The sequence below is a fragment of the Ranitomeya variabilis genome, chromosome 4 (genome assembly GCF_051348905.1).
Source record: "Ranitomeya variabilis isolate aRanVar5 chromosome 4, aRanVar5.hap1, whole genome shotgun sequence".
Taxonomy (NCBI): Eukaryota; Metazoa; Chordata; class Amphibia; order Anura; family Dendrobatidae; genus Ranitomeya; species Ranitomeya variabilis.
This window is the reverse complement of record NC_135235.1, coordinates 3,628,141-3,700,229: the sequence shown is the minus strand read 5'-3', so window position 1 is coordinate 3,700,229 and position 72,089 is coordinate 3,628,141. Positions and strand designations below refer to the sequence as shown.

Here is a 72,089-nt window from a genome sequence, read left to right as displayed (position 1 = left end):
ACGATGCCGAAGTCCCCCTGCAGCACCCGGGTAACCAGGGTAAACATCGGGTTACTAAGCGCAGGGCCGCGCTTAGTAACCCGATGTTTACCCTGGTTACCAAAAAAAACAAACACTACATACTCGCCTTTCGGTGTCCAGGTCCCTTGCCGTCTGCTTCCTGGTCTGACTGAGCCGCCGTACACTGAGAGCAGAGCGCAGCGGTGACGTCACTGCTGCGCTCTCACTTCTCACTGTACGGCCGGGAGTCAGTGAGAGCAGGAAGCAGACGGCAAGGGACACCGAAAGGCGAGTATGTACTGTTTGTTTTTTTTGGTAACCAGGGTAAACATCGGGTTACTAAGCGCGGCCCTGCGCTTAGTAACCCGATGTTTACCCTGGTTACCAGTGAAGACATCGCTGGATCGGTGTCACACACACCGATTCAGCGATGTCAGCGGGGCCTCAACGACCAAAAAAAGGTCCAGGCCATTCTGACACGACCAGCGATCTCGCAGCAGGGGCCTGATCGCTGGTACGTGTCACACATAGCGAGATCGCTATGGAGGTCGCTGTTGCGTCACAAAACTTGTGACTCAGCAGCGATCTCGCTAGCGATCTCGCTATGTGAGACGGGGCCTTTACGTCTCAGAACGGACTCATCGCCGAAGTCCCTGTCTGTGACCAACAGGCCAGCAGGCCAATGAGCGGTTACAAAACTCTCGCTACCATTTCCACAGTGACTTAATATCATTAACAGGGTTTTTTTTTTGCATACATACAATTATTATGGCAGTTTAAAGCATCATTGAGGGTGGGACAAAAGCTTCCAGGAGTCAGCCAGGGGGGAAAGAGAAAGTTACTGACACGGGCATCTGAATTTAACTCCTGTAGGTGTTGTTGGATGCCCCTTCCCCTTTAATCCCATTGGTCAGTTGGGCATCCCACTTAGTGCATCACCTGGGGGGTGGAAAGGGGGGAATTGGGCACTGACAACATTTAACTCTATTTTAGCCATAGTGGGCTCCACAGTCAGCGGCACGTTCTTTATGCAGTACCGTGCCTGTCAGACTGTGGAGACCCACGTGTCTCAAACAGTGCTTTTTCCTCTTCCACCAGTCCCGTAATGGAAACACAGACAGGCCTAGATGGGTTGAAGAGGTTGGTCACAGTTTATTAAATTAGTAAGAAGAGAAAGGCACTTACATCTCATAATGGGCTCATTGCCTATCATCACTCATCTCGAGTTAACAAGATTATCATCTACATCTGCCACTAATCTGGCTCGGCACCCGATGTTGTGTTTCAGGCACAGTAGTGCTAGCCGCTGTAAATGGGCGAGTGCGGGCAGGGATGCAGAAGACATATGGTTTAAGCTCTTTGCGGTAGTTGGATTTTTCATTTGAAATCGAAAGTTCAGAAACGTGGACAATGCCCCCCATAACGCCACCGATGATACTATTGTGAAAATTTCTAACAGTGCAGGATCGCGCCCACAGCCTGATGTAGTCCATAGCTCTGGCCAGCTGCCTTTGCACCACTGCCTTTTGTAGGTTGCTGCAAAACCCTCTTTGTTACTTCCTACCGCGAGCCCCAGGTCCTTGCTTGACATCTCTTTTGCCATGAAACAGGTATGGCCGTTGTAGAACTGTAGGAATGTTTTCCGGACTAGTAAGTCCGCCTTCAATGAGAAAGTGATCCTAATTCTATGGCCAGGCTGGGAAATGCCCTTTGTTGCCAGTGATAATTGGCGAGAGAAGGCTCTACCGACCGGCATGACGTGGCTGGCAGATGTCAGCAGACCCAGTAAGGCCTGCATCTGCTGGAGGGTGACCTTTTTACCTCAAAGAAAACTTCCATCTGCAGTGTTTTCTGTATTTTTTCTGCTGGTAAGTGAAAGACCATTGAATTGTTGTGTATCGCGATGCCAAGGAAAGGCAATACATGGGCCGACTGTTTTCTCGGGTGATAGGGGAACGTCGAAATGCCGTGATATAAATTTACATTTTTGGAGAAGGAAGGAGCAGAGTTTAGTTTTTTTGGGCCAACGAACAAAATTGTCGAGGTAGTGAATTAGAGAATTGCTGCCTCTTTAATACCGGACTACCCAGTCCAGGAAAGTACCGACTACCTCGAAGTAGTGACACGAAATGGAACATCCCATGGGCCAGCACATATCAAAATAATAGTCAACCTTACAACCTAACAAGTGGAAGCAGTCGGGGTGCACAGGTTATAGGCGGAATGCCGACTCTGTCTGATGTTGGTAACAGTGCGCCGGGCCCAGCTGCGTAGACTAATTCTACCGCCTTGTCAAAAGACACGTATGTCGTGGGAGCTTCCTCTGGCGGGATAGCGTCATTAATTGGTTCGCCTTTTGGGTGAGACAGATGATGGATCAGATGATATTTTCCGGGTTCCTTTTTAGGAATAATGCCTAAAGGCAATATTCTGATATTTTGAAAATGCAATGATTTAAAGGGGCGCGCCATTCTTCCTAGCTCAACCTCTTTTTCGAGTTTTTTGGTGAAAGATTTCTGGGAATTGGAGAGCAGATTTTAGGTTATCGGCCAGTGTTGGTGTTCTACCGAATTTGAAAGGGATAAATAGAAACCGTCTTTAAAACCAGAGTATAATTGCCGTGCCACTTCTTTTTTGGGGTAAAGGTTTAGCCAGGGGCCCATCACGGTTACGCTCACCGGGGTTCTACCTTGTTTGTAGGCGCTTAGTTTGTCTAACGAGTACATCTTTCTGCTGGGTGTCCCCCCCCCCCCCGCACGCCGAGCAGTCGTGTCTATATCTGCATGACGGGGGAAACGGCAGTTTCTCTCGTACGATCATTGAGTGTTGACCTGCAGTTGCGCAGTAGTTAGTGGTCGTATATGAAAAAAAAGAGGGGGTTGGATTTGCTTCTGTGATATCGAGCGCTTCACAAATTTGCGTGTCATCCTTGCGCAGATAGCATAAGTTGTAGCCTCACATCTGCCCACAAGCCCATTAATAATTCTCATGTACAGAATCATGGAATTTATGGTGCTATATAAATAATAATAATTTATCTCATTTTCCTGTCCGCTGAGCTCTTACCCAGGTACCCGTATTTCACTGCATATTCCACCGTCCGCTGAGTCCACCTCAGGGACCCATATTCCACCGCTGAGTCCACCTCAGGGACCCCTATTCCACCGTCCACTGAGTCCACCTTAGGGATCCATATTCCATCGTCAGCTGAGTTCACCTCAGGGACCCATATTCCACCATCAGCTGAGTCCACCTCAGGAACCCACATTCTACCGTCTGCTGAGTCCACCTCAGGGACCCATATTACACCGTCCGCTGAGTCCACCCCAGGGACCCAGGACCCTTTTTACTACATTCCATATGCCACTTGAACTGAAGGGTTGACTCCGGGTGATAGAGGAACTCCGGCTCTCACTTGAGCAATGGTCTGGTGGGTGAATTGGCCAGAGGCACTGGGAGATGGGGATGGGTCTCCCTGGAAGCCAATGATGAAGCACATGACTGCTGGCATCTGTCGTATGCTCAAGCCTGACTCCACGTGATGGAGGAACTCCGGCTCCTGCTTGAGCTATGTTCTCGTGGTTGACTTGGCTGGAGGCCCTGGGAGATGGGGATAGGTTTCCCCGGCTGGAAGCCAATGATGGAGCATGTGACAGCTGGCATCTGTCGTGTGCCTGAGCCTGCCTATTGGGACTCTGCGATGCGTCGGACCATTCCGATGTGGATGGGGAACGCCATCTAGAGGACTGAAATCTGTGGTGGTAACGAGAGGAACGTCAGTTAGAGGGACAGCGGGAATTGACAGAGGAGGATGGGGGGAACCTTCGGCATCTATGCCTGGGTATGTTGCAGCTAAGGGGCATTTAAATGTGCAACAAGGGGTGGGTTATGGGCCATAACTGGTAACGTTGTGCTGTTACATGAGAGGTGGTATAAAAGCTTCCAGTGGTCAGCTGGGGGAAAGAGGAAGTTACTGACCCCGGGAATCTGAATTTAACTCCTGTAGGTGTGGTTTGATGCCCCTTCTCCTTTAATCCCATTGGTCAGTTGGGCATCCCACTTAGTGCATCACCTGGGGAGTGGTGGAAAAGGGGGAATTGGGCACTGACAGCATTTAACTCTATTTTAGCCATAGTGGGCTCCACAGTCAGAGGCACGTTCCTTATGCAGTACCGTGCCTGCCAATCTTGCAGTGCCCCTGACCCCATATGTCGCTCTCAGCTATAGCTGCTTCCACAAATAGACTTTTGATTCTGCCCGTTGTGACAGAGGCAACCTCACCAATAGCTATGTGGTTCTGGTGCAGATTGTGGGGTGGGTGGAGAGCCCATGGTTACAGATAAATCTTACATGTAGCTTAAAACATTGGTATGAGCTGGAAATAGTACAAGGTAACTTCATAACACACAAGACTAAGAAGTTTCCAGAAGGTGAGACTCCAGTAAAAGAACTTAAGTGATGCCTACGATGTCCACACTACGAGGACTAGGAAAGGTGTGAGAGCACGTCTATGATGTGAGGATAGATATTTTCAGTAAATAACCATAGAGATTTGGACAATATTGAGTGGTGGTTTACAGATTCTGCCCAGAATTATGGACGACTTGACCCATTTGATTGCATTTTGAGTCTGACATGTAGAAGGAATGAGGTCGGTTTTCAAAACAACCAAACTTGGTCATGCCAAACCTCCGATGTAAGGACTTCAATACGTTGTCTTGGGAGACCCACTGATATCATACCCTGTATGCTGTCTGAGGATTTATATCTAGTATGTGGTCACCAGGACTATAAATGGCTTCTCCTGGGTGTAGAAGGAACTTGCACCTTAGCACGCCTTATGTCTGCTACCTTCATACTTCTGTATGGTGACCTAGATATAAATGCTGTCCCCAAACATTCTCTATATAAATGAGCTGCAGACAATCGCCCCGAATGCTAGACCTCATATAGTTGACATGGAGACAGGGAATAAGAGAATATTCATTTACCCTTTCAGTACATAAATGTTGGTATTACTAGTGTATGTAACTGCTTGAACTGGTAGATTTGTTATGACAAAACTATGTGAAGAGACGTAAGATCAGGCATCATAGATCGTTAGTTATCACATCTACAAAATATCACTGTGCTCCTCCAGTAATCATACAGCGGGTATGGAAAGTATTCAGACCCCTTTAAATGTTTCACTCTGTTTCATTGCAGGCATTTAATAAATTTAAAAAAGTTCATTTTTTTCTCATTAATGTACACTTTGCACCCCATCATGACTGAAATAAAACAGAAATGTAGAAATTTTTGCAAACTTGTTAAAGAAAAACTGAAATATCACATGGTTATAAGCATTCAGACCCTTTGCTCAGTATTGAGGAGAAGCCCCTTTTGAGCTAGTACAGCCATGAGTCTTCTTGGGGATGATGCAACAAGTTTTTCCCACCTGGATTTGGGGATCCTCGGCCATTCTTCCTTGCAGATCCTCTCCAGTTTCCTCAGGTTGGATGGTGATCATTGGTGGACAGCCATTTTCAGGTCTCTCCAGAGATGCTCAGTTGGATTTAGGTCAGGGCTCTGGCTGGGACAGTCAAGAATGGTCACAGAGTTGTTCTGAAGCCACTCCTTTGTTATTTTAGCTGTGTGCTTAGGGTCATTGTCTTGTTGGAAGGTGAACCTTCAGCCAAGTCTGAGGTCCAGAGCACTCTGGAAGAGGTTTTCATCCAGGATATCTCTGTACTTGGCCGCATTCATGTTTCCTTCAATGGCAACCAGTCGTCTTGTCCCTGCACCTCCATGTTTCACGGTTGGGATTGTATTGGGCAGGTGATGAGCAGAGCCTGGTTTTCTACACACATACCGCCTAAAATTATCACCAAAAAAGTCTATCTTCGCCTCATCAGACCAGAGAATCTTATCTCTCATAGTCTGGGAGTCCTTCATGTGTTTTTTTAGCAAACTCTGCGGCTTTCATATGTCTTGCACTGAGAAGCTTCCGTTGGGCCACTCTGCCATAAAAGGTCTGACTGGTGGAGGGCTGCAGTGATAGTTGACTTTGTGGAACATTCTCCCATCTCCCTACTGCATGTCTTGAGCTCAGCCAGTGATCTTGGGGTTCTTCTTTACCTCTCTCACCAAGGCTCTTCTCCCACGATTGCTCAGTTTGGCTGAGCAGCCAGGTCTAGGAAGACTTCTGGTGGTTCCAAACTTCTTCCATGTAAGGATTATGGAGGCCACTGTGCTCTTAGGAACCTTAAGTACTGCAGAAATTCTGTTGTAACCTTGGCCAGATCTGTACCTTGCCACAATTCTGTCTCTGAGCTCCTTGGCCAGTTCCTTTGACCTCATGATTCTCATTTGGTCTGACATGCACTGTGAGCTGTGAGGTCTTATATAGACAGGTGTGCGCCTTTCCAAATCAAGTCCTATCAGTTTAATTACACACAGCTGACCTCCAATGAAGAATTAGAACCATCTCAAGGAGGATCACAAGGAAATGGACAGCATGTGACTTAAATATGAATGTCTGAAAAAAGGGTCTGAATACTTATGACCATGTGATAGTTCAGTTTTTCTTTTTTATTAAATTTGCAAAAAATTCTACATTTGTTTTTTTCAGTCAAGATGGGGTGCAAAGTGTATATTAATAAGAAAGTGAACTTTTTTGAATTTACTAAATGGCTGTAGTGGAAAAATGTATGCCATTGATGGCCTCTATAGTATAATGCAGCCCAATAGACAGACTCTATAGTGTAATGCACTCCCTATAAGCAGACTCTATAGTATAATGCACTCCCCATAGGCAGCCTCTATGGTGTAATGCACCCTTATAGGCAGACTCTATAATGTAATGCACTCCCATTGGTAGGCTCTATAGTGTAATACAGCCTCTAAAGTATAATGCACCTCCATAGGCAGCCTCTATAGTGTAATGCACCCCAATAGGCAGCCTATATAGTGTAATGCAGCCCCATAAGAAGCCTCTGTAGTGTAATGCAGCCCCATAAGCAGCCTCTATAGCATAATGCACCCTTATAGGCAGACTCTATAATGTAATGCACCCCCTTTGGTAGCCTCTATAGTGTAATGCACCCCCACTGGAAGCCTCTATAGTATAATGCACTCCCATAGGCAGCCTATATAGTGTAATGCAGCCCCACAGGCAGCCTCTATAGTGTAACGCAGCCCCATAGGCAGACTCTATAATGTAATGCACCCCCATTGGTAGCCTCTATAGTGTTATGCAGCCTCTATAGTATAATGCACCCCCATAGGCAGTCTCTATAGTGTAATGCAGCCCCATAGGCAGCCTCTATAGCATAATGTACTCTTATTGACAGACTCAATAATGTAATGCACCCCCATTGGTAGCATCTATAGTGTAATGCACTCCCATTGGTAGTCTCTATAGTGTAATGCAGCCTCTATAGTATAATACACCCCCATAGGCAGTCTCTATAGTGTAATGCTCCCCATAGGCAGACTCTATAGTGTAATGCAGCCCCATAAGCAGTCTCTATAGCATAATGCACATTATAGGCAGACTCTATAATGTAATGCACCCCCTTTGGTAGCCTCTAGTGTAATGCACCCCCATTGGAAGCCTCTGTAGTGTAATGCAGCCCCAAAGGCAGCCTGTATAGTGCAATGCAGCCCCTATAGTGTAACACAGCCCCATAGGCAGACTCTATAATGTAATGCACCCCCATTGGTAGCCTCTGTAGTGTTATGCAGCCTCTATAGAATAATGCACCCCCATAGGCAGTCTCTATAGTGTAATGCAGCCCCATAGGCAAACTCTATGGCATAGTGCACCCCCATAAGCAGCCTCTATAGTGTAATACAAGCCCATAGGCATGCATTTATAGCATAATGTACTCTTATTGACAGACTCAATAATGTAATGCACCTCCATTGGTAGCATCTATAGTGTAATGCACTCCCATTGGTAGCCTCTATAGTGTAATGCAGCCTCTATACTATAATACACCCCCATAGGCAGCCTCTATAGTGTAATGCAGCCCCATAGGCAGCCTCTATAGTGTAATTCAGCCCCATAGGCAGCCTCTATAGTGTAATGCAGCCCCATAGGCAGACTCTATAATTTAATGCAGCCCCATAGGCAGCCTCTATAGTGTAATGCAGCCCCATAGACAGCCTATATAGTGTAATTCAGCCCCATAGGCAGCCTCTATAGTGTAATGCAGCCCCATAGGCAGCCTCTATAGTGTAATGCAGCCCCATAGGCAGCCTCTATAGTGTAATGCAGCCCCATAGACAGCCTCTATAGTGTAATTCAGCCCCACAGGCAGCCTCTATAGTGTAATGCATCCCCATTGGTAGCCTCTATAGTGTAATGCAGTCTCTATAGTATACCTGTAATACATCCTTATTGGCAGCCTCTATAGTGTAATTCAGCCCCATAGGCAGCCTCTATAGTGTAATGCAGCCCCATAGGCAGACTCTATAATTTAATGCAGCCCCATAGGCAGCCTCTATAGTGTAATGCAGCCCCATAGACAGCCTATATAGTGTAATTCAGCCCCATAGGCAGCCTCTATATTGTAATGCAGCCCCATAGGCAGCCTCTATAGTGTAATGCAGCCCCATAGGCAGCCTCTATAGTGTAATGCAGCCCCATAGACAGCCTCTATAGTGTAATTCAGCCCCACAGGCAGCCTCTATAGTGTAATGCATCCCCATTGGTAGCCTCTATAGTGTAATGCAGTCTCTATAGTATACCTGTAATACATCCTTATTGGCAGCCTCTATAGTTTAATGCAGCCCCATAGGCAGCCTCTATAGTGTAATGCAGCCCCATATGCAGCCTCTATAATGTAATGCACCCCCATTGTTAGCCTCTGTAGTGTAATGCAGCCTCTATAGTATAATGCACCCCCATATGCAGTCTCTATAGTGTAATGCAGCCCCATATGCAGCCTCTATATTGTAATGCACCCCCATTGTTAGCCTCTGTAGTGTAATGCAGCCTCTATAGTATAATGCACCCCCATATGCAGTCTCTATAGTGTAATGCAGCCCCATAGGCAGACTCTATAGCATAATGCACCCCCATAGGCAGCCTCTATAGTGTAATACAGCTCCATAAAAATACTTCTCTTACTCCGGGTTTATGCACTGGTCCGAGCTCCTGCTCATTTCCGGACCACAGGCGCCGAGCAGTGATATCATCGTGCCCACTATGTGTTGACGTCGGTGACGTCAGACGCTGACAAGGGGATGATGGGAGATCGAGCGTAATGCTCCTTCTCTCATCAATGTGGTCAGCTGTATCGGAACTCAGCCGATACAGTTGGACCTGCGATGATGGGGGGCCCACTGCTGGCACCGGGCCCCCCACCGCCTGCTCAGGGGCCCCATAGTGGCCGGGAGGCAGAGCAGGGAGATCTATTCTCCCTACTCTGCCACAGAATGTAACTGTATCAACGCGCTGTGCATGCCGATAGTTTACAGTAGCGTAGCTCCAGGTGGGCCCACTCTGAGTGCGGGAGCCTGTGGCGACCTCCCCCTCTGCTCCCCCGTCCTTGGGTTACAGACAGATAGTGACTGTAGTTAAGTAGGTGAAAGGCCAAGTCTGCCCAGCAATAGACTGCTGGGGCAAACAGAGTAAAGATAGAGGTAATGATTGGTCCAGCCCACAGTGGGAGAGTTAGGGCCAGTAAATAGGGAACTATTTTCTGATTTAGTCAGTTAGTGAAAGGATGGTAAAAGTGTTTGTTACAGGCAAGGTGAAGTTCAATGTGGAGTGGGCTGAAAGCACTGTGTGGGCAAATCTTTCTGGAGGTATGAGATTGGGACCTATGGAGAGCACCGACAACCATTCCATACAGAAGATGGACTTGGAACCGTTTGAGAGAAAGGTAGTGGATCTCAGGAATACTGCGGTGCCCCAACGGGGAATCCCTATGGCTAACAGGACCTGTTAAAGTAGGGATAGTCCGAGCATAACATAAGCACAGTTTTGAAATGTTCTCCTGTCGATGGAACAAGAACCTGAGGGAGCTGGGCCCTATACTGCTTGTTAAAGACTGATGTACTTGAACCATCCAGTAAAGTTGATCTTGTTAAAATGAACCGGGTGTCCCCTGATGTGCGCGGCTGATCCTGGACCTGAGGACGTGGTTGCAGAGAAGGCCTCTGGCCTACAAGTGAGCGCACCTTACACAGCACAACACATGTATTGGGACACAATTTGTAAAGTGCCAGGGCGTTAGGGATTGGAAGATTCCCCACGGCTACTGTCCTGGGCACCTTACACTCTCACTGGATGTTCAAGCTCTTACTGCATGGCCATGTTCATCTTGGAGGGCGCTCTCTCTCTGGACAGCCGTGCACACTCTGGCGGGCCGAACTCTCACTGGGAGTCTGATCTCAAGGGGCCACGGTCTTGCTCTCACTGGGGTGCCACACTCGTACTCAAGTGCCGGGTTTTCAGTGGTCATGTTTCTGGATCCTCAGTAGCTGATTATTGGGACTGTGCAAGCCGTCACTTTTCATTTACATCAGTGGGATATGAGGCACCGCCATCTACAAGCCTTGACTCGTCATCGAGGAGAAGTGTAAGAGATGGGACGAGGCTGTGATAACGCTGGCGATGCATCTTCGATACATCCTCCATATTCATCCATGGCTTGTAGCAGCTTGTTCTGCTGGAACATTTCCATATTACATCTGCCAAGCGCTCATCGGGGGCCGCCGCATACAGAACTCTGACATGGTCACTTCAGCAAGGGCGCAACGTCTCCTCATGAGCACCCACAGAGGTTACCGAGTAACGGAGAGATACACAGGAGTGGCCCTGGGCCAGCAGCGTTCACATCACAACCTCAACCTGTCGCCTGTTCGAGGTCGGTTATAACAAATGCATTATGGGAGGAAGAGATAGAGGACCCCACCAGAGACTGCTCCTTCAGGAGGATCCCACCAGAGAATGCTCCTCCATGATAGCTGTATGATGGGAGGAGCAGGAGGACCCCACCAGACACCGCTTCTCCATGACAGGTGCATGATGGGGGAGGAACACCACCAGAGACTGCTCCTCCGGGATAGGAGCATGTTGGGAGGGGGATGCCACCAGAGACTGCTCCTCCAGAGCAGGTGCATGATGGGAGGAGCTGGAGGAACCCACAGGAGACTGCTCCTCCAGGACCGGTGCATTATGGGAGGAAGACCTCATCAGGGACAGCTCCTCCAGTACAGGTGCATGATGGGAGAAGCGGGAGGACCTCACCAGAGACCGCACCAACAGGACAGGTGCATTATGGGAGGAGGACCCCACCAGAGACTCCTCCTCCAGCATAGGTGCATTATGGGAAGACCACGCCAGAGACTGCTCCTCCAAGACAGGTGCATTATGGAAAGAGGAGCAGGAGGACCCCAAGCAAGGCCGCTCCTCCAGGACAGGTGCATGATGGCAGGAGAGGGAGGAACCCACCAGAGACCGCTTTCAGGACAAGAGCATGAGGGGTGGAGTGGGAGGAACCCTACCAGATACTGCTTCTCCAAAAACGTGCATGATGAGAGGAGTTGAAAGACCCCACTAGAGACTAGAGCCCGAGAACTTTACCAGACACTGCTCCTCCAGGACAGATGCATGATGGGAGATGAAGTAACCCATGAGACTGCGCCCCCAGAACACGTGCATTATGAGAGGAGGAACTCAACAGATACCGCTTCTACAGGACAGAAGAATTATGGTAGAAGGACCAAACCTGACACCACTCTTCCAGTCCAGGTACACCATGGAAGGACCCAACAGGAGACTGCTCTCTAAGGAAATGTTCATGATGAGAGAACCTCAGCAGAGACCACTCCCCTTCAAGTGCATGATGGGAGGAGCGGAAATACCCCACCAGAGGCTGCTCCTCCAGGACAGGTGCATTATGAAAGGAGGACCCTAACAGAGACTGCTTCTCCAGGATCAATGCATGATTGGATGAGCAGGACCTCAACAACGACCACTCCTTCAGGATATGCATGATGGGAGGAGAGGGAGAAACCCTACCTGAGACAGCTCCTTTAGGACAAGTGCTTGATGGGAGTAGGAGCAGAAGGACCTTAAAAGAGTCCATTCCTACATGACAAGTGCACGATCGGAGGAGGCGCAGGAGAACCCCACCAAAACTTCTTCTCCAGGAAAGGTGAATTATGGGATGAGCAGGAGTACTTCACCAGAGACAGATACTTTGTGCATGATGGATGGAGCAGGACTTCATTAGAAACCACTCCTTCACGACATTTATGCTGAGAGGAGTGGAAGAAACCCCACCAGAAACTGCTCCTCCAGTACAGGTCTATGATACAGGAGGAGCAGGAGGACCCCACCAGAGACCACTCCTTCAAGACAGGTGCATGCTGGGAGGCTCTACAGGCCATTACAATGAGCAGGTGCAGCTGTGTCTCGGACTAGTACATTTTCTGCTGTAGAATATTATATTATTACATTTCTACACCACATTATAAACAGTTGTAACACTGAGTACGGGAGGGTGAGGGGGCATGAAAAGAGGCAAAACACCGCAGTGCTTGGCCATCTGCTCTGTCACATAGCTGCAATGTCCGGCTCTCCACCCCAGGATAACACCAGAGGTCGCGGCCTCACATCATCATCTTTTACTTTTGCATATTTGGTATTTTCAGAGTATACCGCGGACACCACCCTCAGCCTCCGCCGAAGCTTCCCTCCCCCCAACTTAGCCTCCGCCAACGTTCCACGCTCCTCCTCTGCCTCCGCCACCTTCCACCACCTCAGCCCTTACCAAAACCCCCTACCCTCAGCCCTCATCGAAACCCCCCTTCCTCCCTCACCTTGCATCGAAGCCCTCTCGCCTGCTCAACCTCCGCCGAAACCCCACTTCCCCTCTCAGATTGCACCAAAGCACCTCTTCCCCCCCCAATAGCCTCCGCCAATGCCCCTTCCCCCCTCAGCTTGCACCAAACCCCCCTTCCACCTCATCAGCTTCCGTCGATGCCCTGCATACCATCTCAGCCTCCACGCTGACACCCCCTTCTCCCCCCTCAGCCTCCGCTGACACCTCCTTCTCCCTCCTCAGTCTCTGCCGGCGCCCCTTGTGGCACCCCAGGAGTTCGGGTACCACAGTAGTGCTGCCTTCCTCTCGGGGAGGGTAATGCTATGCCTGGACACAAGTGAGATTCCCTTTGGCAGGATATCACACACACACAACACCTTCCAAATCCAGGCCAGGAGGGGGAGCTCAAAACCCTGTTTTAGGGCAGCTTCCCAGGATAAAGATCCTGGTTTGGAGGAGGAGTCAGTTGAGTTTGTACAGACAGTCTGTGAGCGAGGACAGACAGGAAAGGAGCAGAGGAGAGATTCAGGGCTCAAGGAGGCTGAGAATAGGCCTCCGAGGAGTCAGTGCGCAGAGATCGGGTACCGGGAGCCCGAGGCTAGAGTGGAACTACAGGGCACTCAGCAGAACCGGAGGGAATAAGATAATACAGACATTGCCCAAATTACGCCTGTGGCACAGCAGCATCCTGGAGTCACCGTGTAGAGACCCCAGAAAGTACGGCTCAAGCTGCCTGCCATACAGGTACCTGTCCCAGGACAGGAGAAAGAACTGAAAGAATTAGGACCTTGTTTGGAACACTTTAGGCAGCAAGGGACTTTAGCAAGCGCACAGTGGAAGGCTCCTAACCTGACTTGCCAAGGGTATTCCGTTTGTTTCCGGCCTGCCTGGACTCCTGTGTACCTGTTGCCGGTGCCCTGGACTGTGGCCTGCCAACTACAGTAAACCAGGTAAAGACTTACAACTTGTCTCCTTTACTCATTTACCAGCAACCGTCATCACCACCATACACCTTAGGGACCCCGCTTCACCAGTGGGAAGTGTACCATCAGTGCTGTAATAACATCCCCTAGAGGACCCCTTTAACGCAGCGTCGGTCCAACTATTGACCGAAAACCACAGGTGGCGTCACGATAGACTTATAAACATTTTTCCCTTAAAAGACCGTCCCCTTTTACAGTGAGTCCCAGGGCCACGGACCAGGTCGCAGCCACCGTGACATCACCTTTAAGACCGGACCCGTTACCGAGTACGCCGCTGGTGGGCGACTCACCCTTCCCCCCCCCCCATCAGCCTCTGCTGATGCCCCATTCCCCCCCTCAGCCTCCGCCCCCCTTCCTTTGACACCCCCTCACCCTTCAGCCTCCGCTTCCTTCTCCCCCCTCAGCCTCCGCCCCTTCCCCTCCATCACTCTCTGCCAACGCCCTTCTCCCCCTTTCAGCCTCCGCCCCCCTTCAGCCTCCATCGACTCCCCCTTCCCACCCTGAGCCTCTCTGAACTGCCCCCTCCCTCCTGTGGATGTGGCCACCCCGTCCTTGTGGGCTAGCTCTGTGGGAATTTTCCAGCTTTCCTGGAAGGCACGTAGGGCACCCGCAGGATGCTGGGGGTCTCCTCCATCACCCGCACCAGCAGGTTGTCGATGTAGTCCTCCAGCTCCCGGATATGGCCGTCCTTCTTCTTCAGCAGCTCCTTGTGCTTCTCTAACTCCCGCTCCACCTCCGTGCGAGTCAGGTGAGTGTAGGGGCCCGGACCCTCGAAAGGATTCTATAAGGAGAAGTAAATGTGGCATCGTAAGCGGACTACTCTTCACACCCTGCTCCTCTGAAGACCCCCAATCCCTGAGCAGCGGGGCGCCTCCAACACTGAAGTGCAGAGGAGCAGCCGGGGCGTGACCACAAGGATGGCGGAGAATAGGCAGGAGGGTGGTGGGGCAGAATGACGGCGCATGGTGGTGGCGGAGCACAGCGTGGGAGTGCGGGTGCGAAGCACATGGGGTAGTATAGCTGCGGAGCAGGGTGTGGCAGTACAGGAAGGGAGCACGGTGTGAGGGCAGGGAGCGTGAGTATGGAGGCGGAGCAGGGTGTGGCAGTACGGGGACGGAGCACGGTGTGGGAGTCCCGAGGCAGAGCACGGTGTGGGCGTTCGGGGGTGGAGCAGGGTGCGCGAGTATGGCAGCAGAGCCCGATGTGGCAGTACGAGGACGGAGAATGGTGTGGGAGTCCTTAGGCAGAGCACGGTGTGGGAATACAGGGGAGGAGCAGGGTGCCTGATTATGGCAGTGGAGCATGGTGTAGCAGTACGGGGATGGAACACGTTGCGACAGTACGGTTGGGGATGGAGCACAGTGTGGCAGTACTGGAATGGAGCACGGTGTGGCAGTACGGGGACATAGCACGGTGTGGCAGTATCTGGGATGGAGCATGGTGTGGGAGTCCCGAGGCGGAGCACGGTGTGGCAGTACGGACAAGAGGTGTGTGGGAGCACAGCCGGTGAGTATGGCGGCGGAGCACGTCACGGCAGTATGGAGACAGAGCACGGTACGGCAGTACAGGGACGGAGCACGGTGCAGCAGTATGGTGATGGAGCACCGTGCGGCAGTATGGGGTCGGAGCACGGTGTGGCAGTATCTGGGACAGAGCATGCTGTGGGAGTCCCGAGGCGGAGCACGGTGTGGCAGTACGGACAAGAGGCCGTGTGTGGGAGCACAGCCGGTGAGTATGGCGGCGAAGCACGTCGCAGCAGTATGGAGACGGAGCACGGTACGGCAGTACAGGGACGGAGCACGGTACGGCAGTATGGTGATGGAGCACCGTGCGGCACTATGGGGACGGAGCACGGTGCGGCAGTACAGGGACATAGCATGGTGTGGCAGTATCTGGGATGGAGCATCGTGTGGGAGTCCCGAGGCGGAGCATGGTGTGGCAGTACGGACAAGAGGCCGTGTGTGGGAGCACAGCCGGTGAGTATGGCGGCGGAGCACGTCGTGGCAGTACAGGGACAGAGCACGGTGCGGCAGTATGGTGATGGAGCACCGTGCAGCAGTACGGGGACAGAGCACGGTGCGCCAGTACAGGGACGGAGCATAGAGTGGCAGTACGTTTTGAGATGGAGCACGGTGTGGTAGTAAGGGAACCGAGCATGGTGTGGCAAAACGGGGACGGAGGACGATGTGGCAGTACGGGGACGGAGAATGGTGTGGCAGTACGGGGACTGAGCACGGTGCGGCAGTACGGTCGGGGACGGAGCACTGTGTGGCAGTACGGGGACAGAGAATGGTGTGGGAGTCCCAAGCCAGAGCAGTGTGGGAATACGGGGACGGAGCAGGGTTCATGAGTATGGCGGCAGAACACGGTGTGGCAGTACGAGGATGAAGCACGGTGTGGCAGTACGGGGACGGAGCACGGTGTGGCAGTACGGGGATGGAGCACGGTGTGGCAGTACGGGGATGGAGCACGGTGTGGCAGTACGGGGATGGAGCACGGTGTGGCAGTACGGGGACGGAGCACAGTGTCGCAGTACGGGGACGGAGTCCCGAGGCGGAGCACGGTGTGACAGTACAAAGGTGAGGCAGGGTGTGGGAGCACAGCGGGTGAGGATGGCGGTGGAGCACGGCGCATCAGTACAGAGACGGAACACGATACGGCAGTACGGGGTTGGAGCACGGTGCGGCAGTACGGTGACGGAGCACGGTGTGGCAGTACGGGGACGGAGCACGGTGTGGCAGTACGGGGACGGAGCACAGTGTCGCAGTACGGGGACGGAGCACGGTGTGGGAATTCAGGGTTGGAGCACAGTGTGGCAGTATGAGGACGGAGCACAGTGTGGCAGTACGGGGAACGGAGCATGGTGTGGGAGTCCCGAGGCGGAGCACGGTGTGACAGTACAAAGGTGAGGCAGGGTGTGGGAGCACAGCGGGTGAGTATGGCGGTGGAGCACGGCGCAGCAGTACAGAGACGGAACACGATACGGCAGTACGGGGTTGGAGCACAGTGCGGCAGTACGGTGACGGAGCACGGTGTGGCAGTACGGGGACGGAGCACAGTGTCGCAGTACGGGGACGGAGCACGGTGTGGGAATTCAGGGTTGGAGCACAGTGTGGCAGTATGAGGACGGAGCACAGTGTGGCAGTACGGGGAACGGAGCATGGTGTGGGAGTCCCGAGGCGGAGCACGGTGTGACAGTACAAAGGTGAGGCAGGGTGTGGGAGCACAGCGGGTGAGTATGGCGGTGGAGCACGGCGCAGCAGTACAGAGACGGAACACGATACGGCAGTACGGGGTTGGAGCACGGTGCGGCAGTACGGTGACGGAGCACGGTGCGGCAGTACGGTTGGGGATGGAGCACAGTGTAGAAGTACGGGGACTGAGCACGGTGTGGCAGTATGGGGACAGAGCACAGTGTGGCAGTATGGGGACAGAGCACAGTGTGGCAGTATGGGGACAGAGCACAGTGTGGCAGTACGGGGACGAAGCATGGTGTGGGAGTCCAGAGACAGAGCACGGTGTGGCAGTACGGAGGAGATGCCGTGTTTGGGAGCACAGCGGGCGAGTATGGCGGCGGAGCACATCGCGGCAGTACGGAGACAGAGCACAGTACAGCAGTACGGGGACAGAGCACGGTGCGACAGTATGGGGACGGAGCACGGTGCGGCAGTACAGGGACGGAGCACGGAGTGGCAGTGCGGTCGGGGACGGAGCACGGTGTGGTAATACGGGGACGGAGCACGATGTGGCAATACGGGGACGGAGCACGATGTGGCAATACGGGGACGGAGCACGGTGTGTCAGTACGGGGATAGAGCACGGTGTGGCAGTACGAGGACGGAGCATGGTGTGGGAGTTTTGAGGCAGAGCAGTGTGGGAATACGGGGACGGAGCAGGGTGCGCGAGTATGGCAGCGGAGCACGGTGTGGCAGTACAGGGACGGAGCACGGTGTGGCAGTACGGGGACGAAGCACGGTGTGGCAGTACGGGGATGGACTACGGTGTCGCAGTACGGGGACAGAGCACGGTGTGGCAGAACAGGGATGGAGCACGGTGTCGGAGTTCGGGGGTGGAGCACAGTGTGGGAGTACGGGGGTGGGGCACAGTGTGGCAGTATGCGGACAGAGCACAGTGTGGCAGTACGGGGATGGAGTCCCGAGGCAGAGCACGGTGTGACAGTACGGAGGCGAGGCAGGGTGTGAGAGCACAGCGGGTGAGTATGGCGGTGGAGCACGGCGCAGGAGTACAGAGACGGAACACGATATGGCAGTACGGGGTTGGAGAACGGTGCGGCAGTACGGTGACGGAGCATGGTGCGGCTGTACGGTTGGGGATGGAGCACAGTGTGGCAGTATGGGGAAAGAGCATGGTGTGGGAGTCCCGAGACGGAGCACGGTGTGGCAGTACAGAGGAGAGGCCGTGTATGGGAGCACAGCGGGCGAGTATGGCGGCGGTGCGACAGTATGGGAATGGAGCACGGTGCGGCAGTACAGGGACGGAGCACGGGGTGGCAATACGGTCGGGGACAGAGTACGGTGTGGTAATACAGGGACGGAGCACGGTGTGGCAATATGGGGACGGAGCACGGTGTGGCAGTACGAGGACGGAGCAAGGTGTGGGAGTCCCGAGGCAGAGCACGGTGTGGGAATACGGGGACGGAGCAGGGTGCGCGAGTATGGCAGTGGAGCACGGTGTGGCAGTACAGGGACGAAGCACGGTGTGGCAGTACGGGGACGAAGCACAGTGTGGCAGTTCGGAGACGGAGCACGGTGTGGCAGTAGGGGGACAGAGCACGGTGTGGCAGTACAGGGACGGAGCAGCAGAGCCCAGTTGTAGCATATGTTTCTGGTGGGCACAGAGTTGTAGCTGTGCTGGAGATGATGTCTGCACACACCGATACTGGGGGTTGTTCTACAGTCAGGGATGTGTGATTACTGCTCTACTGAAGGGATATTCCAACTGTGGAGGACGGCGACACAGCACAGCACCGCCCGACACAGCACCATACAAAACATCACAGCACCGCCCGAAACAGCACTGCACCGCCACACACAGCACCGCATCGCCCAGCACAGCACCGCCCGACACAACACAGCACCGCCCGACACAACACAGCACCTTATCTCCCAACAAAGAAAGGCAACGCCCAACACAGAACAGCACCGCCCAAAACAGAACTGCACCGCCACACACAGTACCGCATCACCCAACACAGCACCGCCCAACACAGCACCGCCCAACACAGCACAGCACCTCCGAACAAAGCACCGCAACGCCCAACACAGCACAGCACCGCCCAAAACAGAACTGCACTGCATCGCCCAAAACAGCACCGCCCAACACAGCACAGCACCGCCCAACACAGCACAGCCTCACCCGACAAAGCACAGCATCTCCCAACAAAGCACCGCAATGCCCAACACAGCACAGCACCGACAGCCCCAGCACAGCTCAGCACCACCCAACACAGTACCGCTGACACAGCATTGCCCGACGAGGCACCGCACGGCCCAACACGGCACAGCACTGCATCTCCCAACACAGCAGCGCACTGCCCAACAGAGCACTGCCCCAGCACCGCCCGCCCCAGCACCGCCCAACACTGCACTGCCGACATAGTACGGCACAGCACGGCGAGACACAGCACGACACTGCATTGACCGACACAGCAAGGCACAGCATCGCACAGCACTGCCCGCCCCAGCACTGCTGACACAGCACGGCACAGCACCACCCGGCATCCTCTCACCCGCACATCATTAAAAGCTGCAGGTGTCAGACTCCATTATAGGTGATGGCTCCCACTGATATCGACCAGAGACGCTGAGATACTGCACTGCCCACCCCATGTCTCCCCTGGGGGTTCTCACCGGAGGTCTCTGCAGTGGGGGAAACATCTCGACTCTTCCGCTCGACCGTTCTATTTGTGCTGTCATTTCAGATGACGAAATCCTGAAATATAAATTAACAATTGTCAGGACACCCAGAGGGCACAGAGGGGGAGGGGCAGGTCTGTGTACACAGATGTGGGGATGACACCTAGGGGGCACAGAGGGGGAGGGGCAGGTCTGTGTACACAGATGTGGGGGTGACACCCAGAGGGCACAGAGGGGGAGGGGCAGGTCTGTGTACACAGATGTGGGGATGACACCTAGGGGGCACAGAGGGGGAGGGGCAGGTCTGTGTACACAGATGTGGGGGTGACACCTGGGGGGCACAGAGGGGGAGGGGCAGGTCTGTGTACACAGATGTGGGGGTGACACCTGGGGGGCACAGAGGGGGAGGGGCAGGTCTGTGTACACAGATGTGGGGATGACACCTAGGGGGCACAGAGGGGGAGGGGCAGGTCTGTGTACACAGATGTGGGGGTGACACCTGGGGGGCACAGAGGGGGAGGGGCAGGTCTGTGTACACAGATGTGGGGGTGACACCTGGGGGGCACAGAGGGGGAGGGGCAGGTCTGTGTACACAGATGTGGGGATGACACCTGGGGGGCACAGAGGGGGAGGGGCAGGTCTGTGTACACAGATGTGGGGATGACACCTAGGGGGCACAGAGGGGGAGGGGCAGGTCTGTGTACACAGATGTGGGGGTGACACCTGGGGGGCACAGAGGGGGAGGGGCAGGTCTGTGTACACAGATGTGGGGGTGACACCTGGGGGGCACAGAGGGGGAGGGGCAGGTGTGTGTACACAGATGTGGGGGTGACACCTGGGGGGCACAGAGGCAGGTCTGTGTACACAGATGTGGGGGTGACACCCAGAGGGCACAGAGGGGGAGGGGCAGGTCTGTGTACACAGATGTGGGGGTGACACCTGGGGGGCACAGAGGCAGGTCTGTGTACACAGATGTGGGGGTGACACCCAGAGGGCACAGAGGGGGAGGGGCAGGTCTGTGTACACAGATGTGGGGATGACACCTAGGGGGCACAGAGGGGGAGGGGCAGGTCTGTGTACACAGATGTGGGGGTGACACCCAGAGGGCACAGAGGGGGAGGGGCAGGTCTGTGTACACAGATGTGGGGATGACACCTAGGGGGCACAGAGGGGGAGGGGCAGGTCTGTGTACACAGATGTGGGGGTGACACCTGGGGGGCACAGAGGGGGAGGGGCAGGTGTGTGTACACAGATGTGGGGGTGACACCTGGGGGGGCACAGAGGGGGAGGGGCAGGTCTGTGTACACAGATGTGGGGATGACACCTAGGGGGCACAGAGGGGGAGGGGCAGGTCTGTGTACACAGATGTGGGGGTGACACCTGGGGGGCACAGAGGGGGAGGGGCAGGTGTGTGTACAACACAGATGTGGGGGTGACACCTGGGGGGGCACAGAGGGGGAGGGGCACGTCTGTGTACACAGATGTGGGGGTGACACCTGGGAGGCACAGAGGGGGAGGTACAGGTCTGTGTAGACAGATGTGGGGGTGACACCTGGGAGGCACAGAGGGGGAGGTACAGGTCTGTGTAGACAGATGTGGGGGTGACACCCGGGGGCACAGAGGGGGAGGGGCAGGTCTGTGTACACAGATGTGGGGGTGACACCTGGGGGGCACAGAGGGGGAGGGGCAGGTCTGTGTACACAGATGTGGGGATGACACCTAGGGGGCACAGAGGGTCAGGGGCAGGTCTGTGTACACAGATGTGGCGGTGACACCTGGGAGGCACAGAGGGGGAGGGGCAGGTCTGTACACAGATGTGGGGGGTGACACCCGGGGGCACAGAGGGTCAGGGGCAGGTCTGTGTACACAGATGTGGCGGTGACACCTGGGAGGCACAGAGGGGGAGGGGCAGGTCTGTACACAGATGTGGGGGGTGACACCCGGGGGCACAGAGGGTCAGGGGCAGGTCTGTGTACACACGTGGGGGTGACACCCGGGGGCACAGAGGGTCAGGGGCAGGTCTGTGTACACACGTGGGGGTGACATCCGGGGGCACAGAGGGTCAGGGGCAGGTCTGTGTACACACGTGGGGGTGACACCCGGGGGCACAGAGGGTCAGGGGCAGGTCTGTGTACACACGTGGGGGTGACACCCGGGGGCACAGAGGGTCAGGGGCAGGTCTGTGTACACACGTGGGGGTGACACCCGGGGGCACAGAGGGTCAGGGGCAGGTCTGTGTACACACGTGGGGGTGACACCCGGGGGCACAGAGGGTCAGGGGCAGGTCTGTGTACACACGTGGGGGTGACACCCGGGGGCACAGAGGGTCAGGGGCAGGTCTGTGTACACACGTGGGGGTGACACCCGGGGGCACAGAGGGTCAGGGGCAGGTCTGTGTACACACGTGGGGGTGACACCCGGGGGCACAGAGGGTCAGGTCTGTGTACACACGTGGGGGTGACACCCGGGGGCACAGAGGGTCAGGGGCAGGTCTGTGTACACACGTGGGGGTGACACCCGGGGGCACAGAGGGTCAGGGGCAGGTCTGTGTACACACGTGGGGGTGACACCCGGGGGCACAGAGGGTCAGGGGCAGGTCTGTGTACACACGTGGGGGTGACACCCGGGGGCACAGAGGGTCAGGGGCAGGTCTGTGTACACACGTGGGGGTGACACCCGGGGGCACAGAGGGTCAGGGGCAGGTCTGTGTACACACGTGGGGGTGACACCCGGGGGCACAGAGGGTCAGGGGCAGGTCTGTGTACACACGTGGGGGTGACACCCGGGGGCACAGAGGGTCAGGGGCAGGTCTGTGTACACAGATGTGGCGATGACACCCGAGGGGGAGGCATCAGGTATGGCCGCACTGTGTGTTCCTATGTCTTAGAGCTGGTCGATGTGCTGATATCCATGTACAGGGGTCGGAGTCACAGATGGGCAATGACCCCACGGTGGACATTCCTGGGTCACCAGCGCTTTGCCTGCTTCCTGGGCGCCGATCGGCCTTTCTCAGCATTCTCAACAGGCGTCCCGCGTCAACCCCCCCCGAACATCTCTGTAATTACCCAGTCTCCATCTAATTACCCCTTCCCCACCCCCCGCGACCTCGCTAATAACATCCCAGGTCTTCGCGGTTCTGACGACACTTTCCACATTCTCACCTGTCACCGCTGCAAATTGAGAAATTTTCACATCTGCTGATTAGAAAATCGGTTCTTATCCTGATAACGGAGCGGCGCTCTGGAGGACACACAGTCCTGTACACGTTGCCCTCCAGAATAAGTCACAGCCATAATCCCACCCAGCCGCCAGCTCACACCTCAAGCACCAGTGATCTACATGTAATGTACAGGAGCAGCTCTGCGTGTACGACAGCCGCCAACACCAGACGGGACCATGGTGTGACAGCCCTACACAGCCAAGATGGCGGCACAATCAGTCCCTATACAACTGTACTTTAAGGGAAAGTCAGTATGGTGTCCCCATGAGGAGCAGTGCTGCCACCTGTGCCATGTGGTGGGGCACCCTGTGAGGCTCCATGTAGGATCAGTCCCACATGGAGCGGCCGTATGGACACAGCAGTTTATGGGTCTGTATTATGCTACGCTGCTATGTTGTGGGGCACCCTGTGGAGCCCTCTGTGGGGCATCTTGTGGAGCCCTCTGTGCAGCCCTCTGTGGGGCACCATGTGGAGTCCTCTTTGGGGAACCTCATGGAGCTCTCTGTGGGGCTCTCCGTGGAGCCCTCTGTGGGACACCATGTGGAGTCCTCTGTGGGGCACCTCATGGAGCTCTGTGGGGCCCTCCGTGGAGCCCTCTGTGGGACACCATGTGGAGTCCTCTGTGGGGCACGTCATGGAGCTCTCTGTGGGGCACCTCATGGAGCTCTCTGTGGGGCACCCCGTGGAGCTCTCTGTGGGGCACCATGTGGAGTCCTTTGTGCAGCACCCTGTGTAGCCCTCTGTGGGGCACCCCGTGGAGCCCAGTGTGCGGCACCCTGTGGGGCTCTCTGGATGTGGAGCCCTCTGTGGGCCACCCCATGGAGCCCTCTGTGGGACACCATGTGGAGTCCTCAGTGGGGCTCTCCGTAGAGTCCTCTGTGGGGCACCCCGTGGAGCTCTCTGTGGGGCACCATGTGGAGTCCTTTGTGCAGCACCCTGTGTAGCCCTCTGTGGGGCACCTCATGGATCTCTCTGTGGGGCACCCCGTGGAGCCCAGTGTGCGGCACCTTGTGGGACTTTCTGTACAGCTCCATGTAAGATCACTCACACATGGAGGGGCCATATGGTCTCAGCACTTGATAGGCCTGTATCCTGGATATATATATATAGCACAGCCAAGTATACGCTCCTCTGTATGAGCCTGTCATCATTAGACTTATCTGCCCCAATTACCGTTGCTCCGGAGTTTGGTTCCCCACCCAGAAAGGATTGGTGGTTTCATAGTTGGTACCACCCTCTGGAGTCCAGTTGGAGATGTCCTGGCTGTGCCACTCGGGCCTCTTCCCATCCCTCTTGCCGGTCACTCTCTCAAATAGGCTGACTTTCTCCTTTTTCCTCGCGTTCTTCTTGCCATTGGCAGTTCTGGAGAAGTTACTGGAGGAAGAGGACCTCTCCCACAGCTCAGTGCGCTCATCTCCAGGAGCCCACTGTCTGGGCAATGTGGCAAATTTCTGAGGCAAAGGAGCATTGGGACCTGAGAGTTTGTGGATCCCATCAGTCCAGCTCACCTCGGGGACCCGACTTTCCAAGGGGTTGTCTTTCGAGGCATCAATGCTCATAGTTGTTCTGTGAGGAGAGTGGAGGCTTCCTAGAAGACAGAGATGGATTGTTAGAACCCAGACCAGAGAGGGGTGAAATAGTAATGACAGATGTAAGAAATCCTAAGACATGGCCGACAGCATTACAGGCCACGAGAATCGGACCCCTCATATGGAGCGATGGTGCTGTGGCAACACTGCATTTAATCTGAATTATCCAGACATATTATTTCAGTAGGCCCAGGGACATGAGCTAGAGTTCTTGTGAGAATGACTTAGCATTTATTATAATTAATTCACTGGCTGCCATTTGTGGACTGGCTGCTGATTAGCTATTGTGTCTGTCCTATAGTGCAGTCCTAGTATTGTTCTACTATCTTTGGGAAACAAAGGCACAATGTGTGAATGCTGTTAATATGTTGATGACCCATTGGTGCTCTGCAATATGAAGGCCTCCTACCACCAAGTCTGTGGTGGAATGACTGAATGAGAAGTTGTGACCTATAAAAAGGAGGATCTGCCTGTTTTCAGAGAGACTCTACATTACAGAAGTCATGGCATCATGGTTCCAACTGAAGAAATACAAAGCTGCTTCACTGACCATCACTGAACCCTCAAAGACTTTTAGAGAATCCAGGTTGGGACAATCAGTGGGGAGCCACTGGTGGGGATATTCGGCGGGGAGCCACTGGTGGGGATATTCGGCCATGGACACAGCTCTTATCCCGGCGAGTCAGTGGAAGGGCGAGGCTCTGTAATGTGCACCATCTTGGGTATTTGCAGGGACTGTTCTATATGCTATTGTGTGTTGATGATTCAATAAATTATTGCCACACTGTTTTACCCTCACCCTGCGTTGTCTGAGTAGTGACCAGCCCGTGGAGAGAGTGAGCGTTCAGTGGCATGAGCCCTGGTCCATGCAGTCTTTCTAAAGACAGCCGGGCCAGAGGATGAAAGCACCCACTGACCCGGTATCTCACTGGTGCCAACAGCAAGAAAAGAATAGATTTGCCCCTTTGCTCAACACCAAAATGAATTGTCCCTGGTCACGCTGGTGTAGATACCAGGCATCTACAGTTAGTCAGTGGCCCACAGTGATATCATGGACCAATGAAGAATCTACAGCTTCTGAAATAATATGGGGTGTAGCTGTACAAAGGCCATCACAAGTGAGGGAACAGACACAGTGAGCAGTAACGAGCATAGATGTATTTCTGGAGGCATCTAGAACCTGCTTAATAGCTCCATTACATGAACTTAGTAATGAAGCTGGAAAGCAGCGACATCTTCATCATCTCATGATGCTTAGAATGTGACCAGAACTGTATTAGGATTATACACAAGGGTGAGTAGTTAATGTGGATTTAGGGGCACCTAAAATGTGGTGACATCTAGGATGGGCATGCCAGTGATTATGTTCAAAATATGGACACCCTGGGATCCAGAACAAACCTGACGAAACTGTAGCAGTTAATGGGCTGGGAACTGTGGCATACCGCCCATAATTTGGAGGTGCTCAATGATGAATGGCAATGAGTAACCCCAACATATGCCACATTTGCATTATTTCTATCTTTTAGAAGCAGAGCCCCCTGAATACAGAAGTGGAGAAAGGAGCCATTGGTCCGTGTTCCACCATTCAGCGAATCCGTGTGCGACTCAGCGCAGCAGGTGTGAGGACAACACTATAACATGCCTGGACTACTGACCCTTTATTAACTGCACACAGTCACATGTACTGAGGGGACATCGCACTGTGTGTGGGGGAATGTACTGAGGGGACATCGCACTGTGTGTGAGAGGGGAATGTACTGAGGGGACATCGCACTGTGTGTGGGAGGGGAATGTACTGAGGGGACATCGCACTGTGTGTGGGAGGGGAATGTACTGAGGAGACATCGCACTGTGTGTGAGAGGGGAATGTACTGAGGGGACATCGCACTGTGTGTGGGGGAATGTACTGAGGGGACATCGCACTGTGTGTGAGAGGGGAATGTACTGAGGGGACATCGCACTGTGTGTGGGAGGGGAATGTACTGAGGGGACATCGCACTGTGTGTGGGAGGGGAATGTACTGAGGAGACATCGCACTGTGTGTGAGAGGGGAATGTACTGAGGGGACATCGCACTGTGTGTGGGGGAATGTACTGAGGGGACATCGCACTGTGTGTGAGAGGGGAATGTACTGAGGGGACATCGCACTGTGTGTGGGAGGGGAATGTACTGAGGGGACATCGCACTGTGTGTGAGAGGGGAATGTACTGAGGGGACATCGCACTGTGTGTGGGAGGGGAATGTACTGAGGGGACATCGCACTGTGTGTGAGAGGGGAATGTACTGAGGGGACATCGCACTGTGTGTGGGAGGGGAATGTACTGAGGGGACATCGCACTGTGTGTGGGAGGGGAATGTACTGAGGAGACATCGCACTGTGTGTGAGAGGGGAATGTACTGAGGGGACATCGCACTGTGTGTGGGGGAATGTACTGAGGGGACATCGCACTGTGTGTGAGAGGGGAATGTACTGAGGGGACATCGCACTGTGTGTGGGAGGGGAATGTACTGAGGGGACATCGCACTGTGTGTGAGAGGGGAATGTACTGAGGGGACATCGCACTGTGTGTGGGAGGGGAATGTACTGAGGGGACATCGCACTGTGTGTGGGAGGGGAATGTACTGAGGAGACATCGCACTGTGTGTGAGAGGGGAATGTACTGAGGGGACATCGCACTGTGTGTGGGGGAATGTACTGAGGGGACATCGCACTGTGTGTGAGAGGGGAATGTACTGAGGGGACATCGCACTGTGTGTGGGAGGGGAATGTACTGAGGGGACATCGCACTGTGTGTGAGAGGGGAATGTACTGAGGGGACATCGCACTGTGTGTGGGAGGGGAATGTACTGAGGGGACATCGCACTGTGTGTGGGAGGGGAATGTACTGAGGAGACATCGCACTGTGTGTGAGAGGGGAATGTACTGAGGGGACATCGCACTGTGTGTGAGAGGGGAATGTACTGAGGGGACATCGCACTGTGTGTCAGAGGGGAATGTACCGAGGGGACATGACACTGTGTGTGAGGGGAATGTACCGAGGGGACATCGCACTGTGTGGGAGGGGAATGTACCGAGGGGACATCATACTGTGTGTGAGAGGGGAATGTACTGAGGGGACATCGCACTGTGTGTGAGAGGGGAATGTACTGAGGGGACATCGCACTGTGTGTCAGAGGGGAATGTACCGAGGGGACATGACACTGTGTGTCAGAGGGGAATGTACTGAGGGGACATCGCACTGTGTGGGAGGGGAATGTACTGAGGGGACATCATACTGTGTGTGAGAGGGGAATGTACTGAGGGGACATCGCACTGTGTGGGAGGGGAATGTACTGAGGGGACATGACACTGTGTGTGAGAGGGGAATGTACTGAGGGGACATGACACTGTGTGTGAGAGGGGAATGTACTGAGGGGACATCGCACTGTGTGTGGGAGGGGAATGTACTGAGGAGACATCGCACTGTGTGTGGGAGGGGAATGTACCGAGGGGACATCGCACTGTGTGTCAGAGGGGAATGTACCGAGGGGACATGACACTGTGTGTCAGAGGGGAATGTACTGAGGAGACATCGCACTGTGTGTGGGAGGGGAATGTACTGAGGAGACATCGCACTGTGTGTGGGAGGGGAATGTACTGAGGGGACATTGCACTGTGTGTGTGGGGGAATGTACTGAGGGGACATCGCACTGTGTGGGAGGGGAATGTACTGAGGGGACATTGCACTGTGTGTGGGAGGGGAATGTACTGAGGAGACATTGCACTGTGTGTGGGAGGGGAATGTACTGAGGGGACATCACACTGTGTATATGGTGTAATGTACTGTGGCGGCATCATACTGTGTGTGGGAGGGGAATGTACTGAGGGGACATCGCACTGTGTGTGGGGGAATGTACTGAGGGGACATTGCACTGTGTGTTGGAGGGGAATGTACTGAGGGGACATCGCACTGTGTGTGGGAGGGGAATGTACTGAGGGGACATCACACTGTGTATATGGTGTAATGTACTGTGGCGGCATCATACTGTGTGTGGGGGGGGTAATGTACTGTGGGGGCATCATACTGTGTATATGGTGTAATGTACTGTGGCGGCATCATACTGTGTGTGGGAGGGGAATGTACTGTGGCGGCATCATACTGTGTGTGGGGGGGTAATGTACTGTGGCGGCATCATACTGTGTGGGGGAATGTGCTGGGATCTACTGTGTGTGGGGGGATTGAGGAGACATTCTGTGTGTGTAGGAATGGTTTGGGGTGAGCTGGACCGCAGAGTGAAGGCAAAAGGGCCAACAAGTGCTAAGCATCTCTGGGAACTCCTTCAAGATTGCTGGAAGACCATTCCCGGTGACTACCTCTTGAAGCTCATCAAGAGAATGCCAAGAGTGTGCAAAGCAGTCCTCAAAGCAAAAGGTGGCTACTTTGAAGAACCTAGAATATAAGACATAATTTCAGGTGTTTCACACTTTTTTGTTAAGTATATAATTCCACATGTGATAATTCATAGTTTTGATGTCTTCAGTGTGAATGTACAATTTTCATAGTCATGAAAATACAGAAAAATCTTTAAATGAGAAGGTGTGTCCAAACTTTTGGTCTGTACTGTATATATAATTACAAGCACAGTATATGTAGAAGTATGGAATTCCACAGTATTACAGAAAACAAGTCATTGAGGCCGGCCTCCAGCATGAGAGGCTAATGGGAAAGGATCGGCAGGGAATAAAGGTTCTCGGGCCTCGCTCATATGAGCGTATACCACGGCCGAGTGCTGTGTGATGCTTTATCGGACAGCACTCGGCACAATGTTATACTCTGGAGCAGCGCAGATCTGTGATTTTTTTCTACTGACTGAAATTAGCCTGTGGAAAAATAATCTGCAGTGTGCTGCGAGTGGCTCTGGAATTCAGATCACCCTCACCCACTGAAAGCTATGGATGAGTGTGGAACATCAGACTGCACTCAGCTGTCATCTGAGTGCAGCCTAATTATAGATAAATGGCGTGCACTGTTGGATATAGGACATGTGCAGGCTGAACCTGGAACCGGTCCAGGCAAAATTATATAATTGAAGAAACAGCGGCGCTCAAGATATGGATTTTCAAATGCGTAACATAGATGAAGTTTATTGAAGTCACCACAGTAGTATTAAAGTGTCACGGTAACGTTCCGCCCCGTAATGGGTCGTTATCAAACCTCACTTTTGGTAGAGATAAGAATAGGGAAAAAAAGCTGCAGTGGAAAAATGTAGGGGCTCCCCGGCAGGGCTCTAGGCAATATATGAGAGTCTGGCGGGGCACGGAGAGGGGCAAGGGTCCCGTGGGAGCTGCGGGTCCTGTGTAGTAGGTGCTTGGAGTGATGTGCACATCCGCAGACAGTGGAGAAGATGGAGAAGTTCTCTGTCTTCACAATGTGCTCGGATTCCCTCATCGGATCACACTAAGATGGCGACGCCGATGACTCGTGTGGCCCCGGCCTCACACTTTCTTCCTCTGGACGATCCTCTGTCATCTACATGTCAGGTGTCCATTCCTTACACTTTGTGTTCTCTTTGACCTCGCCGACATCACGTGTAATAACGTCACCTCACAGGTAATAACGTCACCTCACAGGTAATAACGTCACCTCACAGGAAATAACGTCACCTCACAGGTAATAACGTCACCTCACAGGTAATAATGTCACCTCACAGGTAATAACGTCACCTCACAGGAAATAACGTCACCTCACAGGTAATAACGTCACCTCACAGGTAATAACGTCACCTCACAGGTAATAACGTCACCTCACAGGTAATAACGTCACCTCACAGGTAATAACGTCACCTCACGTGTAATAACGTCACCTCACGTGTAATAACGTCACCTCACGTGTAATAACGTCACCTCACAGGTAATAACGTCACCTCACAGGTAATAACGTCACCTCACAGGAAATAACGTCACCTCACAGGTAATAACGTCACCTCACAGGTAATAACGTCACCTCACAGGTAATAACGTCACCTCACAGGAAATAACGTCACCTCACAGGTAATAACGTCACCTCACAGGTAATAACGTCACCTCACAGGAAATAACGTCACCTCACAGGTAATAACGTCACCTCACAGGTAATAACGTCACCTCACAGGTAATAACGTCACCTCACAGGTAATAACGTCACCTCACAGGTAATAACGTCACCTCACGTGTAATAACGTCACCTCACAGGAAATAACGTCACCTCACAGGTAATAACGTCACCTCACAGGAAATAACGTCACCTCACAGGTGATAACGTCACCTCACAGGTGATAACGTCACCTCACAGGTAATAACGTCACCTCACAGGTAATAACGTCACCTCACAGGTGATAACGTCACCTCACAGGTAATAACGTCACCTCACAGGTAATAACGTCACCTCACAGGTAATAACGTCACCTCACAGGAAATAACGTCACCTCACAGGAAATAACGTCACCTCACAGGTAATAACGTCACCTCACAGGTAATAACGTCACCTCACAGGTAATAACGTCACCTCACGTGTAATAACGTCACCTCACAGGAAATAACGTCACCTCACAGGTAATAACGTCACCTCACAGGTAATAACGTCACCTCACAGGTAATAACGTCACCTCACAGGTAATAACGTCACCTCACAGGTAATAACGTCACCTCACAGGAAATAACGTCACCTCACAGGTAATAACGTCACCTCACAGGTGATAACGTCACCTCACAGGTAATAACGTCACCTCACAGGTAATAACGTCACCTCACAGGTAATAACGTCACCTCACAGGTGGTCGCTTCACACGGCAGCCCAGTGTAACACACATGGAAACCAGGAGCGTCCATTCATACAAGCCATAGGCTTTACTTCAGATCCATAGACCGTTCTGTCGGCTCATGCAGACATTTCTGAGGCTTCTCCGCCGTTGCTGGCCGCTCCTCGGCATGGAGATCTCTGTGATGAAGACGCTCAGATACGTCTGGATGAGCCGACAGAACTGGTTATTATGGATCTGAACGCTTTCATGCATCCCTCACCACCCTGTCATTGTACAGAGGCAGTCCTCACTAACGCCCGGTCACATACGTGCCACAGAGAAACCCACAGTCACGGTGACAAAGCATCTGGAAAGGCACCATATATTAGGGTGGGGGGCAGCAGATGATGTACTGAGGGTGGGGGAGAGCAAGTAATGAATTGGGGGTAACGGAAGCAAATAATGAACTGGGGGTGGAGGAGAGTAAATGACGTACTGAAGGCGAGGGAGAGAAAATTATGCCGTATTGGGGGTGGGAGCAAGCCAATGACTATGAATTGAGACTGCGGGGTGGGGAACAGCAAATGATGACTTGAGGGTGGGGGAGCACAAGTTATGCTGTATTGAAAGTGTGGGAGAGCAAATGATGAATTGAGGGGGTCCTGTTACTGTGCAGGGCGGCACTATGTCACTTTTTTCTTTATATGATGTAGTGTAGAGGTTGGGAAAAAAGTGGGGAGTGTGCTCTGGAAGCGGTGATCTAGATAACTGTGTTATTTTCTGCAGAGAAGATTCCTGGCTGGAAGAAGTGATGGCGTTGTGCGCTGGATGAAGAAGAAAAGCGAAGATGAAGGACTTCAGCTAGAGACGTCACTGGTGAGTCTGTGTTACGTGTACACTGACACACACTGTATACTAAATATAGAGCTCCTATGTATAATACCACTGGTAATCACTGTATTACCTGTATACTATACACTATATACACAGATCCTCTGTATAATGCCTCTGGTGATCACTGTATTAAGTGTACACTATATACAGAGCTCCTGTGTATAATGCCACTGGTGATCACTGTATTATCTGTACACTGACAGTATATACAGAGCTCCTGTGTATAATGTCACTGGTGATCACTGAATTACCTGTATACTGACACTATGTACAGAGCTCCTGTGTACAATGGCTGGTGATCACTGTTTTACCTGTACACCGACACTATATACAAAGCTCCAGTGTATAATGTCACTGGTGATCACTGTTTTACCTGTACACTGACACTATGCACTGTATACTATGTACAGAGCTCCTGTGTATGTCACTGGCGATCACTGTATTACTTGTACAGTATACACAGAGCTCCTGTAGGAAGAGACTGCACCGAAACACAAAGGACGAAGGACTGTGCGTCCGAAACGCGCGTCGGGGTGCACACAATTAGCCACTGGCAGCCTTGGAATCATTCCCTGATATACTTGTAAGTAATCTGGCATATTTACTACTATAGCACTGAGCACTTTACTTGGTCTTTGTACCAAGATGCCCCTTGTGATGGTAATCAGTAATTGCACATAGCACTTTTTTTCTTCCTACCACATTTTCCTTGATTTGGTTTATTGCACCACCTTGTGGTGGAAATTAGCTTTTGCACATAGCACTTTTATATTATATATATATATATATATATATATTTTATGGTTTACATACACTGCTTTTGAGATATTACTATATTTGGCTGTTTGCCTGCACATATATTTTTATCCATTGTCCCTGGATAATATATGCTATAGATTGCCTCTTATTTGGATATAAATTGGCTAGCCTTACCATATGCGGCTTAATCTGTGCACATTTTGTATTGTACTATATACAATTATAATATATACATTTTTTTAACATATATATTTCTATGCTTGTCACTATTGTTACCAAATAAAAATTAATATTGTGATAATTATTCCCTGGCACTTTCTTATTGGTCCAACTTTGTGTTTCGGTGCAGTCTCTTCCTCTAGGTAGTGGTTCTACACTATAATTTTGACACACGGGGTGACCCATTGATTATAATTTTTGGATATTAATTTTACCTTTATTAGGATAAAAATTCTTTTATATAGGTGTCATTTCTGTGTCTGTTACTAATACAGAGCTCCTGTGTACAATGTCACTGGTGATCACTGTATTACGTGTACACTAACACTATACACTGTATACTATGTACAGCGCTTGTGTATAATGGCAGTTATGGTGATATTAGTATTGTTTTATTTTTTTATTATCAATATTGTAGTATTGTGTCACTATATGGTGGTGAAATGTGGTTCGGCCATGGTGTGGCGGTATTTGTTCCTTGTACATGGTATTATTCAGTCACTATGTGGTGGCAATATGTGGTCTGGTCATGGTGTGGCGGTATTTCTTCCTTGTATGTGCTAGTGTTCAGTCACTATGTGGTGGTGGTACGTGGTCCCTCCATGGTGTGATGGTATTTGTCCCTTTTATATGGTATTATTAGTTATTTTAAAAAATGTATATAACATATCTCCTTAAAGAAAAAAGAAATAAAATATACCTAAAACAAGTGTTGGATAGTTTAAGAAATGTTTAAAAGTCTAGAGTAAAGTAGGGCCGGGCCAAAAGAGTCTACCTTGCCGTAGTAGCGGCTTAAAAATTCTTTTGGCTAAAACAAAAGCTGCTGTCTATGTATGTGATCTGGTGTTAGATGGGAACGGTTAGGCCGGCGTCACACTTGGCGTAAGACAATACGCCACGTATTATACGTCCGTACTACGGCCGTAATACGGAGAAATGTTCCCAAAATAGTGATCCGTAGTCAGGGTGTGTCAGCGTATTTTGCGCATGGCATCCTCCGTATGTAATCCGTATGGCATCCGTACTGCGATATTTTCTCGCAGGCTTGCAAAACCGACATCTAATGGATTTATGTGCTCAAATGTTCATTAAAACATATATACAGTATATATATATACACATACATACAGTATATATATATATATATATATATATATATATATATATATATATATATATATATATATATATATATATGTCATTGAGACACATATATATATATATTCTGTATTTAGATTTCATTCAGCGCGATATCTGTGAACAGCCGGTAATTCAATTGCCGGCTTTTCATTTCTCCTGCACAAACCCGACAGGATATGAGACATGATTACATACAGTAAACCATCTCATATCCCCTTTTTTTTTTGCATATTCCACACTACTAATGTTAGTAGTGTGTATGTGCAAAATTTCAGCGCTGTAGCTGCTAAAATAAAGGGTTAAATGGCGGAAAAAATTGGCGTGAGCTCCCGCGCAATTTTCTCCGCCAGAATGGTAAAGCCAGTGACTGAGGGCAGATATTAATAGCCTAGAGAGGGTCCATGGTTATTGGCCCCCCCCCCTGGCTAAAAACATCTGCCCCCAGCCACCCCAGAAAAGGCACATCTGGAAGATGCGCCTATTCTGGCACTTGGCCTCTCTCTTCCCACTCCCTGTAGCGGTGGGATATGGGGTAATGAAGGGTTAATGCCACCTTGCTATTGTAAGGTGACATTAAGCCAGATTAATAATGGAGAGGCGTCAATTATGTCACCTATCCATTATTAATCCAATTGTCTGAAAGGGTTAAAAAACACACACACACGATTTAAAAGTATTTTAATGAAATAAACACAGCGGTTGTTTTAATATTTTATTGCTCTCTCAATCCATTTCCAGGCCCTCGCTTGGAAAAATAATAAACGCACAAGATACATACCCTCAGCTGAACCGTCACGTCCCACGAGGTAATCCATCTGAAGGGGTTAATTATTTTACAGGCAGGAGCCCTGCTATAATGCAGCTGTGCTCCGTGCCTGTAATCCCCGGCGAATGAAGGAAATGTAGGTCAATGACCTACATTTCCTTCAGTCGCGGTGATGCGCCCCCTGGTGGATGTCCTCATATGACCTGGAGCGTGGGAAAAAGTTCCCAGGCTGCAGTTCATGAGAACATCCACCAGAGGGCGCATCACCGCGACTCAATGTAAGTACAGATCCTGCTTTCCTTTCAGCACCCGGGGATTACAGGCACGAGCGAGTGGTTTATCGCAGCTCGTGCCTGTAATATTAGTTAACCCCTTCAGATGGATTACCTCGTGGGACATGATCGGACATCAGAAGGTATGTATCTTGTGCGTTTATTATTTTTCCAAGCGAGGGTGTTGCTGATGGATTGAGAGAGCAATAAATTATTAAAGCAACCGCTGTGTTTATTTCATTAAAATACTTTTTAATCATGTGTGTGTGTGTTTTTTAACCCTTTCATACAATTGGATTAATAATGGATAGGTGACATAATTGACGCCTCTCCATTATTAACCTGGCTTAATGTCACCTTCCAATAGCAAGGTGACATTAACCCTTCATTACCCCATATCCCACCGCTACAGGGAGTGGGAAGAGAGTGGCCAAGTGCCAGAATAGGCGCATCTTCCAGATGTGCCTTTTCTGGGGTGGCTGGGGGCAGATGTTTTTAGCCACGGGGGGCAATAACCATGGACCCTCTCCTGGCTATTAATATCTGCCCTCGGTCACTGGCTTTACCATTCTGGCGGAGAAAATTGCGCGGGAGCCCACGCCAATTTTTTCCACGATTTAACCCTTTATTTTAGCAGCTACAGTGCTGAAATTTTGCACATACACACTACTAACATTAGTAGCGTGGAATATGCAAAAAAAAAGGGGATATGAGATGGTTTACTGTATGTAATCATGTCTCATATCATGTCGGGTTTGTGCAGGAGAAATGAAAAGCCGGCAATTGAATTACCGACTTTTCACTAACACCGCTGCGTATTTCTCGCAAGTCACACTGCTGGTCCGTGTGGAATCTGTATTTTTCTCGCCCCCATAGACTTTCATTGGCGATTTTTTTGCGCAATACGCTGACAAACGCAGCATGCTGCGATTTTGTACGGCCGTAGAAAGCCGTATAATACTGAACCGTAATATACGGCTAATAGGAGCAGCCCCATTGAGAATAATTGTGCCGTATGTTATGCGAGTTTTACGGACGTAGTTTCTGCGCTCTTACGTCCGTAAAACTCGCCAGTGTGACGCCGGCCTTAATGTGTGATTGGTGAGGACGTGGTGCAGAAGTGGAGATTTTCCAAGAGTGGGGGGTAGGACATTGGAAGGTTCGAGGGGGCAGAGGCGGAGCTGGGGTAGAGCCTGGGCGGAGTCTCAAGGGGGCCCAAAATTTTGCCAGTATGGGGTCCTGAAATTCCTAGTGGCAGCCCTGCACGAGTCACTGAACCATCACAGACAGGTGTCTGTCCAGCCTCTGTGTGAAGACTTCCATTGGAGGACATCTCACCACCTCTCGCGGCCGCCTGTTCACTCATTGATCACCCTCATTGTCAAAAAGTTATTTCTAATATCTAATTTTTATCTTCTCCCTTTCAGTTTCATTCCATTGCTTCCTGTGTTTCCATGTGCAAATGAGAATAATGATGACCCCTTTACACTGTGACAGCCCTTCAGATATTTGTAGATAGCTATTAAATCTCCTCTTAACCTTTTTTTTTTGGAAGCTAAACATTCCCAGATCCTTTAACCATTCCTCGTAGGACATACTTTGCAGTCCGCTCACCATCCTGGTAGCTCTTCTCTGAACTTGCTCCAGTTTTTCGAGCACTGGACACAATATTCCAGATGAGGCCTGACCAAGGAGTAGTAGAGGGGGATAATTACCTCACGTGATCTAGACTCTATGCTTTTCTTAATACATCCTAGAACTGCGTTTGCCTTTTTTTGCATTTTTCTACAAAGGTTGATGTGTCCACAGGTGCAGGAGTGCTCAGCCACGTCACTCCGCGGGGTGGAATGGATGAGGAACCTCTAATAGGAGCAAGCGATGGTGCTCAGGGAAATGGGGAGATGCATTGGAACCGTGAGGAAGGTGATGCCGTGCAACCGTGTGACCAGTGCCGCAGATGAAGGTAACTGGCCCATAAGTAGCACTGCTCCTGGAATGTTGGGCGTGAATGGGGAGGTAGCACCCATAGAAGCGGCGGGTGATGGGTCTGTGGAAATCCCCGGGGAGACAGCCTACGTAGCTGCTGTCACCCGCAGTCAGAGTGCCCGAAACGCAGATAACGTTCTGCCTTCTGGACCCTCCTCAGTCACAGGCGTGTCTGAACCAGAGATGGACCCAGACCAGGTCCCAGAGGGTTCAAGTGGGGAAGGGACCCTGACGTCGCTTCTGGCTTCCCCTAGCCAGGAGTTCCAGGCTGCTCTGCGCTCAGATGCGAGGCTGGAGAATTTGAAACACCTTGGCGAGACACCCACCTCCGTGACTGATAAGGAGAGGGTGTTCTGGAAATGAGGGAGGTTGTACCGGGAGACAGTACCCGGAAAACCGCAAAAGAAGTGGTTGAGGGAAAGACAGCTGGTCGTCCCGCAGCAATTCCGGAGTGAATTGTTGCGGATTGCCCATGAGATCCCGCTCGCTGGACAATTGTGGATCAGAAAAACTAAGGCCCAGCTGTCTCAACACTTCTATTGGCCCAAGATGGGGACAGATGTGACAAACTACTGCTGCTCCTGTGTCACCTGTCAAAGAGTGGGGAAGGCGGGGACTTCTCTTAAGGCTCCCCTGATCCTTTGCCAGTGATAGAGGAGCCATTCCAGAGGATCGCGGTGGACATTGTGGGCCCGCTGGCCATCCCCAGCAGCTCTGGAAAGCAATACATCTTTACTGTGGTGGACTACGCTACCCGGTACCCAGACGCAGTGGCTCTGTCCTCAACTAGGGCAGATAAGGTGGTGGATGCACTGTTGGCTATCTTTTCACGGGTAGGATTTCCCAGGGAGATGATTACTGATCAAGGGACCCAATTCATGTCTCGCCTAATGGAGGCTCTCTGTAAGAAAATGCAGGTGAAGCATCTGGTATCGAGTGCATATCACCCATAGACCAATGGCTTGTGTGAACGCTTCAATGGTACCCTCAAACAGATGCTCCGCATGCTGGTTGAGACCCAAGGATGCCACTGGGAGCGGTACCTCCCACACCTGCTATTCGGTTACCGAGAGGTTCCGCAGGCCTCGATGGGGTTCTCCCCCTTCGAGCTCCTGTACGGCAGGCGAGTCCGGAGACCCCTTGGGTTGGTAAGGGAATCCTGGGAAGAGGAGCTGAACCCTTCTGAAATGTCCATAGTGGAGTATGTCATGAGCTTCCGTGACAAGATGCAGACCTTGACGCAGTTGGTGGATAACAACATGACGGAGGCTGATCAGAAGCTCTGGTACGACCGGAATGCCCGGGAGCGGACCTACCATGTGGGTCAAAAGGTGTGGGTTCTGATCCCTGTACCAAAGGATAAGCTTCAGGTATCCTGCCTGGGAAGGCCCATACGTCGTCCACCAACAGCTCAACCCGGTCACCTACGTGGTCACGCTTGACCACGCTCGGGGTAGGCGAAAGGCCTTTCACGTCAACATGATGAAGGCTCATCACGAATGTGAACTTTACGTCCTACAGCTGGGGGTGATTCAACAGTCAAAGAGTGCGTGGGCCTCACCTGTAGTTCTCGTGAACAAGAAAGATCGGACCACGTGGTTCTGCGTGGACTACAGGGGGCTCAACGCCATCACAGCCTCTGACGCGCTCCCAATGCCGCGCATCGAGGAGCTGCTTGAGAAGTTAGCTGGCGCAAAATACCTGACCATAATGGACCTGAGTCGAGGATACTAGCAGATCCCCCTGAGCCTCAAGGCACAGGAGAAGTCCGCCTTTATCAACTTTATGAACCTGCTGAAGTGCGCTTGTAGGAGTACCGAGAGGTTCTGCCTCCGTATCGCAGTCCAAAAGGGGGAGGTGTCACTATAATTTGAATATCTCATGTTTGAGTATCTGCATAGCTGTACAAGACACACGCTGCGGGCTCTGACCCCCCTCTCTAGCTCTTCTGCCTGCTGATATGTGTGTGAATCCTAAACCCCTCATCTCCTCCTACCAAAATAATGTTTATGGCCCTTGTAGCTGCAGTAGACGATTCTCCCATCTAATACCAGCTGAAACCGGTATAGTCCCTCTCAAACGGCAGGGATTTCTTTGTTCTATTATACTGATATATCACAGCACCGATTTGGGCTAGAAATACACAAGTTTCATATTTTAGATGTCCACCGGTAGACATATCATCCACTGAAAGCGCGAGCAGCTAGGCGCAGTGAGTGCAAAGTGCGGATTTCTCCTCAAGCAGTTCATGTAATGGTTCTGTATTTACACTTAAAAGAACGCCTCTGACGTGGGGAACATCATGAGCTTTGTTTCGTACTTATGTGAGGTTCACACAGCGAAATATGCGTAAAAGATGGTTTTCATATTACAAGTAAGAGGAGGTTTCAGCTTCTAAGTGATGTCACTACAGGGAGAGTGCCTGGGATTTGGGCTAGAATAACTTGGTAAGACCGCATTCCAGGAGGGTCTTTTGCCAGGGGATTCAGCTGCAGACAGGCTGTGCAATTTGACCTGGGAATAAGTGGGGAAGGTCCCCTCCCCCAGTCAGAACACTGCGTACCATTGAACGATATGAAAGAATCGTAAGTCAATTTTCACCGTTAATCCTTTTTTATTTGTAATTGTATATACACATGATTCGTCTCCTTTATAATATCTTTTAATATTTTTGTAAATACTGCCTATCTTTTATGGAGTAAAATATCTAATTTTACCAAGCTTATCTCTTCTGCTCTATACGAACTGTGTCCTCTGAGGTAAATTACGCTACTGATTTGGGTTGGCTCCGCACCCGTTAAACTCTGGTGCAATTGGTGCTGGTGGCGGAATACCTTGTCCTGTGCAATCGGACATCTCTGCAGCGACTGGTGGCGTTGATAATTATTGTTCCCGCCTGTGTGGGAGTAGTTATATCACCCTCGCTGTAGCATGCCCAATACCCAGTACATAGCAAGCAGCCTTGCTGGCGACTAATTACCTTAGGTGCAGTACCTAGTCTGACCTGAGGGTAAGGGGGGCGCCAGAGAGCTGCAAGTTCCAACCTGAAACTGGGAAGTGGGATATAGATAAATCCCCTTCAGAGGGCACCAGGGGCAATCAAACAATCCCGGTTCGGGACAAATTGGTGTGAGTAGTGGGGACAATAGATAACCTCCCCGGGATCCCTGACATACCGCTGGGATCCGTGACATAGTGTTGGCAGCACGGTGTGAACCGTGACAACATACATGCTGTTTAATAATTTGTTCACAGATCTTTCCTGGTATAGAAGTAAGGCTCATTGGCCTGTAATTTCCTGACTCAGTCTTCTTTCCTGTTTTTAAGATAGGGACATTTGCCATTCTCCAATCATCTGTGACTTCTCCTGTTTTCCAGGATTTTTCAAAAATTCTGGCTAGTGGTTCTGCGATTTCCTCTGATAACTCTTTCAGTACCCTAGGATGAATATGATTATCCCATGTATCTAGAAAACTATAATTCCTTGTATTTAGAACAAGAGTGCTCTGCTATTTAGATTATGGTTACTCCATGTATCTAGTACATGAGTGCTGCTGGTATCTAGAATACGATGATTCTTTGTATCTAGAACAAGAGCGATCCTGGTATCTAGAATACAATCGATCCTGGTATCTAGAATATGATTATTCCTTGTATCTATAACACAGGCACTCCTGGCATCTAGAATATAATGATTCTCTGTATCTAAAACACGAGCACTCCTGGTATCTAGAATACAATGATTCCTTGTATCCCAGAACACGGGCGCTCCTGGTATCTAGAATACACTGGTTCTTTGTATCTAAAACACGAGCACTCTTGGCATCCAGAATACGATTGACCTGGTATCTAGAATTCGATTATTCCATGAATCTGGAACACGAGCAATCCTGCTTTCAAGGATACAATCGCTCCTGGTATCTAGAATACGATACCTCCTTGTATCTAGAATACAATCACTCAATAATATGATTATTCCATGTATGTAGAACGAGAGCTCCTGTTGTCTAGAAAACTAAAATTCCTTGCATCTACAACAGGAGCACTCCTGGTATCTAGAATATGATCGACCTGGTATCTAGAATAAGATTATTCCATGAATCTGGAACACGAGCAATCCTGCTTTCAAGGATACAATCGCTCCTGGTATCAATAATACAATTATTCCATGTATCTAGAACAAGAGCTCTCCTGTTATCTAGGACACTATTATTCCATGTACAGTGGGTACGGAAAGTATTCAGACCCCTTTACATTTTTCACTCCGTTTCATTGCAGCCATTTGGTAAATTCAAAAAAGTTCATTTTCTTCTCATTAATGTTCACTCTGCATCCAATCTTGACTGAAAAAAACAGAAATGTAGAAATTTTGGCGAATTTATTAAAAAATAAAAACTGAAATATCACATGGTCATAAGTTTTCAGCTCCTTTGCTCAGACACTCACATGTAAGTCACATGCTGTCCATTTCCTTGTGATCCTCTTTTAGATGGTTCTACTTCTTCATTGGAGTCCAGCTGTGTGTAATTATACTGATAGGACTTGATTTGGAAAGGCGCACACCTGTCTATATAAGACCTCACAGCTCACAGTGTATGTCAGACCAAAGGAGAATCATGAGGTCAAAGGAACTGGCCAAGGAGCTCAGAGACAGAATTGTGGCAAGGCACAGATCTGGCCAAGGTTACAACAGAATTTCTTCAGAACTCAAGGTTCCTAAGAGCACAGTGGCCTCCATAATCCTTACATGGAAGAAGTTTGGGACCACCAGAAGTCTTCCTAGACTTGGCCGTCCTGCCGAACTGAGCAATCATGGGAGAAGAGCCTTGGTGAGAGACGTAAAGAAGAACCCCAAGATCACTGTGGCTGAGCTCCAGAGATGCAGTAGGGAGATGGGAGAAAGTTCCACAAAGTCAACTATCATATTTATTGTCTGTACATGTCCCCGCTAATTGTAAAGTGCTGCGGAATATGTTGGCGCTATATAAATAAAAATTATTATTATTATTATCACTGCAGCCCTCCACCAGTCGGGCCTTTATGGCAGAGTGACCCGACGGAAGCTTCTCCTCAGTGCAAGCCGCATAGAGTTTGCAAAAAAATACACGAAGCACTCCCAGACTATGAGAAATAAGATTCTCTGGTCTGATGAGATGAAGATAGACCTTTATGGTGATAATTCTAAGCGGTATGTGTGGAGAAAACCAGGCACTGCTCATCACCTGCCCAATACAATCCCAACAGTGAAACATGGTGGAGGCAGCATCATATTATGGGGGTGTTTTTCAGCTGCAGGGACAGGAAGACTGGTTGTCATTGAAGGAAACATGAATGCGGCCAAGTACAGAGATATCCTGGATGACAACCTCTTCCAGAGTGTTCTGGACATCAGACTTGGCCGAAGGTTCACCTTCCAACAAGACAATGACCCTAAGCACACAGCTAAAATAACAAAGGAGCGGCTTCAGAACAACTCTGTGACCATTCTTGACCGGCCCAGCCAGAGCCCGGACCTAAACCCAATGGAGCATCTCTGGAGAGACCTGAAAATGGCGTCCACCAACGTTCACCATCCAACCTGACGGAACTGGAGAGGATCGGCAAGGAAGAGTGGCCGAGGATCCCCAAATCCAGGGGTGAGAAACTTGTGGCATCATTCCCAAGACTCATGGCTGTACTAGCTCAAAATGGTGCTTCTACTCAATACTGAGCAAAGGGTCTGAAGACTTATGACCATGTGATATATATATATATATTCTTTTTTCTATAAATTTGCAAAAATTTCTACATTTCTGATTTTTTTCAGTCAAGATGGGGAGCAGAGTGTACATTAATAAGGAAAAATGAACTTTTTTTGAATTTACCAAATGGCAGCAGTGAAACAAACGGTGAAAAATTTAAAGGGGTCTGAATACTTTCTGTAACCACTGTATCTAGTACACGAGAGCCCCTGGTATCTAGAATATGATGGCTCCTGGGGTGATCCTTAAATACTGATTTACAGAGATGCCTCGGCATGGATGGAGGAAGGTCGCCATGTTGCCTCTTACCGTTCTCATCAGCAGAGCTGATGGAATCTAGAGCCACTTTAGCCGGGGGTCCGCTGGAGCTCTGCTGAGAGGTTGGAGTTCCATACAAATCTGACATGGAATGCGCTGAAGACAGGCGCTGGGGTCCCAGGAGAAATGGCTTCTTGGTCTTCGGCTTGATATGGATTTCAGGGCCCCCGAGGTTGCGGCAGCTCTGCCGATCACCGACACTGCTGGGAACAATGGCAGACGACGTGTCCGATCCGTCTGGCTTCCATCCTTTCATCTTGTCCTTCAGACGGGCAAATGGTGAGCGGCTCTTGTCCTTCATGGAGAGGTCGAACATACTGGCAGTCATGTTACTCCGCATAAACTGGACGCTGACATTCAGCTCGCCGCGCTCCTTCTTCCTCTTCCCCGGCTTCGATTCCAGCTTGTACCACCTGTGATATACAAAGAGGGTTAGGGGCCATCAGGACCTCCGACCTCCAACCGCACAGCTGTATACGGCCTACATTATAGCAACTCGGAAGAACCCCCCATAGCGTGCCCCCTCAGTCACAGCAAAGTCCATACAGGCCCCCTATAGCGTGCCCCCTCACAGTAACAACAGAGTCCATACAGACCCCCTATAGTGTGTGACCCCTCACAGTCACAGCAGAGTCCATACAGGCCCCCTATAGCGTGCCCCCTCACAGTAACAACAGAGTCCATACAGACCCCCTATGATGTGTGCCCCCTCACAGTCACAGCAGAGTCCATACAGGCCCCCTATAGCGTGCCCCCTCACAGTAACAACAGAGTCCATACAGACCCCCTATAGTGTGCCCCCTCACAGTCGAGTCGATACAGACCCATATAGCGTGCCCCCTCAGTCACAGCAGAGTCCATGCAGACCTCCATAGTGTTCCCCCTCACAGTCACAGCAGAGTCCATACAGACCCCCTATAGTGTGCCCCACTCATAGTCACAGCAGAGTCCATACAAAACCCGATAGCTTTCCCCCTCACAGCCACAGCAGAGTCCATACAGACCCCCTATGATGTGCTCCCTCAGTCACAGCAAAGTTTATACAGACCCCCTATAACGTTCCCCCTCAGTCATAGCAAAGTCCATACAGACCCCTAGCGCCCACTCAGTCACAGCAGAGTCCATACAGAACCCCTATAGTGTACCCCCTCACAGTCACAGCAGGATCCATAAAGACCCCCTAGTGTGCCCGCTCAGTCACAGCAGAGTCCATACAGACCCCCTATAGCGTTCCCCCTCACAGTAACAGCAGAGTCCACACAGACCCCCTATAGTGTGCCCCCTCACAGTCACAGCAGAGTCCATACAGACCCCCTATAGTGTGCTACCTCACAGTCACAGCAGAGTCCATACAGACCCCCTATAGTGTGCACCCTCACAGCCACAGCAGAGTCCATACAGACCCCCTATAGTGTTTGTCCTCACAGTCACAGCAGAGTCCATACAGACCCCCTATAGTGTGGGCCCTCAGTCACAGCAGAGTCCATACAGACCCCCTATAGTGTGGGCCCTCATAGTCACAGCAGAGTCCATACAGACCCCCTATTGTGTGGGCCCTCATAGTCACAGCAGAGTCCATACAGACCCCCTATAGTGTGGGCCCTCAGTCACAGCAGAGTCCATACAGACCCCCTATAGTGTTCCCTGTAAGTCACAGCAGAGCCTATACAGACCCCCTATAATGTGCACCCTCAGTCACAGCAGAGCCTATACAGACCCCCTATAGTGTTCCCTGTAAGTCACAGCAGAGCCTATACAGACTCCCTATAGTGTGGGCCCTCATAGTCACAGCAGAGTCCATACAGACCCCCTATAGTGTGGGCCCTCATAGTCACAGCAGAGTCCATACAGACCCCCTATAGTGTGCACCCTCACAGCCACAGCAGAGTCCATACAGACCCCCTATAGTGTTTGTCCTCACAGTCACAGCAGAGTCCATACAGACCCCCTATAGTGTGGGCCCTCAGTCACAGCAGAGTCCATACAGACCCCCTATAGTGTGGGCCCTCAGTCACAGCAGAGTCCATACAGACCCCCTATAGTGTGGGCCCTCAGTCACAGCAGAGTCCATACAGACCCCCTATAGTGTTCCCTGTAAGTCACAGCAGAGCCTATACAGACCCCCTATAATGTGCACCCTCAGTCACAGCAGAGCCTATACAGACCCCCTATAGTGTTCCCTGTAAGTCACAGCAGAGCCTATACAGACCCCCTATAGTGTGGGCCCTCAGTCACAGCAGAGTCCATACAGACCCCCTATAGTGTGGGCCCTCATAGTCACAGCAGAGTCCATACAGACCCCCTATAGTGTGCACCCTCACAGCCACAGCAGAGTCCATACAGACCCCCTATAGTGTTTGTCCTCACAGTCACAGCAGAGTCCATACAGACCCCCTATAGTGTGGGCCCTCATAGTCACAGCAGAGTCCATACAGACCCCCTATAGTGTGGGCCCTCACAGCCACAGCAGAGTCCATACAGACCCCCTATAGTGTTTGTCCTCACAGTCACAGCAGAGTCCATACAGACCCCCTATAGTGTTCCCTGTAAGTCACAGCAGAGCCTATACAGACCCCCTATAGTGTGGGCCCTCAGTCACAGCAGAGTCCATACAGATCCCATATAGTGTTTGTCCTCACAGCCACAGCAGAGTCCATACAGACCCCCTATAGTGTTCCCTGTAAGTCACAGCAGAGCCTATACAGACCCCCTATAATGTGCACCCTCAGTCACAGCAGAGTCCATACAGATCCCATATAGTGTTTGTCCTCACAGTCACAGGAGAGTCTATACAGACCCACTATACTATAGTGTACCCCCTCAGCTGGACGGGATGAGGGCTAAGCAGGGTGGGCACCTGCCTAGGGTACCACCTACTGCCAACTTTTTTTTTTTTTTATTAGGGGGGCGCACTTATAAAAAGATTGCTGAATGTCTGTGGTCGCCCGGCATCTTCCTCTGGCCGCAGACATTCAGCACAGTGATGGCCAGCGCGCAGTCATAGACACCGATCACCCCTCCCTCTGTCCATCACTCACTCCTCGCAATCAATTGTATTCGTGTCGATAAGACAATTGCTGTCTGCGCCGCCTGGGACAGGAGCGGTCATCTCCCCTGCTCCGCCGGGATCTCCAACAAGACGCAGGACACTTCCAGCTTCCCCACACAGGGGACGTTGGCTGGCAGGTTGCAATGACATCATGACGCCATCCAGCGTTCACTGCCGCACATAGACGGTGGACGGGAGCCGGGAAAATGTGAGTATGAGCTGTATTTTATATTCTTTTTAAATTGTTTAATATTAATGGGGGGGGCATATAATGAGGAGACTGTCTGTGCTGATGGGGGAATAAACCGAGGGGCTGTGCTGATGGGGGAATAAACCGAGGGGCTGTGCTGATGGGGGAATAAACTGAGGGGCTGTGCTGATGGGGGAATAAACTGAGGGGCTGTGCTGATGGGGTAATAAACTGAGGGGCTGTGCTGATGGGGGAATAAATTGAGGGGCTGTGCGGATGGGGGAATAAACTGAGGGGCTGTGCTGATGGGGGAATAAACTGAGGGGCTGTCCTGATTGGGGAATAAACTGAGGGTCTGTGCTGAAGGGGGAATAAACTGAGGGTCTGTGCTGAAGGGGGAATAAACTGAGGGTCTGTGCTGATGGGGGAATAAACTGAGAGTCTGTGCTGATGGGGGAATAAACCGAGGGGCTGTGCTGATGGGGGAATAAACTGAGGGGCTGTGCTGATGGGGGAATAAACTGAGGGGCTGTGCTGATGGGGGAATAAACTGAGGGGCTGTGCTGATGGGGGAATAAACTGAGGGGCTGTGCTGATGGGGGAATAAACTGAGGGGCTGTGCTGATGGGGGAATAAACTGAGGGGCTGTGCTGATGGGGGGAATAAACTGAGGGTCTGTGCTGATGGGGGGAATAAACTGAGGGGCTGTGCTGAAGGGGGAATAAACTGAGGGTTTGTGCTGATGGGGGAATAAACTGAGGGGCTGTGCTGATGGGGGAATAAACTGAGGGGCTGTGCTGAAGGGGGAATAAACTGAGGGTCTGTGCTGAAGGGGGAATAAACTGAGGGTCTGTGCTGATGGGGGAATAAACTGAGAGTCTGTGCTGATGGGGGAATAAACTGAGGGTCTGTGCTGATGGGGGAATAAACTGAGGGTCTGTGCTGATGGGGGAATAAACTGAGGGGCTGTGCTGATGGGGGAATAAACTGAGGGGCTGTGCTGAAGGGGGAATAAACTGAGGGGCTGTGCTGATGGGGGAATAAACTGAGGGGCTGTGCTGATGGGGGAATAAACTGAGGGGCTGTGCTGATGGGGGAATAAACTGAGGGGCTGTGCTGATGGGGGAATAAACTGAGGGGCTGTGCTGATGGGGGAATAAACTGAGGGTCTGTGCTGAAGGGGGAATAAACTGAGGGGCTGTGCTGTGCTGAAGGGGGAATAAACTGAGGGTCTGTGCTGATGGGGGAATAAACTGAGGGTCTGTGCTGATGGGGGAATAAACTGAGGGTCTGTGCTGAAGGGGGAATAAACTGAGGGGCTGTGCTGTGCTGAAGGGGGAATAAACTGAGGGGCTGTGCTGAAGGGGGAATAAACTGAGGGGCTGTGCTGATGGGGGAATAAACTGAGGGGCTGTCCTGATGGGGGAATAAACTGAGGGTCTGTGCTGAAGGGGGAATAAACTGAGGGTCTGTGCTGAAGGGGGAATAAACTGAGAGGCTGCGCTGACGGGGGAATAAACTGAGGGGCTGTGCTGAAGGGGGAATAAACTGAGGGTCTGTGCTGAAGGGGGAATAAACTGAGGGGCAGTGCTGTGCTGATGGGGGAATAAACTGAGGGGCAGTGCTGATGGGGGAATAAACTGAGGGGCTGTGCTGTGCTGATGGGGGAATAAACTGAGGGGCTGTGCTGAAGGGGGAATAAACTGAGGGGCAGTGCTGATGGGGGAATAAACTGAGGGGCAGTGCTGATGGGGGAATAAACTGAGGGGCAGTGCTGTGCTGATGGGGGAATAAACTGAGGGGCTGTGCTGAAGGGGGAATAAACTGAGGGGCAGTGCTGATGGGGGAATAAACTGAGGGGCTGTGCTGTGCTGATGGGGGAATAAACTGAGGGGCTGTGCTGAAGGGGGAATAAACTGAGGGGCAGTGCTGATGGGGGAATAAACTGAGGGGCAGTGCTGATGGGGGAATAAACTGAGGGGCAGTGCTGATGGGGGAATAAACTGAGGGGCTGTGCTGAAGGGGGAATAAACTGAGGGGCTGTGCTGATGGGGGAATAAACTGAGGGGCTGTGCTGATGGGGGAATAAACTGAGGGGCTGTGCTGATGGGGGAATAAACTGAGGGGCTGTGCTGATGGGGGAATAAACTGAGGGGCTGTGCTGATGGGGGAATAAACTGAGGGGCTGTGCTGAAGGGGGAATAAACTGAGGGGCTGTGCTGATGGGGGAATAAACTGAGGGTCTGTGCTGAAGGGGGAATAAACTGAGGGGCTGTGCTGATGGGGGAATAAACTGAGGGTCTGTGCCGATGGGGGCAAATAAAATGAGGGGCTGTGCCGAAGGGGGGATTAAACTGAGGGGCTGTGCTGATGAAGGGGAAGAAACTGAGGGGCTGTGCTGATGGGGGGAATAAACTGAGGGGCTGTGCTGATGGGGGGAATAAACTGAGGTGCTGTGCTGATGGGGGGAATAAACTGAAGGGCTGTGCCGATGGGGGTGTCAGGAATATGATGTATTTGATACTCTATTATCACGCACACTGAGCTCTGCTACATCCATTAGGTCTGGGTACAGACATATGCTGTGAGCTTTTGACCTCCCTTCCTCCCAGCTCCTTCTCCCTGCTAACAATACAGCTGTAATGTGAAACTCCAGTGTGAATGCGGGGGTTAGCAGAAAACCAGTTCTTTGTTTCGAGCCATGTGCATCTTTGTGAATCCTAGAAATATTCAAGATGAAATAATTCGACCCCAGGTAGTGAAATAGGTGTGAAAGTTACATATTTGGGATGTGCAAGGGTAGAGCGACAAGTACAGTGTTTTTCTAAGCTCAGCGCCTAGCAGAAATGGAGAACTGGATTACTACTTAACTGGGTCACACAGCTACCCCATGTGTAGATTAAATGGAAGCTAACCTCGTGAGAAGACCAGTAATATTTTCGTCATCACTCTATGAGGTTCCCAGCGTACGCTATGACGGATATGAGTTTTAATAAAGTTGTGAGTCTCTTTGGAATGGGGAGTGGAGTCCATGGTGCAGCCCACTCAGTGATGTCAATACCAGGGGGGTATAAGATAGTGGGAGCTCATTTTGCACTAGTGTTTTGCCCAGGGAGCCAGCTAAAGAGAAACTTTGATGCATTTTGAGGTCACCCCTCCCCCACGCCGCATGGTCAGCCATGATGAACGACAAATGTAAGTTTACTTTCATCTTTAATCCCTTTTAGCTTGTTGGGTTAGCTGGCAGTGACGGAACGGGGTTTATAAGTGTATTGCTTGACTGTGGCTGGGAAAAGTTATATTGCCCTCACTGCAGTGTGCCCAATAGCCAGTACGTAGCAGGCAGCTTTTCTGGCGACTAATTATCCTAGGTGCATTTCCCGGACAGACCTCAGGGTAAGGGGGCGCCAGAGAGCTTCAAGTTCCAAACCGGTACGGGGAAGTGGGATGTAAATAAATCCCTGCAGCACGAACTGGGGGCAAACAAACACCCTCGGTTCATGACATATTGGTAGCAGAGCGGTGGGATAATAGAGCATTAGTGATCTGGTTTGAGCAATCATTCCTCTCACTAAAAACTTGCACAGTTCTTGCGAGAACTCTGCGCAAAAAGTTTTGGAGAATGAGCTCAGTGTTTACTAGTCCTGAGACGATACCGTGTGTACTTTAGATTACCCCCCCTTCTCTTTGTTTTTCTATCCTATCTTTTATTTGGCAATGAAGGCCGCAAAAGGAGAAGGCTGGTATAAGCAGCATAACAAGGACACTCTTATTGCCCTTTGTGGGTTGAGACAGATTGACGCCATGGGCAAAAACAAAAGCCAACTGGTCGTGGTTCTGGTGCAACTGGAAATCGCTCAGAGCCCAGCTGAAGCAGAAGCCAGCCCAAGCACTAATGGTGCTGCTGCAGAGGTCCAACCACTGAATGCCGGCCCTACTTGCAACCAGGCCGAATTGGACCCCCACCTGCAGATGGCCTTGGAACATCTCCTTGCCGATGACCGTGATGGACGTCTGAGGCTGATCTAGCAATACCAAGGGGAGAGAGCCCAGCAGGAGGCGAAGTGAGGTGAGCGCCAAGCTGAGCGGGAGGCCCGAGCAGTCAAGGACCAAGCTCGGAGGGACCATGAACTGCGGATGGCCCAACTCGGGGCAGTACCATCTACCACGCGGAACAGTGAGTCCAGCAACGCCTCGTCCCCTAAACCCCCGCCAGAGCACTTTCCTGTGATGGAAAAGGACAGGGACTTGGATATTTTTCTCTTCCGCCAGACCAAGGTGAAGACTATCGAGGCCGTCAAGCAGGCCCTGATAAAGAAGTACCAACTGACTCCTGAGGACTACCACAAAAAGTTCCAGAACCTCCAACGTGGCCCACACGACAGTTATATCGATGTGGTGCATGGACTCAGGACCCACTTTGACCAGTGGATCCAAGGACTGTCAGGGATCACCTTTGAGCAGCTGCGAGACCTGATGATCAAAGACCAGTTTCTACATCTTTGCCCAGTTGAGGTGCGACAGTTTGTGATGGACCGAGAGCCCAAAGACGCGGATAAAGCAGCGCAGATTGCCGTCGCCTATGAGGCCAACCGTAAATCGGAAGTGCGGAAGCCAGTCACCGCCAGCTGGAGAGGGGGGTTAGCCTGCAACCAACCCCAGTGCACCTGCCAGCCGACTCACCGGAGGCCCTGTCCCCATTGCCAGCACCAGACCTACCACAGACCTTCGCAAGTGTTTTTTCTGTAATTGGACTGGTCATATCAGCGTCACGTGTCCGGACAAGCAGAAGAACCCTCCAGCCAATGCCTTAGGGCTTAATGCAGTCATTCTTTTGGTAGGTGGGGCGGTATCTATGACACTTGCAGCACATCACCGTGGGGGGCCATGACGCTAAAGGCCTCAAGGACACCGGGGCTGAACGAACACTCACTCGACCCAAACTGGTGGCCCCTGAAGAGATTATTCCGGGGAAAACCCTGATTGTCACCGGGATTGGGGGCATCCGATGTCCACTGCCAATGGATCGGGTGTTTAAAGATTGGGGTGTCGGGAGCGGGATGAAGTATGTGGGGTTGTCCGATAACTTGCCCACTGATGTTTTATTGGGGACTGATTTGGGGAGAATGCTTGCATATTACAAGGTAAGAGATGGAGATAAGGAGAGGGTGTTCTGGGAACATAGGAGGTTATACCGGGAGACAGTTCCCAGTCAATACCAAAAGGAATGGTTAAAAGAAAGACAGCTGGTCGTCCCGCACCAATTCAGGGGTGAGTTGTTGAGGATTACCCATGAGATCCCACTGGCTGACACTTGGGGATCAGCAAAACTAAGGTCCAGCTGTCTCAACACTTCTATTGGCCCAAGATGTGACAAACTACTGCTGCTCCTGTATCACCTCTCAAAGAGTGCGGAAGGCGGGGCCTGCTCTTCAGGCTCCCCTGATCCCTTTGCCAGTGATAGAGGAACCTTTCCAGAGGATCGCGGTGGACATTGTGGTCCGACTGGCCGTCCCCTGCAGCTCTGGAAAGCAATACGTCCTCACTGTGGGAGACTACGCTACCCCGGTACCCAGAGGCAGTGGCTCTGTCCTCAACTAGGGCAGATAAGGTGGCGGATGCACTGTTGGCCATCTTTTCACGGGTAGGATTTCCCAAGGAGATGCTTACGACCAAGGGACCCAATTCATGTCTCACCTAATGGAGGCTCTCTGTAAGAAAATGCAGGTGAAGCATCTGGTATCGAGTGCGTATCACCCCCAGACCAATGGCTTGTGTGAGCGCTTCAATGGTACCCTCAATCAGATGCTACGCATGCTGGTTGAGACCCAAGGACCCGACTGGGAGTGGTATCTCCCACACCCCTTCGGGCTCCTGTACGGCAGGAGAGTCCGGGGACCCCTTGGGTTGGTAAGGGAATCCTGGGAAGAAGAGCCAAACCTTTCTGAAGTGTCCATCGTAGAGTATGTCATGCGCATCCGTGACACAATGCAGACCTTGAAACAGTTGGTGCATGAGAACATGACGCAGGCTCAAGCTTATCAGAAGCATTGGTACGACCAGAACGGAAGCGGACCTACCAGGTGGGTCAGAAGTGGTGGGTGCTGGTCCCCGTACCGAAGGATAAGCTTCAGGCAGCCTGGGAAGGCCCGTATGTCGTCCACCAACAGCTCAACCCAGTCATCTACGCGGTCACGCTTGACCACGCTTGGGATAGGCGAAAGGCTTTTCAAGTCAATATGATGAAAGCTCATCACGAACGTGAAGCCTGCGTCCTACCGGTCTGCAACCTGCCCGAAGACGGGGAGGAAGACCCCCTCCTGGGCATGTTAGCCCAAGCCCAGGCCGGTGGGTCCATCGAGGACGTGGAGTAAGCGCCTTTCTAACTGAACCCCAGCGGTCCCAGCTGTGAACCAGGCTGGAACCCTTCCAGACCTTGTTCACCAACAGACCTGGAAGGACTGAGTTAGCGGTCAACGAGGTGGACACCAGGAATCATGCCCCACTACGGCGAACACCCTATTGGATCTCCGACGAGGTGAGGCAGGTTATGCTCCAGGAGATCGATGAGATGTTACAGCTGGGGGTGACTCAACGGTCCAAAAGCATGTTGGCCTCACCTGTAGTCCTCGTGTCAAAGAAGGATCGGACCACCCATTCTGCATGGATTATAGTGGGCTCAACGCCATCAGTCCTTGAGCGATTAGCTGGCGCAAAATATTTAACATAGTAACATAGTTAGTAAGGCCGAAAAAAGACATTTGTCCATCCAGTTCAGCCTATATTCCTATATTCCATCATAATAAATCCCCAGATCTACATCCTTCTACAGAACCTAATAATTGTATGATACAATATTGTTCTGCTCCAGGAAGACATCCAGGCCTCTCTCCATTTGTCCATAATGGATTTGATTCTAAGATACTGGCAGATTCCCCTGAGCCCCGAGGTGCAGAAGAAGTCCACCTTTATCACCCCCTTCGGTCTGTACGAGTCCAAGGTCATGTCATTCGGCATGAAGAATGCCCCTGCCACTTTCCAGTGGTTGGTCAACCACCTGCTTCAGGGACTGGAGAAATACAAGGTGGCATACCTGGATGACATTGCCATCTTCAGTCTCTCCTGGGAGGAACACCTGCAGCATCTCCAGGAGGTGCTCCGGTGAATTCACCAAGCAGGCCTGACCATCAAGCCGGGAAAGTGCCAGATGGGAATGAGAGAAGTCCACTACCTGGGGCACCGGGTAGGCGGGGGCTCCATCAGGCCAGAGCCTGGGAAAGTGAACGCGATCGCGTCCTGGCCCACCCCCAGGACCAAGAAAAAGGTGATGTCCTTCCTGGGCACTGCAGGGTACTATAGGCGCTTCGTACAGAACTATAGTAGCCTGGCAAAGCCCTTGACGTACCTCACCAGGAAGAAGCTACCCCAAACAGTCGACTGGACAGACGGCTGTGAGGTGGCTTTCCGGGCTTTGAAAACAGCCCTGAGCAGTTCTCCGGTGCTAAAAGTCATCGACAGCAGTCGGCCGTTCCTGGTACAGACCGACACCAGCGGGTGTGGCCTCGGTGCTGTGCTCAGCCAGGTGGACTCGGGGAACCAAGAGCACCCAGAGTTATAGCTGAGCCGGAAGCTTCTGCCGAGGGAAGTGGCCTATTCCACCATCGAGGAGTGCCTGGCAATGGTTTGGGCCCTGCAATGTTTGCAGCCCTACCTAAGCGGTCGCACCTTCACTGTAGTGACTGACCACAGCCCCCTGAGCAGGATACAATCCGTGTCTGGTACCAATGGAAGTTTGCTACGCTGGAGCCTTGCCCTCCAACAGTACGACTTTACCGTGAAGCACAAAAAGGGCAGCGAGCATGGCAACGCAGATAGGTTGCCCCGCCGGGGCGAACCTTTCGAGGTGCGCATGGAGGAGTAACGAGAGGTCCTGCCTCTGTAGCGCAGTCCAAAAGGGGGAGGTGTCAGGAATATGATGTATTTGATTATTATCATGCACACTGAGCTCTGCTACATCCATTAAGTCTGGGTACAGACACACGCTGTGGGCTTTTGACCCCCCCTTCCTCCCAGCTCCTTCTTCCTGCTAACAATACAGTTGTAATGTCAAACTCCAGTATGTGACTCCGTTCCCCCTCCCTCAAGAAAGCGGGGGTTTGCAGAAAACCAGTTCTTTCTTTCCAGCCATGTGTTTCTTTGTGAATCCTAGAGATATTCAAGATTAACCCCTTAAGCCCCAAGGGTGGTTTGCACGTTAATGACCGGGCCAATTTTTACAATTCTGACCACTGTACCTTTATGAGGTTATAACTTTGGAACGCTTCAACGGATCCCGGTGATTCTGACACGGTTTTCTCGTGACATATTGGGCTTCATGATAGTAAAATTTCTTTGATATTACCTGCATTAATTTGTGAAAAAAACAGAAATTTGGCAAAAATTTTGAAAATTTCGCAATTTTCCAATTTTGAATTTTTATGCCCTTAAATCACAGAGATATGTCACACAAAATACTTAATAAGTAACATTTCCCACATGTCTACTTTACATCAGCACAATTTCGGAACCAACATTTTTTTTTGTTAGGGAGTTATAAGGGTTAAAAGTTGACCAGCAATTTCTCATTTTTACAACACAATTTTTTTTTAGGGACCACATCACATTTGAAGTCATTTTGAGGGGTCTAAATGATAAAAAATACCCAAGTGTGACACCATTCTAAAAATTGCACCCCTCAAGGTGCTCAAAACCACATTCAAGAAGTTTATTAACCCTTCAGGTGTTTCACAGGAATGTTTGGAATGTTTTAAAAAAATGAACATTTAACTTTGTTTTTCACAAAAATTTACTTCACCTCCAATTTGTTTTATTTTACCAAGGGTAACAGGAGACAATGGACCCCAAAAGTTGTTGTACAATTTGTCCCGAGTACGCTAATACCCCATATGTGGGGGTAAACCACTGTTTGGGCGCATGGCAGAGCTCGGAAAGGGAAGGAGTGCCATATGACTTTTCAATGCAAAATTGACTGGAATTGAGATGGGACACCATGTCGCGTTTGGAGAGCCCCTGATGTGCCTAAACATTGAAACCCCCCACAATTGACACCATTTTGGAAAGTAGAACCCCTAAGGAACTCATCTAGATGTGTGGTGAGCACTTTGACCCACCAAGTGCTTTACAGAAGTTTATAATGCAGAGCCGTAAAAATAAAAAATCATATTTTTTCACAAAAATGATTTTTTCGCCCCAAATTTTTTATTTTCCCAAGGGTAAGAGAAGAAACTGTACCCCAAAAGTTGTTGTGCAATTTGTCCTGGTTACGCGGATACCCCATATGTGGGGGTAAACCACTGTTTGGGCCCATGGCAGAGCTCGGAAGGGAAGGAGCGCAGTTTGACTTTTCAATGCAAAATTGACTGGAATTGAGATGGGACACCATGTTGCGTTTGGAGAGCCCCTGATGTGCCTAAACATTGAACAAGTGACACCATTTTGGAAAGTAGACCCCCCAAGGAACTTATCTAGATGTGTTGTGAGAACTTTGAACCCCCAAGTGTTTCACTAGTTTATAACGCAGAGCCGTGAAAATATAAAATAATTTTTTTTTCCACAAAAATAATTTTTTTGCCCCGAGTTTTGCATTTTTCCAAGAGTAACAGGAGAAATTGGACCCCAAAAGTTGTTGTCCAATTTGTCCTGAGTACGCTGATACCCCATATGTTGGGGTAAACCCCTGTTTGAGCACACAGCAGAGCTCGGAAGGGAAGGAGCACTGTTTTACTTTTTCAACGCAGAATTGGCTGGAATTGAGATCGGATGTCATGTCGCGTTTGGAGAGTCCTGATGTGCCTAAACAGTGGAAACCCCCAATTGTAACTGAAACCCTAACCCAAACACACCCCTAACCCTAATCCCAGCCACACCCCTAACCCCAACCACACCCCTAACTCCAACACACCCCTAACCCTAATCCCAACCCTAACCACACCCCTAACCCTGACACACCCCTAACCCTAATTCCAACCGTAAATGTAATCCAAACCCTAACCCTAACTTTATTCCCAACCCTAACTTTAGCCACAACCCTAACTTTAGCCACAACCCTAACCCTAACTTTAGCCCCAGCCCTAAGTGTAGCCCTAACCCTAGCCCCAACCCTAACCCTATCCCTAGCCCCAACCCTAATCCTAACCCTAATCCTAGCCCTAACCCTAAGGGGAAAATGGAAATACATTTTTTTTTAATTTTATTACTTTTCCCTAAGGGGGTGATGATTTACTATTTATAGTGGGTTTTTTAGCGGATTTTTATGATTGGCTGCTGTTACACACTAAAAGACACTGTTTATTGCAAAAAATAGTTTTTGCGTCTCCACATTTTGAGAGCTATAATTTTTCCATATTTTGGTCCACAGAGTCATGTGAGGTCTTGTTTTTTGTGGGACAAGTTGACGTTTTTATTGGTAACATAACATTTTCAGGCACATGACTTTTTTGATCGCTTTTTATTCGGATTTTTGTGAGGCAGAATGACCAAAAACAAGCTATTCAATAATTTCTTTTGGGGGGGGGGGGTGTTTATACTGTTCCATGTTTGGTAAAATTGATAAAGCAGTTTTATTCTTTGGGTCAGTATGATTACAGCGGAACCTCATTTATATCATTTTTTTATGTTTTGGCGCTTTTATACGATAAAAACTTATAGAAAAAATAATTTTTGCATCGCTTTATTCTGAGGGCTATAAGTTTTTTATTTTTTCTTTGATGATGCTGTATGGCGGCACATTTTTTGCAGGACAGGATGACGTTTTCAGCGGTACCATGGTTATTTATATCCGTCTTTTTGATTGCGTGCTATTCTACGTTTTGTTTGGCGTTATGATAATAAAAAAAGTTGCAAAAACAACGCTTTATTTTTTTTTTGTTTACGGTGTTCACTGAAGGGGTTAACTAGTGGGCCAGTTTTATAGGTCGGGTTGTTATGGACGCGGCGATACTAAATATGTGTACTTTTATTGTTTTTTTATTTAGATAAAGAAATGTATTTATGGGAACAATATATTTTTTTTCTTTATTTAGGAATTTTTTTATTTTTTTTTTACACATCTAAATATTTTTTTTTTTACATTATGACATTGTCCCGGAGGGGGGGCATCACACTATATTGACAGATCGCTGATCTGACACTTTGCACAGCACTGTGTCAGATCAGCGATCTGACGTGCACTGCTGGAGGCTTACAGGCGCCTGCTCAGAGCAGGCGCCCCCTCCCTGCATGATGCTTTCCTGTGCCCCCGGAACACTGCGATCATGTTTAATCGCAGTGTTCAGGGGGTTAATGTGCCAGGAGCGGTCCATGACTGCTCCTGGCACATAGTGCTGGATGTCAGCTGCGATAGTCAGCTGACACCCGGCCGCGCTACCGATTGCATCCCTGGGAATTAAGTCACCAGGTTACCTCGACGGGATAGTACATCATATGGGATTAAGGGGTTAAATAATTCAACATCCCCATTGCTTCTCCCCTCTTCCCATCTGCTTCTCACCTTTTATCTCTAACCTCCCCTTTCGGCCTCTCGCAGCATACTAACTCTCCAACGCATGAAGATGGAAACTCCCTTGATTTGGTCTTCTCCCGGCTTTGCTCACTGGATGATTTCACAAACTCCCCTCTCCCGCTCTCTGACCACAACCTTCTTTCATTCTCTATCGAGACCTGCCATCAAGCTCAGGTCACCCCCACTTTCCACACTTATAGAAACATACAGGCCATTAACACCCAGAAACTTATGAAGAACTTGCAGTCCTCATTGGCCCCAATCTCCTCCATCTCATGTCCTGATTCTGCTCTGAAGCATTACAATGAAACCCTGCAAAGTTCCCTGGATGAAGCGGCACCTCCTATACATAGGACAACTCGGCACAGACGGCGACCACCGTGGACACACTGCAAACACGTTTCCTGCAGCGGTGCTCCAGGTGCACCGAACATCTGTGGAGAAAATCTAATCTACCCGAAGATTTCTTCCATTATAAGTTCATGCTTAAAACATACAACTCTGCCCTTCACCTCTCCAAACCTATTTCAACAGCCCCTTCACCTCACTACCCAATAACCCTAAACGTCTCTTTCACACTTTTTATTCCCTACTCAACCCAAGAGTGCAGGCCCCAACCACGGATCTCCATTTCAAAGAAAAAATTGACCATATCCGACAGGAAATTATCTCCCAATCCCTTCATACCATGCACTGTCCTCTCTCCCCCACTGCATCTAGCTCACTCTGACTTTGAACCAGTCACAGAAAAAGAAGTAGTAATCAGGCTCCTTGCAACTTCTCGCCCAAACACTTGCACCAGTGACCTTATTCCCTCACATCTCCTCCAGTCCCTTTCCCCTGCTGTCACCTCTCACCTAACAAAAATAATCAATCTTTCTCTCTCTTCCGGTATCTTTCCCTCCTCATTTAAGCATGCCATCATACATCCATTACTTAAAAACTATCCCTTGACCAAAACTGTACTGCTAACTATAGACCTGTCTCTAATCTTCCCTTCATGTAAATCTTCTTCAATCTTCATCCCAGAAATGAGCCAGAAGTGAACAGAAGGTAAGACTAACCACTGTTAATAAATGTACTAAACTTCTTTCCCTTTCCACCACACTTACTCATCATGCTGACATACACTCTAAGGCCGGAGTCACACTAGCAGTATTTGGTCAGGATTTTACATCAGTATTTGTAGCCAAAACCAGGAGTGGAACAATTAGAGGAAAAGTATAATAGAAACATATGCTCCACTTCTGCATTTATCACCCACTCCTGGTTTTGGCTACAAATACTGATGTAAAATACTGACCAAGTACTGCTAGTGTGAGGGTAGCCTGACAGTTTTGGCTCCATTACTATTCAGCCTCCTTCACTATCCCCAAACCCCAGCACCCTCTAACCAAGTAATAAACTCTCCTTCCCTCCTGCCTCCCAACCTGTCCTCTGCTGACCTGCTCCTCAACCTCAGATCTCTCCTAATAAAACACAAAACAAGCTGCCCACTCTCCTTATCCCACCTGCTCTGTCTCTCTCTGCTTCTCCTCACTGCTGGAGACATACCTCCCAATTCTGGACCCCCACAGCTCATACCTCCCATTACTACCCCCTCCTATCGCTCCCAACCCAATATAAACACCCAAAATCTTGCCCACTTCAAATCCGTGCCCATGATGCCCACCCTCCTGCACCCTCTCTCTGAATCACTATGGAATGCCCGCTCCATCTGCAATAAACTCCACATGAATCACAACCTCTTTACCTCTCGCAATCTTTTCTTTCTGGGCATCACCGAAACATGGCTGACATCCTCTGACACAGCCTCCCCCGCTGCACTATGTTACGGTGGCCTCCACTTCACCCACACTCCTCGCCCTGGCAATAAACATGGTGGAGGAGTGGGCCTTCTCCTTTCTTCCAACTGTACCTTTAACCCAATCCCACCTCTACCCTCCCTTATCCTCCTCTCTTTTGAAGTCCACTGTCTGCATCCACTCCCCCTACAACCTCCAAGTGGCCGTCATATACCGACCTCCGGGCCCGACCACTGTTTTTATTGACCAAATCTCCACCTGGCTTCTTCACTTTCTCTCTGCTGACATTCCCACCAGCATCATGGGTGATTTCAACATCCCCATTGACACCCACCAGTCAGCAGCCTCCAAACTCCTGTCCCTTACTTCATCCTTTGGACTTAACCAGTGGTCCTCCTCAGCCACTCACACAGACGGACACACATTAGACCTGGTCTTCACCCGTTTCTGCTCCCTATCTAACTTCACAACCTCCCCTCTCCCTCTATCTGACCACCATCTACTCACTCTCATCCCTGTCCTCCTCACCTGTCACCCATGTCCAGCAACATGCGCACCCACGCAGGAACCTCGTACACCTAGACACCCACACACTCTCTGACTCCATCTTACCACTAGCATCCATATCCTCACTCCATGACACAGACACTGCCACTGCTTTCTACAATGCCACTTTCGGAACAGCTATTGACATGGTCGCTCCTGTTATACATAGCAGAGTGTGACGAACCAATAGACAACCCTGGCACAATAACATCACTAAAAAGCTTCGGCAAGTGTCCAGAATTGCAGAACGGCGTTGGAAGAAAACACATTCGCAAGATGATTTCACTGCACTCAAACAAGCAACACTCGCTTTCAAATCAGCTCTCACCTCTGCTAAACAGGCCTACTTCACAACCCTCATATCTTCCTTATCCCACAACCCCAAACAGTTGTTCGACACTTAACTCCCTCCTCCGCCCACCACTGCCCCCTCCGAGTTCCCTAATAGTTGCCGAGGACATTGTCACGCACTTCAAAAATAAGATCAACCAAACAAGGCAAATCTTTGTCGTAAAACTACCACAACCCCTTTGTATACCAGACCAATACCCAAACCCCATAACCTCCCTCCCCAAAATCACTGAAGGACAGCTTGCTCATCTTCTCTCCAAATCACACCTCACCACTTGTGCACTTGACCCCATCCCATCCCACCTCCTCCCCAACCTCACCACCATGCTTATCCCATCACTAAACCATCTCTTCAACCTATCACTAACTTCTGGTACCTTCCCCACTGCTTTCAAACATGCCTCAATCACACCTATCCTCAAAAAGCCATCTCTTGACCCAAGCGCTACGTCCAGCTATCGCCCCATATCTTTGCTCCCATTTGCATCCAAAGTCCTTGAGCAGCACTTCCATGCTGAACTTTCCTCTCACTTTGCATCTTACTCTCTCTTCGACAACCTACAATCTGGCTTCCGTCCCCACCATTCCACTGAGACTGCCCTGACCAAAATTACTAACGACTTACTTACAGCCAAAGCTTACAGACAATTCTCTATACTCCTCCTTCTAGACCTGTCCTCTGCCTTCGACACAGATAACCACTGCCTCCTACTACAGATCCTCTCCTCCTTTGGGGTCAAAGACCTGGCCCTATCTTGGATCTCCTCATACCTTACCAACCGCACATTTAGCGTTTCCTACTCCCACACTACCTCTTCATCTCACCCCCTCTGTGGTGTCCCTCAAGGCTCTGTCCTTGGGCCCTTACTCTTCTCAGTCTATACACTCGGCCTGGGACAACTCATAAGGTCCTATGGCTTCCAGAACCATCTATATGCTGATGACACTCAGATCTACCTCTCTGGCCCAGATGTCACCTCTGCTCTCCAGAATGCCCATCAGCCATATCCTCCTCCTCCTCTCGCTTCCTCAAGCTCAATGTGGACAAATCTGAACTAATTATCTTTGAAATGATAACTTTCCCATGTCCCCAAAATCCGCTGCCTCGGAGAAACCCCTTCTAATGTACAGCACCATGGAATTAATGGTGCTATATAAATAAATAATCTCTAAAATCCTCGAAAATCTGGTCCAGTCCCGTCTTATCCGCTATCTCTCAGATAACTCCCTTCTCAACTCTCTTCAATCTGGTTTCCGCTCTTTACACTCTACTGAAACTGCCCTCACTAAAGTCTCTAATGACCTATTAACAGCTAAATCTAATGATCACTACTCCACGATAATTCTCTTGGATCTCTCCGCAGCATTCGACGCTGTGGATCATCAGCTCCTCCTCACTATGCTCCGCTCCATCGGCCTCAAGGACACCGTTCTCTCTTGGTTCTCCTCCTATCTCTCTGACCGATCCTTCACTGTATGTTTTGCTGGTTCCTCCTCCTCTCACCTTCCCCTTACTGTTGGGGTTCCTCAAGGATCAGTCCTAGGCCCCCTCCTCTTCTCTTTGTATACTGCCCCTATTGGACAAACAATCAGTAGATTTGGTTTCCAGTACCATCTCTATGCTGATGACACCCAATTATACACTTCTGCTCCTGATATCTCGCCTGCCTTTTTAGAAAACACCAGTGATTGTCTTACCGCTGTCTCTAACATCATGTCCTCCCTCTGACACTGAACCGGTCAAAAACTGAACTCCTCGTGTTCTCTCCCTCTACTAACCTACCTTTGCCTGACATTGCCATCTCCGTGCGCGGTTCCACCATTACGCCATAGCAACATGCCCGCTGCCTTGGGTCATACTTGATTCCAAGCTTTCATTCACCCCCCACATCCGATCACTGGCTCGCTCTTGTAATCTGCATCTCAAAAACATTTCTAGAATTTTCCCTTTTCTTACTTTCGACTCAAAAACTCTTACTGTTTCACTTATTCATTCTCGTCTGGACTATTGTAACTCTCTACTAATCGGCCTCCCTCTTACCAAACTCTCCCCGCTCCAATCTGTCCTGAATGCTGCTGCCAGGATCATATTCCTCACCAACCGTTACACCGATGCCTCTACCTTGTGCCAGTCATTACACTGGCTACCCATCCACTCCAGAATACAGTACAAACTTATTACCCTGATCCTCAAAGCGCTCCATGGCTCAGCACCACCCTACATCTCCTCTCTGATCTGTCTACCACCCTACCCGAGCTCTCCATGGCTCAGCACCACCCTACATCTCCTCTCTGGTCTCAGCCTACCACCCTACCCGTGCCCTCCATGGCTCAGCACCACCCTACATCTCCTCTCTGGTCTCAGCCTACCACCCTACCCGTGCCCTCCATGGCTCAGCACCACCCTACATCTCCTCTCTGGTCTCAGCCTACCACCCTACCCGTGCACTACATGGCTCAGCACCACCCTACATCTCCTCCCTGGTCTCAGCCTACCACCCTACCCGTGCTCTCCATGGCTCAGCACCACCCTACATCTCCTCTCTGGTTTCAGCCTACCACCCTACCCGTGCTCTCCATGGCTCAGCACCAACCTACATCTCCTCCCTGGTCTCAGTCTACCACCCTACCTGTGCCCTCTATGGCTCAGCACCACCCTACATCTCCTCCCTGGTCTCAGCCTACCATCCTACCTGTGCCCTCCACGGCTCAGCACCACCCTACATCTCCTCCTTCGTCTCAGTCTACCACCCTACCTGTCCTCTCCATGGCTCAGCACCACCCTACATCTCCTCTTTCGATTTAGTCTACCACCCTACCTGTGCCCTCCATGGCTCAGCACCACCCTACATCTCCTCCCTGGTCTCATCTACCACCCTACCCGTGCCCTCCAAGGCTCAGCACCACCCTACATCTCCTCCCTGGTCTCATCTACCACCCTACCTGTGCCCTCCACGGCTCAGCACCACCCTACATCTCCTCCCTGGTCTCAGTCTACAACCTTACCTGTGCACTCCATGGCTCAGCACCACCCTATATCTCCTCCCTGGTCTCAGCCTACCACCCTACCTGTGCCCTCCACGGCTCAGCACCACCCTACATCTCCTCCCTGGTCTCAGTCTACAACCTTACCTGTGCACTCCATGGCTCAGCACCACCCTATATCTCCTCCCTGGTCTCAGCCTACCACCCTACCCGTGCCCTCCACGGCTCAGCACCACCCTACATCTCCTCCCTGGTCTCAGTCTACCACCCTACCCGTGCTCTCCATGGCTCAGCACCACCCTACATCTCCTCCCTGGTCGTAGTCTACCATCCTACCCGTGCCCTCCATGGCTCAGCACCACCCTACATCTCCTCTCTGGTCTCAGCCTACCACCCTACCCGTGCCCTCCATGGCTCAGCACCACCCTACATCTCCTCTCTGGTCTCAGCCTACCACCCTACCCGTGCACTACATGGCTCAGCACCACCCTACATCTCCTCCCTGGTCTCAGCCTACCACCCTACCCGTGCTCTCCATGGCTCAGCACCACCCTACATCTCCTCTCTAGTCTCAGCCTACCACCCTACCCGTGCTCTCCATGGCTCAGCACCACCCTACATCTCCTCTCTGGTCTCAGCCTACCACCCTACCCGTGCTCTCCATGGCTCAGCACCAACCTACATCTCCTCCCTGGTCTCAGTCTACCACCCTACCTGTGCCCTCTATGGCTCAGCACCACCCTACATCTCCTCCCTGGTCTCAGTCTACCACCCTACCCGTGCTCTCCATGGCTCAGCACCACCCTACATCTCCTCCCTGGTCGTAGTCTACCATCCTACCCGTGCCCTCCATGGCTCAGCACCACCCTACATCTCCTCCCTGGTCGTAGTCTACCATCCTACCCGTGCCCTCCATGGCTCAGCACCACCCTACATCTCCTCTCTGGTCTCAGCCTACCACCCTACCCGTGCCCTCCATGGCTCAGCACCACCCTACATCTCCTCTCTGGTCTCAGCCTACCACCCTACCCGTGCACTACATGGCTCAGCACCACCCTACATCTCCTCCCTGGTCTCAGCCTACCACCCTACCCGTGCTCTCCATGGCTCAGCACCACCCTACATCTCCTCTCTGGTCTCAGCCTACCACCCTACCCGTGCTCTCCATGGCTCAGCACCACCCTACATCTCCTCTCTGGTCTCAGCCTACCACCCTACCCGTGCTCTCCATGGCTCAGCACCAACCTACATCTCCTCCCTGGTCTCAGTCTACCACCCTACCTGTGCCCTCTATGGCTCAGCACCACCCTACATCTCCTCCCTGGTCTCAGCCTACCATCCTACCTGTGCCCTCCACGGCTCAGCACCACCCTACATCTCCTCCTTCGTCTCAGTCTACCACCCTACCTGTCCTCTCCATGGCTCAGCACCACCCTACATCTCCTCCTTCGATTTAGTCTACCACCCTACCTGTGCCCTCCATGGCTCAGCACCACCCTACATCTCCTCCCTGGTCTCATCTACCACCCTACCCGTGCCCTCCAAGGCTCAGCACCACCCTACATCTCCTCCCTGGTCTCATCTACCACCCTACCTGTGCCCTCCACGGCTCAGCACCACCCTACATCTCCTCCCTGGTCTCAGTCTACCACCCTACCCGTGCCCTCCACGGCTCAGCACCACCCTACATCTCCTCCCTGGTCTCAGTCTACCACCCTACCCGTGCCCTCCATGGCTCAGCACCACCCTACATCTCCTCCCTGGTCGTAGTCTACCATCCTACCCGTGCCCTCCATGGCTCAGCACCACCCTACATCTCCTCCCTGGTCGTAGTCTACCATCCTACCCGTGCTCTCCATGGCTCAGCACCAACCTACATCTCCTCCCTGGTCGTAGTCTACCATCCTACCCGTGCCCCAGCATCGTCTGAAGTAAATTAGGCTAAAACTGAGGGGCTGTGCTGATGTTGGGAATAAACTGAGGGGCAGTGATGATGGGGGGAATAAACTGAGGGGCAGTGATGATGGGGGGAATAAACTGAGGGGCAGTGATGATGGGGGGAATAAACTGAGGGGCTGTGCTGATGGGGGGAAATATACTGAGGGGCTGTGCTGATGGGGGGAAATATACTGAGGGGCTGTGCTGATGGGGGAAATAAACTGAGGGGCAGTGATGATGGGGGGAATAAACTGAGGGGCAGTGATGATGGGGGGAATAAACTGAGGGGCTGTGCTGATGGGGGGAAATATACTGAGGGGCTGTGCTGATGGGGGGAAATATACTGAGGGGCTGTGCTGATGGGGGAAATAAACTGAGGGGCAGTGATGATGGGGGGAATAAACTGAGGGGCAGTGATGATGGGGGGAATAAACTGAGGGGCAGTGATGATGGGGGGAATAAACTGAGGGGCAGTGATGATGGGGGAATAAACTGAGGGGCTGTGCTGATGGGGGAATAAACTGAGGGGCTGTGCTGATGGGGGAATAAACTGAGGGGCTGTGCTGATGGGGGAATAAACTGAGGGGCTGTGCTGATGGGGGAATAAACTGAGGGGCTGTGCTGATGATGGGAAATAAACTGAGGGGCTGTGCTGATGGGGGAAATAAACTGAGGGGCAGTGATGATGGGGGGAAAAAACTGAGGGGCTGTGCTGATGGGGGGAATAAACTGAGGGGCAGTGATGATGGGGGAATAAACTGAGGGGCTGTGCTGATAGGGGGGAATAAACTGAGGGGCTGTGCTGATGATGGGAAATAAACTGAGGGGCTGTGCTGATGGGGGGAATAAACTGAGGGGCAGTGATGATGGGGGGAATAAACTGAGGGGCTGTGCTGATAGGGGGGAATAAACTGAGGGGCAGTGATGATGGGGGATATAAGCTGCGGGGCAGTGATGATATGGGGAATAAACTGAGGGGCTGTGCTGATAGGGGGGAATAAACTGAGGGGCAGTGATGATGGGGGGAATAAACTGAGGGGCAGTGATGATGGGGGGAATAAACTGAGGGGCAGTGATGATGGGGGGAATAAACTGAGGGGCAGTGATGATGGGGGGAATAAACTGAGGGGCAGTGATGATGGGGGGAATAAACTGAGGGGCTGTGCTGATGGGGGAATAAACTGAGGGGCTGTGCTGATGGGGGAATAAACTGAGGGTCTGTGCTGATGGGGGAAATAAACTGAGGGGCAGTGATGATGGGGGGAAAAAACTGAGGGGCTGTGCTGATGGGGGAATAAACTGAGGGGCAGTGATGATGGGGGAATAAACTGAGGGGCTGTGCTGATGGGGGGAATAAACTGAGGGGCAGTGATGATGGGGGAATAAACTGAGGGGCTGTGCTGATGGGGGGAATAAACTGAGGGGCAGTGATGATGGGGGAATAAACTGAGGGGCTGATAGGGGGGAATAAACTGAGGGGCTGTGCTGATGATGGGAAATAAACTGAGGGGCTGTGCTGATGGGGGGGGGGAAACTGAAGGGCTGTGCTGATGGGGGAATAAATAATCCTCTAGTCACCTCCAGAGCTGCATTCACTATTCTACTATTAGATCAGGTTTTTTCTGGTTACCTCCGGAGCTGCACTCACTATTCTGCTTTTATATCGTGTCTTATCCTCCAGTCACCTCCAGAGCTGCACTCACTATTCTGCTGTTACATCGTGCCTTATCCTCCAGTCACCTCCAGAGCTGCACTCACTATTCTGCTGTTACATTAGGTCTTATCCTCCAGAGCTGCCTTATCCTCCAGTCACCTCCAGAGCTGCACTCACTATTCTGCTGTTACATTAGGTCTTATCCTCCAGAGCTGCACTCACTATTCTGCATTACATTAGGTCTTAACCTCCAGAGCTGCACTCACTACTCCGCTGTTACATCGTGCCTTATCCTCCAGTCACCTCCAGAGCTGCACTCACTATTCTGCTCTTACATCGTGTCTTATCCTCCAGTCACCTCCAGAGCTGCAGTCACTATTCTGCTCTTACATCGTGTCTTAGCCTCCAGTCACCTCCAGAGCTGCACTCACTATTCTGCTCTTACATCGTGCCTTAGCCTCCAGTCACCTCCAGAGCTGCGGTCACTATTCTGCTCTCACGCCCTCATGTACTGTGGCGGCCCGGCACTTACTCGGTGCTGCTCCGGGTCCTCTCCTCGCACAGGCCGCCCAGGCTGATGGAGACCTGCCCCAGGAACTTGTCCAGGCCGACCAGGGAGCGGTGCATGGCGGTGAGCAGCAGGCGGCTCTGCCCCGGGCTCTGCGGATCCATCAGGCCGGGCAGCTCGAACGAGGCTTCTTCCCTCCACACGGGGCTCAGGCTCTTCTCCACCACGGACGTGCAGTACTTCTCCCGGCCCAGCTGGATGATGCTGTACGTGTCGTTGGCGCCATGCTTGCCCCTGGGCTGGAGGTTCCGGGCCTGCAGCACCGTCACCTGCACATGGGTGGGCTGCCAGCGCTCCGCCGCCGCCTCCATCCTGCCGGTGCCCCGGCTCTAGCGGAGCATGGCGGGGGGTGCGGGCGTCCTGCGCCGGGGACCGGGAGCCGCCATCCTCCTCCTCACTGTCCGGCCGCAGCTCCACCGACCTCACTGTACGGCCGCAGCGCGACCACCGGCCTCACTGTACGGCCGCAGCTCCACAGCACCAAGGATAAGGCCGCTCTCACCACTGTCCGCGGAGCCACAGCCAACCAGCTGACGGTCTCCTCACCTGCCGTCACCGGAAGCCGCCGTGATTGGAGCTGAGTGTGTACAGCGTCTAATATAGAAGAGTCCTCCATCCATAATAATAGTGAGCGGAGGACCAGGTCCTGTCTATATATAAGAATGCTATATCCTAGTGAGCGGAGGACCAGGTACTGACTATATATAAGAATACTATATCCTAGTGAGCGGAGGACCAGGTCCTGAATATATATAAGAATACTATATCCTAGTGAGCAGAGGACCAGGTCCTGTCTATATATAAGAATACTATATCCTAGTGAGCGGAGGACCAGGTCCTGTCTATATATAAGAATACTATATCCTAGTGAGCGGAGGACCAGGTCCTGAATATATATAAGAATACTATATCCTAGTGAGCAGAGGACCAGGTCCTGTCTATATATAAGAATACTATATCCTAGTGAGCGGAGGACCAGGTCCTGTCTATATATAAGAATACTATATCCTAGTGAGGGGAGGACCAGGTCCTGAATATATATAAGAATACTATATCCTACTGAGCGGAGGACCAGGTGATGTCTATATATAAGAATACTATATCCTAGTGAGCGCAGGACCAGGTCCTGTCTATATATAAGAATACTATATCCTAGTGAGCGGAGGACCAGGTCCTGTCTATATATAAGAATACTATATCCTAGTGAGCGCAGGACCAGGTCCTGTCTATATATAAGAATACTATATCCTAGTGAGCGGAGGACCAGGTCCTGACTATATATAAGAATACTATATCCTAGTGAGCGGAGGACCAGGTCCTGACTATATATAAGAATACTATATCCTAGTGAGCGGAGGACCAGGTCCTGTCTATATATAAGAATACTATATCCTAGTGAGCACAGGACCAGGTCCTGTCTATATATAAGAATACTATATCCTAGTGAGCAGAGGACCAGGTCCTGTCTATATATAAGAATACTATATCCTAGTGAGCGGAGGACCAGGTCCTGTCTATATATAAGAATACTATATCCTAGTGAGGGGAGGACCAGGTCCTGAATATATATAAGAATACTATATCCTACTGAGCGGAGGACCAGGTGATGTCTATATATAAGAATACTATATCCTAGTGAGCGGAGGACCAGGTCCTGTCTGTATATAAGAATACTATATCCTAGTGAGCGGAGGACCAGGTCCTGTCTATATATAAGAATACTATATCCTAGTGAGCGGAGGACCAGGTCCTGACTATATATAAGAATACTATATCCTAGTGAGCGGAGGACCAGGTCCTGTCTATATATAAGAATACTATATCCTAGTGAGCGGAGGACCAGGTCCTGACTATATATAAGAATACTATATCCTAGTGAGCGGAGGACCAGGTCCTGTCTATATATAAGAATACTATATCCTAGTGAGGGGAGGACCAGGTCCTGAATATATATAAGAATACTATATCCTACTGAGCGGAGGACCAGGTGATGTCTATATATAAGAATACTATATCCTAGTGAGCGGAGGACCAGGTCCTGTCTATATATAAGAATACTATATCCTAGTGAGCGGAGGACCAGGTCCTGTCTATATATAAGAATACTATATCCTAGTGAGCGGAGGACCAGGTCCTGACTATATATAAGAATACTATATCCTAGTGAGCGGAGGACCAGGTCCTGTCTATATATAAGAATACTATATCCTAGTGAGCGGAGGACCAGGTCCTGTCTATATATAAGAATACTATATCCTACTGAGCGGAGGACCAGGTCCTGTCTATATATAAGAATACTATATTCTAGTGAGCGGAGGACCAGGTCCTGTCTATATATAAGAATACTATATCCTAGTGAGCAGAGGACCAGGTCCTGTCTATATATAAGAATACTATATCCTAGTGAGCGGAGGACCAGGTCCTGACTATATATAAGAATAATATATCCTAGTGAGCGGAGGACCAGGTCCTGACTATATATAAGAATACTATATCCTAGTGAGCGGAGGACCAGGTCCTGACTATATATAAGAATACTATATCCTAGTGAGCGGAGGAACAGGTCCTGACTATATATAAGAATACTATATCCTAGTGAGCAGAGGACCAGGTCCTGTCTATATATAAGAATACTATATCCTAGTGAGCGGAGGACCAGGTCCTGTCTATATATAAGAATACTATATCCTAGTGAGCGGAGGACCAGGTCCTGTCTATATATAAGAATACTATATCCTAGTGAGCGGAGGACCAGGTCCTGTCTATATATAAGAATACTATATCCTAGTGAGCGGAGGACCAGGTCCTGACTATATTATAAGAATCCTATATCCTAGTGAGCGGAGGACCAGGTCCTGTCTATATATAAGAATACTATATCCTAGTGAGCGGAGGACCAGGTCCTGTCTATATATAAGAATACTATATCCTAGTGAGCGGAGGAGCAGGTCCTGTCTATATATAAGAATACTATATCCTAGTGAGCGGAGGACCAGGTCCTGTCTATATATAAGAACACTATCTCCTAGTGAGCGGAGGACCAGGTCCTGACTATATATAAGAATACTATATCCTAGTGAGCGGAGGACCAGGTCCTGACTATATATAAGAATACTATATCCTAGTGAGCGGAGGACCAGGTCCTGACTATATATAAGAATACTATATCCTAGTGAGAGGAGGACCAGGTCCTGTCTATATATAAGAATACTATATCCTAGTGAGCGGAGGACCAGGTCCTGTCTATATATAAGAATACTATATCCTAGTGAGCGGAGGACCAGGTCCTGACTATATTATAAGAATCCTATATCCTAGTGAGCGGAGGACCAGGTCCTGTCTATATATAAGAATACTATATCCTAGTGAGCGGAGGACCAGTTCCTGTCTATATATAAGAATACTATATCCTAGTGAGCGGAGGACCAGGTCCTGTCTATATATAAGAATACTATATCCTAGTGAGCGGAGGAGCAGGTCCTGTCTATATATAAGAATACTATATCCTAGTGAGCGGAGGACCAGGTCCTGTCTATATATAAGAACACTATCTCCTAGTGAGCGGAGGACCAGGTCCTGACTATATATAAGAATACTATATCCTAGTGAGCGGAGGACCAGGTCCTGACTATATATAAGAGTACTATATCCTAGTGAGCGGAGGACCAGGTCCTGACTATATATAAGAATACTATATCCTAGTGAGAGGAGGACCAGGTCCTGTCTATATATAAGTTTACTATATCCTAGTGAGCGGAGGACCAGGTCCTGTCTATATATAAGAATACTATATCCTAGTGAGCAGAGGACCAGGTCCTGTCTATATATAAGAATACTATATCCTAGTGAGCGGAGGACCAGGTCCTGTCTATATATAAGAATACTATATCCTAGTGAGCGGAGGACCAGGTCCTGTCTATATATAAGAATACTATATCCTAGTGAGCGGAGGACCAGGTCCTGTCTATATTATAAGAATCCTATATCCTAGTGAGCGGAGGACCAGGTCCTGTCTATATATAAGAATACTATATCCTAGTGAGCGGAGGACCAGGTCCTGTCTATATATAAGTTTACTATATCCTAGTGAGCGGAGG

At 50.7% G+C, this 72,089-nt stretch overlaps 1 protein-coding gene across 2 annotated transcripts; it reads right to left on the bottom strand.

Annotated features, from left to right (window-relative positions):
* Positions 1-14,286: 14,286 nt before the first annotated feature.
* On the bottom strand, positions 14,287-68,552 carry RAB11FIP2 (RAB11 family interacting protein 2). 2 transcript variants are annotated; one of them, XM_077257888.1, is made up of 6 exons: positions 68,445-68,544; positions 67,957-68,385; positions 43,338-43,759; positions 24,074-24,488; positions 19,675-19,756; positions 14,287-14,585 (listed from the first exon to the last, which is right to left on the bottom strand). In XM_077257888.1, exons 2-6 carry the CDS (start codon positions 68,301-68,303, stop codon positions 14,364-14,366), a joined length of 1,488 nt encoding a protein of 495 aa, XP_077114003.1. In that variant the 5' UTR covers positions 68,304-68,385; positions 68,445-68,544; the 3' UTR covers positions 14,287-14,363. The 2 variants fall into 2 exon arrangements, with proteins under 2 accessions (XP_077114003.1, XP_077114002.1); XM_077257887.1 differs by having other exon boundaries at positions 67,957-68,552.
* Between the last annotated feature and the right edge of the window lie 3,537 nt (positions 68,553-72,089).

Coding starts and splice junctions, on each gene's coding strand:
- RAB11FIP2 (XM_077257887.1), bottom strand. CDS start 68,303: ATGGAGGCGGCGGCGGAGCGCTGGCAGCCCACCCATGTGCAGGTGACG. Junction 24,489..43,337: donor CAGCTCTGCTGATGAGAACG/GTAAGAGGCAAC, acceptor TCTGTCTTCTAG/GAAGCCTCCACTCTCCTCAC. Junction 14,586..19,674: donor CCCCACTGCAGAGACCTCCG/GTGAGAACCCCC, acceptor TTCTCCTTATAG/AATCCTTTCGAGGGTCCGGG.